General features: G+C 35.5%; 2 protein-coding genes across 3 annotated transcripts; one reads left to right on the top strand and one right to left on the bottom strand.

Moving 5' to 3' along the window:
- Window positions 1-2,811: 2,811 nt before the first annotated feature.
- Window positions 2,812-39,744, bottom strand: LOC128983063 (peroxisomal acyl-coenzyme A oxidase 3-like). Of its 2 annotated transcripts, XM_054402198.1 has the most exons (15): window positions 39,563-39,744; window positions 34,682-34,831; window positions 33,639-33,800; window positions 27,219-27,374; window positions 26,336-26,483; window positions 23,178-23,349; window positions 22,729-22,844; window positions 21,503-21,666; window positions 20,006-20,131; window positions 18,462-18,582; window positions 15,335-15,559; window positions 12,458-12,609; window positions 9,759-9,891; window positions 5,275-5,429; window positions 2,812-4,227 (listed from the first exon to the last, which is right to left on the bottom strand). In XM_054402198.1, the coding sequence occupies exons 2-15, from the start codon at window positions 34,826-34,828 to the stop codon at window positions 4,132-4,134; spliced, it is 2,073 nt and encodes a 690-aa protein (XP_054258173.1). In that variant the 5' UTR covers window positions 34,829-34,831; window positions 39,563-39,744; the 3' UTR covers window positions 2,812-4,131. The 2 variants fall into 2 exon arrangements, 1 of the variants encoding a protein (XP_054258173.1); XR_008489787.1 differs by lacking the exon at window positions 9,759-9,891.
- Window positions 39,745-51,951: 12,207 nt separating this feature from the next.
- On the top strand, window positions 51,952-53,298 carry LOC128995124 (uncharacterized). Its single transcript, XM_054420033.1, has one exon. It carries the CDS (start codon window positions 51,952-51,954, stop codon window positions 53,296-53,298), a length of 1,347 nt encoding a protein of 448 aa, XP_054276008.1.
- The last annotated feature ends 7,650 nt before the right edge of the window (window positions 53,299-60,948 follow it).

The raw sequence follows: 60,948 nt of genomic DNA, 5'->3' as shown, positions 1-60,948 counted from the left end.
TGTAGACATAATCATCGTCGTCTTTCGCGGTCACGGCAAATCACAAATATCTTCCGCGGCCGTGTGGACATCATCATAGCCTCCCGCAGTCACGGAAACGTCATCGTCCGCGATCTCGGTAAAATCATGAATATTTCCCGCGGCCGTGTCTACATCATCGTCGTCTCCCGCGGTCACGGAAACATCATCGTCGTCATCGTCCGCGATCTGGGCAAAATAATGAATATTTCCCGTGGCAGTGTAAACATCATGGTTGATCTCGCGGTCACGGAAAAGTCATCGTCGTCGTCCGCATTCACGGCAAAATCATGAGCATATCACGCGGACGTGTATAAATCATCATCGTCGTCTTTCACGGTCACGGCAAATCACGAAAATCTTCCGCGGCCGTGTAGATATCATCATTGCCTCTCGCAGATATGGAAACGTCATCGTCGTCGTCTGCGATCTCGGCAAAATCATAAACATCTGCGGCCGTGTAGACATAATCATCGTCGTCTCCCGCGGTCACGGAAACGTCATCGTCGTCGTCCGCGATCTCGGCAAAATCATGAATATTTCCCGCGGCAGTGTATACATCATCATTGATCCCGCGGTCACGTAAACGTTATCGTCGTTTCCCGAGGTCACGGAAACGTCATCGTCGTCTCCCGCGGTCACGGAAACGTCATCGTCGTCTCCCGCGGTCACGGAAACGTCATCGTCGTCGTCCGCGATCTCGGCAAAATCATGAATATTTCCTGCGGCAGTGTATACATCATCGTTGATCCCTCGGTCACGGAAACGTCATCGTCATCTCCCGCGGTCACGAAAACGTCATCGTCGTCGCCCGCAATCGCGGCAAGGCGCATTTTACGACTACAATTTTCTACCGGGGCTAAAATAAAAATCCCGGATTCGGTCCAAAAATCCCGGCTTTTTCCCGGTTTTTTCCAGGTCCCTTCAAATTCAAGGTTATTTCCCGGTTCTCCCGGTTGGTATACACCCTGATTTGGTTTAACAAGCACCTAGGTTTGCTGCTACGAGGAAACTAATAAAGTATGGTTTTTAGTAAAATTAAAAGCTTAGTATAAAATAAATAAATTTGCCAAGTTTGATCAAAATATATCCCAGTATATCCAAATTACTCGAGTTATCACGTTTACAGACACAATTTAACTCTCTATATATACACATATATAAAAATTTGAAAGAATGGTGTTTTTGGCCTCTGGGAACATCAAAATGAAAAAGTAAATTGGTCCCGGGTCTAGGTCTTACTGTGCTACCTACGGTAATAGCTACTTCGCTATAGGGAAATTTGCTAAAAGGAATAAAATCAACAATAGGCCTAAAAGAAACGTTTTTAATTTACATGAAAACATGCAAAATATTAATAAACCGTGAAATATTACGGTAGGCTATAATAAATGCCTATTTCATCATATACGACTATCTTAGTATATAATATTGTTAACTTTCAATAGAAGTAAACATAATCAACATCACACGATCAAAAATGACTTCTAGGCCTACTGGCAGTAGATATATGACAGCTGGGCAGCACCATTTGCGCATGCGCTGATTACTCAACAGCTGAATAAAGCAGTTTTGGAAAGAATAGGCTACTTATGACCAAAGCAGTTTTAGAAAACATTACAGAGTTGAAATCATTGACTATTGGCTTTTGACTATCAATAAAGTCAATGCTATTGGATACTGAAGTAGACATCCCATCTATATGGAACAGCTGTTGCCAATTATACAAAAAAAAGAACATAGTTATGTGAGCCAGTCACAGAATGCGCTAGGATCTAAAATTCCATTGTCTACCTTATTCATTGTTGCTGACTAAGTTGATGGGTCATAACAGTTGCTATAACTCACTACAAGTCATTCCATTAGTTTGACTTTGTCAAAAAGTCTGTGTATTTGACAGAAATTAATGATTGAAATCAGCACAACCAGGGCCTGATTAAGGGTCTAGTCGCCAGTAGGCTGACGTTTTTCGCGCCCCCTCCTCCCTTCCACTACCCCTCCTCTCCGCTACCACTTTCAAAATTTCAAAGAATGAATACTAATACTGAATTCAAAATTTAAAATGGCCAAAGGCATTATACTAATATTCGGTTTATTTAAAAATAAAAGAAAACTCATCATAAATAATTCATGGATGGTTTGATTACGAACTTTTAACAAATCGGTTGTTCAAGGAATGTAAAACTTTTTTATTTAAAATAATGTATTTATTTTACATTTTATTAAACATATGATTGTATTAAATCAAAAGTAGACCTAACCTAAAATATCAAAAAACCAAACAATAATATGCATACTTTAAAAATTAACTCTGTTAATCACCAAGGCCTAAACCAATTTTATTAGGACCTTTAGATGGAATTACTTAGTTTACAGCATTTATCTGTATTTATCTGCAACAAAAAGTATCGTTAAATGTTTTTACAAATCAATTATTACTATAAACTAGCTGTAACCCACGGGCTTCACCCCGTTTGACTTCATAAGTATTAATAAAACTATTGATTGGTTAAGTTAAGCTTAAATAAACAAATAATTACAGCTGAGGTATTTTTAACGTTAGGTATATGGAAAGTTCCTTTTAGAAAGGATTTAAAGGGCAATTTATGAAATAATGGATAGTTTTACACAAGGTTTCTCGTCATTACGAATATTTTAAGTATATGGTTTATGGGGGTGTGACTTGTAGTTTTCTCAAAAGTTCATGGGTACTTTGGGCTTTATATATGGATATAATGATTATGAAAATCTGCCGAACGCACCCGTCCCCACCTCCTTCCCTATCTGCACATCCTTTTTTGGAATAAAACATTTTTTACGCCCCCGGTCCCAACTTTAAGTCTTAGCTGTCTGGCACCCCCCTAAAACACTTGGCTGACTGGCGCCCTAGGCTCCAGCCTAATTAGCCTAATGGGTAATCAGGCCCTGAGCACAACCTATGCTAATATTGCTAATTTAGTCTATTTGATTCAAGCCATTTTGGCGTAAATATGTTTTCAAGTTGAGAAACTTGTAGTAAGGAATCATATACAATTAATAACTCGATATGTTAAAATTTTGACTTAGCCTAAGCACTTTTGGAATACACCTCTTCTGAAAAGCTACTTCATTTATCTGGGTATATCTTTAAGCTTCACTTTAACTAGTCATGAATTGGGCCCTAAAAATTATGGCAATCACTGTTTATTTGTGTTTCAAACCAAGGTTAAACTCGTTTGGAGAACAAATTTAGTCTACGGGAAACTGTAAGTTAGTTATGTTAAGAGCACTGACCGGTAGTTGGTAAACTGACCAAATTGTAATCTGAAACTAAAATTCTAGTTATGAGGGCAGGGTATGTAATGTAGAACATTTTTTCATCCACAGACCCTAGAAGAAAAGTTATGGTCCCATGCTTCTACCACTCTTCCCAATAGGAAATGTACTGAATTTAATTATCTACTGGCTGAAGACTACTTGAGATTTAATGGGACAATATATTCAAAGTTTATTTAGGACAAGGAGGGAATATACATATGGTCAATTAAAAACTAACATAATTGTAATAGAGTTGTATAAGTTTTGTTATGAAAACTTTTAATATAGACTAACAACTGAAACAATAACAAGACATTCATTATGGTTGTGTTTTAAACACAACTTACAGGTGTCCAAACTATATGTGGTAGATGCGTTATGACAAGGTTCTGAACAATTTGAAACTAAATAACAATTTTTTAATTTCTTCTTTCAGAAACAAAGCTTTTTACTTTTGTTATATTGATAAATAACAAAAGTAAACATCATCTTAACAATTAATTTAATTTAAAGAAAAGATAAAACATACATTGGCTTGTAACAACAAACTCTCTGTTGCACAATAATATCCATAACAAAAACATGTCTGCAAATATGTTTTTATGTATCAGCTATAGTGGGGACTACCAGTTTTAAAAATTCCATAGAGTAGTAGATTTTTAAGGCTTTTGGTACCTCATTAATCTAAAACTACAGATAAACCTTGGATCTTGGAGTATGATTTTATGAGGAGAGGAGTTCACATTTAAATAAGGGGGCAGAATAAATACATGTTAACAGCCTTAAATGGTAAAGGTACAGTATAGGCACTGGATTCTATAGCTTGGCCTTGAGGCGGATTTCTCTCCACCACGATGGCCGCTCCATCGCGCGAGGGTCAGACATCAAGCAATCCATCAGGTTGTTGTACAACTGTAACACGATGTGGTGATGAGGAAAAGACCATACTTTTATGGGTTTTAATACGTATATCTATGCTCACACGCAAGACTCACGAGACATGAACGCCGCACAACAGTAATGGCAACTGTCACAAACGAAACAGCTATTTTACACAATGTCAACAACACCCGTGTATTTCAAATAGTGTGTTTTTATTTCTGGTTACAGCTCAATATAAATTGCATCATGCTAACATAATCCTTTATTGATTTATTAGTCATTGCTCATATGACGATTCTTGTCATTATGAATGTCAGCTGATTTCTAAATATTATTTCCCAAGTTGTCTGACAAGTTGTATTTTATAACATGGTTCTTGATACAAAAATAAACTGAAGAACAAAATTCATCCATTGGTACCAACCACATTCAGTTTCACATAAAATTATCGGCGTTACAATTTTTTGAACATGAGTAATGAATTGATAGGCCAAACTCCAAATCGTCTCACCTAAATTTCAATTCAAATTGTAACAAAAATGAAATTGATCTGTTAATGCTATAAGGTTCTTTATGTATGAAAATGAAAGCTTGTAACCTCATCTTTCGAATGTTATCAAAATTATTTGGTTTGAAATTATTTTAAGCTGGTAAAAGAAAAGTTACACTATATGACGTTTTTTGTCATATGGGCGTTTTGGAAGCACAGATATATGACAAAAATTGTCATATTGCCAGTCCCAGGGTTAAAATTAAATGTTAATAGCTTAGTATGAAATAGCTTTACAAAGCACTAGGTGTACTGTAAATCTCTTAGGAAAGTCACAGTAGGCCTACAATAATTATTAGCTATGTTATATTTTTGCAACCCTGTAGGTCTAGGATAAAGTAATAAAAAGGATAGTAGCATAAAGTATGTAAAACTATTCCTAGTACCGGATACACCACTAATTGTCAGGGGGCTGCAGCATGTTGTACTAGAAAATTTTTTTTTAAATAAATAATGTGTCAGTATAGTAAGTGACAATGATGACATCAGGATTTTGCTGTGATTAAGGTTGTAAAGGAAGTACTTACCTTGCCATCAGAGTGTGCTAAGACAGAGTTGAGTATGAAGTCTGGAGGAGCCAAAGCCTCTACTAGACTCACAGCCTGGGGTCTCAGTTCTGTCAGTAGCCTTAGTACAGCCGTGTTGAGATTGTCAGCAAGTGCTGCGCCCTCACAGTAGCCACCTGAATGTACATTACAATATAGTAGTGGCAGGGCAATCATCCACAGTCACAGAATCAACAAAAATATGGCATAAAATGGCATAACTTTAATTTGGGAAATGAAAACTAAACGAAAATAATTTATTTCAACATGCAAAGTTAGGGCCACACGGCCCTTTCTTACACTTAACCTGCTTGTATATAAATATAAAATACAATACACAATATAATAGAAAACATTATTTACACAAAATCAATACTTTTTAAAAACAAAAATTAAATGTCTAACATAAACACTCATACACTCAGTCAGCAATTACAAAAGCGCCAAAAAGGACGCACCAGCTGAGGCCATACGCTCAAAGTACAATTTTTTCAGTGCCACCACGAACCATGGACGACTATCAAGCATTTCAATGGATAAAAGTAGGTTGTTACAAAGATGGCAGGCAGTTACAACAAAGGCCCTGTCATATGCTGTACTCCTATGATGAGGTATGCTCAACGTGAAAGATGCAGTGCGTTTCAGCTACAAAACTGAAGTCACGTTCAAACTATTTTGGCAATCTATTGCTAAAATGATGATTTTAAAAGTAGCCTCTGATCGTTCAACTTTAATATTTTTGATTTGATGTAGAAAGGTGTGATTTGCTCAAAGAGTCTTAAATCAAAAGCAAATCGCAAGCAATAATTCTGCGAGCGTTGCATCACACCATCAAGATTTCAGTCATCCAATGATTCAATGTAATTTGAATATACTTAATAGACCTGTACTGCTTACTATGTAAGTTAAATACCCCCGTCGCAGCAAACCTGCATACTAAGCGAATTTCCATTTACCCCGCTTGATTTCTACTAAAATATTCCATATAAATTTTCAGATTTATTTCCTATTTAAATAGCATTAATTTTAGTGAGTAGTTAGGTTTGCTGCTACAGGGAAGATGTTGAGGTGTGTTTTTTCAATTGAAATATTGATAGCTTAGTATAAAAAAAACCAAATTGCCAAATTTGATTAAAATATATCCATAAACAAGCAAACTAGAACAGTTTATCTGTTCTCCATAAGAATAACATGGGAATTATAAATTTAAATTTTTTTTAATTTTCTACATAGTCAATGAACATTCAAAAACACTTCAATATACTAAATTATTTGTTTTTTTAAGCTCTTCAAAATGGTCTAGAGAGAAATTTAGAAATTTAAAGTTTTTAGGGTCAAAAATTAGAAAAACTCATTTTTACCCATAAACCCCTGATCCCATGGTCCGATTATGCTGGTTTGCGAACTCGTTCGAATAAATGTAGGTTTACACGTTTGTACCAAATTTCATCAAAATCGGATCAATTTTGCTTGAGTTTTCGCGCTAATGGACACATATATAAATATATATATATGAATTTGAACGGATGGTGTTTTTGGCCTCTGGGGACCTCAAAACGAAAAAGTAAATCGGTCCCGGGTCTAGGTCTTACCATGAGATCTACGGTAATAGCTTATTCCCTATATGGGAAATTCGCTAAAAGTATGAAGTTCATGATGTTATATGATACTTTATTGTCCAGTCTCAGGCTGTAATTTATATTTATATAAATGTATCCACAGTACTTAAATCTAGAAGGGTCAGTGTTAATTTTCTCAAAACCCAGAGACACAGTAACATAGCCTTAGATGTATTAAAGTCCGTTCACAAAATTTAGGTGGTTTAGGAGGAAGATTTCTTGGGTTTCCCCACCACTTTTTTTAGCTTAATCTACATATCAGCAGAACAGCTGTCGACTCTTGTTTCAAAGTTAGGGTGAGGTGGAGGGGATGGTATCTCTTCCCTCAAACCACCTAAATTTTGTAGAACAGAGATGATAACAGGTCACAACCACAAACTACATATTAAATTAACAAATAAGAATAAGAGTAAAAGATTAGTGTTTTACTTTACATAGACACACACACATACCAAGATTAGGCCTACAGCACTAATCATAAAACAACAACAAAACAACTGTTTTATACTTCGTTCCCAATTTTGAGCAGGGCCGATTTACTGAATAGGCATGGTAGCCACGTGCCTAGGCTGCGAGGCAGTTGGCTTTTTTGGGGGCAAATGAATTGGAAAATAAAAAATGGTGGTTGTATTTGCATGCGATAGCAGTAAACTTATGATATTCCCTCGCAGCTGTGTAGATATCATTATCGCCTCCCGTGGCCATGTAGATATCGTAATTGTCTCCCACGATCGCGGCAAAATTCTGACTGTTTCCCGTGGTCGTGTAGACATAATTATAGTCTTCTATGATCTGACACGAATATATGAACATATGTGAACACATCCCGCGGCCGTGATGAGATTATTGACGTCTGCCGCAAATGAGGCCAAATTCTTATCTTTTTCTGCGGTCGTGTCACGTTTGGACATTATCTTGCACGATCGCGGTAAAATTCTGATCATTGCAGCTGTGTAGGCCGTGTATCATTATTTTATCTCCCAGTGTCCTGAAAACATCACAATCGTCTCCCGCATAGACATCGTAATCGTAATCATATCAAACTATTGCGGCAAAATGTTAGCCCTAATCAAATCCCGCAGTAGTTTGGAGATCATCATCGTCTTCCGCATTCACGGCAAAATTCTGAATGTTTCCCGCGGTCGTGTGGACATTATCGCCTACCGTGATTGCGGCAATATTGTGATCATCCCCTCAGCCATGTGTTGACATATTATCGTCTCCCGCGGTTACAGAAACGTCACTGTTGTTTTGCGCGATTGCGGTAAATTGAAATATCCAGGTAGAAATACCAAATTCACGCATTATTCCCGGATTTCCCGGTCGGTGGACACCCTGTTATATATATTGCTGAGGGGTGCTACTATTAGTTGTGCCTAGGGCACTGACAGGGTCAAAAGCGGGCCTGGGTTTGAGGGGAAGTTCCCGCACCACTTTTTGGTATTTAATGTATGTTGCCTAATCAGCTGTTGAGCTACTATTTTAAAGGTAAGGGTCAAGTGTAGGGGATAGATTTCATTCCCCCAAACCGCCTAAATATTGTGAATGAAGTATAGGTAAGTTTGGTTGTATAGATTAGGTTAAAACAGGAGTGCCAATTTAAATTTTACTCATGATAACAAGAGCTTGCCACGCAGGATATCCAGATAGTGGAGGCTTCACTGATTTTTTAGTGCGCAGGCAGCTTTGGACTCTGCCAAAGAGTGCCTAACCATTGCAATAGCGTCATAGCACCTGCAGCCCTGTTTGGTCTTACCACCATATATGAATTGCCCTCTGCAATAGTAATCTGCTTTAGTCTGCTTTAGTAAGGGTTAAATAGAAAAATTAGTTATTAATAAATTGGAATAGCTTACCTAATTTTAATATGTTTTTAATAATTTAAATTTGTATTTTTTTACTATTTGTTCAAGTTATATCATTTATTTGATTTAACTGAAGAACATTAAAATGTAATCATTTATTTATTTATTGTGGGAAGGGGGTGTCCGAGAGTCTTTTTGGGCTAAAATTATTAAACAGCCAATCACTGGATCACAACTTCAGTTTAAGTATACACATAAGTAGAAAACACAAAATCTCATCATAAATCATTTGGATACACTATAACCAGAATTTGACTGCTGGTTAAAGGTTACGTTAACTTTCAAGATGAAAAGTATTAATTTACTAGAATCTATATATTTACGATTCTGAAATGGTTATTTCTATTTTAAACAGGGTGTCCAGCTTTGATGAGAACCTTGAACAGGTTATTTGATGAAAAGAAGGGGGATTAAATAAATTTTAAAATATTATACAAGGTGCAGCAAAAAAAACATCTATTTTCTGCAGCACACTGTTCAGCAACAGGTCGTTTGAGAGTGGTGGGGTTAGGCTCGTTGGGAAGCCTACAAGCCTACTATTATCTGTGGTCATAGAGTAGTGGTCACCTGAGCAACGTGCATTTGTTATAGAGTCGATTTAAAAAAGTAATGATTTAGTTTTTGCAACGTAGCGGTATTTCAACGCATTCTTTAAATTAGCCGCACCCTGCATAATATGCAGTCATTCACTGGTGGAATGAAATTGTATTTTTCAACACTCTCTTTGAACACAACATAAGTACCGGTAATACTTTAAGTTTTATCATTGGGAAGTACAGGAAAATATGGACATGATGTTTAAACTAACTTTACACTATAGCTTAAGAGCCTATTTTCCCATATTGAATATATGTGGAAACGGTCAGTCGCTGATGTTCTAACCCTAACACTCTATTAAATTAGTCAGCTCCTGTGCTTCAGTTAACTCCTATGGTTGTAAACTGATTAGTTTGGTGTTCTTCACAACAAAAAGTTAACAAACCTTGGTAAAGGTAGCCAATATATTTTTGTAAGCAGGTCAGCCCATAGAGGTAGTAGAGCTTTTCCAACACCACTCTCAACTCTGGTTCTGATGTTTTCTTACAATGGTCCCAAAAATACTTTAATACATTGTTCTGAAAGAAGACAAATCTATTAAAACTCTAAATCCAAATTATTTTTACGAATTTTACGATTATGTGTTTGAAGATTCTTACCTCAAAGTAAATGTTTTATTTTTAATAACCTAAAACAAGATGGATGACAATAAACAAGTTATTTCTAAAACAAGAGAAAATAAAGTTTTCATCTGAAAAGTCTTCTTTGTTACTCACTTGCCCTAAAAATGCACTCACAGCGTACACAAGTATGATATAAACAAGAAACTTGACATTGCTAAAAATCAATGAATGAATTACTCTTGCCACAGCAATCCTGCATATCAAGTGAATTTACATTTGTCTGGTCAAATTTGGATATGTGTAATTGTTTTTGAACCATCACAGTTCTATACAGCAGTGTTATTTATGGAATTTTAATTTTTATACAGTGTGTAAATTTAGTCTTGAAACAAATCTGTATATTATAAACCGAACGATAGGTAGATAGATAGAAATATTCTGTTTGTAGCGTTGATTGTTAAAATTTTATTTATTTTTTATTTTATTTTTTTTACATCAAAAATATTTTTTAACCCCCCCTCCCCTAACAGGGTAGTGGGTGACTTATTTTTTTCAAATAGCAACCCCTATTGAGTGACCCCTCATTTTGGAGGATTTGTCGAAAGAAACACAATGACGCAAACCCGAGGTGGATATCTCACCCCTAGCCAAAATGGCAGGTATTGGCAGGTTGTATATTGCATTATATAAGAAGTAATAATAAAGATAGTAGCCTACTGATCAGCCTCTAGGGAGTAAAAATTGTGTAATGGCTGAATTTGAAGACAGGACAGCTTTTTGTGAGTTGTATTAACACATTAATCAATCTGCTGTGCGCAAAGACCCTTTAGAACCAGGTTTAATGAAGATCCTCCTAGTAATGACGCTATTAGCAAGTGGTACTTGAAATTTAAGATAATTGGCTGCATTTGTACAAAAAAATTAACTGGGATGGCCGTCAGTGAGCATTGAAGTTGTAGAGCAGGTAAGGGAAAGTTTTACCCGTAGTCCACTGAAATCTACTGTTAAATGCAGCTTTGATTACCACAGTCAACTGTTTGGAAAATTCTACGTAACATATAAAATTCAAACCTTAAAAACTTCAGCTGCTTCAAATATTAAAAAAATTACAAAGTTATCAGACTTTCTTTTTGTGAGGACATGCAAACCTTGATGTAAAACAAAAACTTTGTAAAACATTTAGTCTTTACCGATGAAGCAGCATTCCAGTCTGTGGTAACTTGAACAGACATAATTTCAGAATATGGAGTATAGTGAACATGAGTTACGCTTACATTGAGCAAATCCTCCCACGGTTAATGTGTTTTGTGCTGTCACTTACAACAAAGTGCACGGGCCTTTTTACTTCATTGAAAAAACGGCAATTGGAATAGTTTTTTTGGACATGGTGACAGAATGGCTTCTTCCGCAATTAGAACAAGATTGTGCAGATTTAATTCTGCAATTGGATGGCACACCTCCACATTTTATAATGTGGAGGTTATTAAACAATTTTTTAATAACTCCATGTGGATGTTAGAGCTGAACTTAACAATGTGCTGGCCGAGAGATTGATCGGGCGTGGTGTTTTGAACTATGACACACTCCTGAACTGGCCTCCAAGACTCTAGACATCACCCCCTGTGATTTTTTCTTAAGGAGATTAGATACATCAATCAAAGATTAGGTGTACACAACAACATTACCAGATAGCATACCCTGAGATCCAGCAATGGATTACCATTGCTATCAAAACAATCGATCAAGATACTCTTGTCAAAGTATGGCAAGAGCTTGACTACAGGATTGAGATCTGTTGTTATCACAAGGGATTCCCATATCAAACATTTATAGTTCTGATTACCTATGACGAAACTTTTTGGGTTTTCCATAAGTTTTAACCATTTTATTTCTTTGTATAACATATAAAACTATATTTTCTTTACGCTTGAAATCATGAACATAATTAGTAATAACCCAGTTTTCCAAAATTAACATTTTTTGTGTGTGATCAAGTTTTGTTAGAGGCGAAGACGAGTATGTGAGAGTGAGTTTCTAGTACGAGGCAAAGCCGAGGACAGGAATTATTGGAGCAAGTGCCAGAAAATCATGTTTAGTAAAAGTAAAAGTTATGAACAATATTTTTCATATTTCTGTTTGCAGTTAAGATTGCTCAACAAAGAAATAGCTGATTAAAATTAGAAAAAATACATGTTAAGGAAATACTAGGCCTATTGCACATAATGGGTAAATGGAGAACTGATTAAGACTGGGAAAAGTAAATTTAGAGCAAGGGAAAACCAACTGATTCCTTTGCTATAAATTAGAGCTTGGGAAGAGTTATTTTCTTTTATATCAGGTGTCATCGAAAATCACCTGACTGAAACTTTCTGTTAGGAGTTGTGGAAAATAATTTTCTTATCTGAATAATTAGCATTGAATAATTTCATCCAAAAAATGCTCTAGTAAAAAGTTGGCGTTTGAAGCAGAATATTTACTTTCACACTGAAAAATGTGAGGAAATGTAAAAATGATCAGTCACCTGTGCAAAAGCAAGCGAGAGCGTGTGAGCGTAGAACACTTGACTATGGTTTCTGGCAGTGAATCTGTCAGTGTCCTCTGTTAGAGTATCAACTTTCTCTTGAGTGGCATGCAGCAACCATTTGACCAGCCAGTTAAACGCTTCTTCCACGACTGGAACACAAAATAACACAATTCAATTAGGAGATGATAAAAAAATGTGATTGAATGTTTTATTTATCAAGCTAAATAATCTATGTTGACCTTTGTTTAGATGTTTAGTTAGATTAAACGATATTAATTATGCTTTGACATTAATATAATAACATTAAAAATTGGAAGCAAAGGAATGTAGATTTAAGTGAATTAAAAAGTTAGTAAAGCCAGTGCTTAAGTTTCAAGGAATTGTCCAATCAGAACTAAAACCTATAAGCTGGTATATCCTGTCTCAGGTTGGCAGGCTACCTAATCGAAGAGGTAGAACAGAAACATGGCTGAGTGGGCCCCCTGAGTAAATCCCATTAGTCACACATCACTGAAGTGAACATAAACTAAACATCAAGTAAACAATCCAATACAACAGGTGATCAGGTGAACAATACATTTGTATTGTTTTGTGCGGCTTAGTGCTTACTTTTGTTAAGTAAAGTCACAGTTAGATTTTTACAATTAATGTTTTATCCCTATATTTAAGAAGTAATCCATCAATTTATCTTTATATTGACATAGCTTTTTGAAGTTTTTTTTTGAGGTTGTGGTCAGGCTAGTGCCCCATTACCCTAAGATGTGAGGGGTTAGAAAGGTATGCAGGTATAATGACCCTATGGTTTAAAGCTTGCTAAACAAGGCGAATACTATTTTTCTTAAATGTAATTCCAGGTCTTTTTCTGGTTTTTCAAGGTACCCGTCTGAACATTTTATTAATTCCCTTGTCAGGCCCGGACTGGCTAGGTCTGCGATCGCGGAGGGCCCCCAGCTCAAGGAGGCCCCCGAAGGGGCCCCTTAACGCTTAAAATTACGAGAAAATGTTGTTGCTTGTTAGAAGTTATCATATGTTCTTAGTAAAGTTTTGTTTACATTTTCCAAACTAGAGAACTGTGTTTAACAACTGTTTGTATCTCGCCGTTTATATAAAGGCATACAACCATTGACTATCACACCTCTACGTATAGGTGTACCTACGTAGAGGTGTATAGTCAATGATACAACCGATTGTAGCCTACCGTATTGTAAGTTGAGTGACGTTGTTGTAGTAGTGTAATACATTGTCTGCGCAGTGACTAGTGTTGTGGTTAGCAGACGACAGCAAAGTGATGATCTATCATATCAGCTGATTACTCAGCATAAAGACAGCGCAAAAAGACATGAAAAGAAGAAAATGATACTGGAAACGTTTGTGAGTAAATGTTCAGCTTGTAGACAGTGCTTATTAATTGTGAATGTGTGTGTAATTTTTGTGAATATTCCATGTTTTATGACTCATGTTATGTGTATTTATATTTTATAGTTCAATATTTTTGCTTGTTGTTAAGTAGGCCTCCTGATTTACAGTCTTTGTCTTGTTAGTATTATTTTTCAAATCCCTAAAATCTTTTTGTGATTACTATTACCACACAATGTTGACAAAACTTATTAACTTTGGTGTGAATATACTGCACTTTAATTTGAACTCTGCTATACCACTTATTGCCACTTCTACAGTATGTGTATTGAGTTGTAGTATCCTAAAAATAATTGTTTTTTTATAAATAATTAAGTTCAAGTAAATACCCTAACATTTTATAAATACCTATCTGAATTTCTTCCTTCTTATAAATGCCAAAATAGTGAGAAAAAACTTGTTTACAAGAACCTAATAAAAAATAATCCACCGGAAGAGGGCCCCTTCACAGCATGTAGCTGAGGGCCCCAAATAGTCCCAGTCCGGGCCTGTCCCTTGTGAATGTTTAGTTCCACCAAAACTATAACCAATTCAAGGCCTACAGCTTAAGTTTGTTCTCACATCACATTTGTATATTTCTAGATGTTCCAAAGTTCAGTGAGCTACTGCAAAAATTATAATCCTTAATGTTAATAATAGTAATCATTTTCATCAACATCATCACCTAAGATCACAAAAACATCGTCTCCCACAATAGCAGCAAAATTCTGAATATCTCAATCATTCACAGAAACATTATCATCTCCGACATAATCCTGAAATCTCACTTAAGGTTATCATCCGCGATAGTGGCAAAATCCTGAGTGTCTCCCGCGGTTTGCATACATTGTCGTCACCTCCCGCGGTCACAGAAATGTCATCACAGTCTTCTGCATTTGCGGCAAAATCCTGGACATCTACTGCGGTTTGTAGACATTATTGTCATCTCCCACAGTTACAGATACGTCATCATAGTCTACCGCAATCACAGCAAAATCCTAAACATCTCCTGCGTGGTCATCATCATCATCTCCCGCAGTCACGGAAATGTCATCATAGTCTTCTGCGATTGTGTCAAAATCCCTAACATCTTTCGCAGTTTGAAGACGTAAGCGTTGTCTCCCGCGGTCACAGAAACCTCATCACAGTCTTCCGCTGCAAATAAGTGAATTATTCAAACCTTTGAACTTCGAAGACACGTTTTACATTCAATCTTCTATAAGGACTGATATAAAAATCACTATCTTCCAAGTACAGGCAGGGGCTATACAAGGGGTCGCTATGGTGATTTTGGCAGATTGTCTACATGGAGAGTCGCATAATTTGGTTTGCGGATGACCGAAGATAAAATAATGGAGACAAAGAGTGTCAAATCTATCTCTTAATATTAAGAATATTTAGGTAAGGTGTGATATAGCAGTCCTCTCTGAAAAAAGGCTCTAAATGAATATACTTGTGGTAATTACAATGCTAACCTACAATTATGGCAGGTGACAGGCTGGTTGTGATAGACATTTGGGAAGGTAGCGTCCGAGGCGAGATATCCGATGAGAGAGAGGGGGAAGCTTGATGTATCGGCATATGAGTTCAGTTCCTTGGCCTGTCGCAGCAGCCAGTTACTGGTCTGTTGTAGCAACACGTTGTTGTCTCCCTCGTACGTCACTGTCGGGTCGTGGTTGTTGCGTAGCTCACCTAGACCTGCGGCTGAAAACAAATGATAAGTCGTAGTAACAGGTCTGTGACATCAAACATCGTAACATCAAACATCAAAACATGGTAATAAGTAAAGCTTTTGAAATATACTAAGAATATTCAATATATATTAAGTATTGAAATAGACATCCATCTCCATTACAATTTATAGTCTGTTTCAGAGTAAAAAATAATTTACCTAGTTCTAGTTAAATTGACACAATTGAGGAAGCTGCAATCAAGTTCTGTTTTAGCGAATTTCCCTATAGGGAAGTAGCTATTACCGTAGGTGGCACGGTAAGACATAGACCCGAGACCAATTTACTTTTTCATTTTGATGTCCCCAGAGGCCAAAAACACCATTCGTTCAAATTTTTATATATGTATATATATATATATATATATATATATAGACTTATATATATATACGTCCGTGAACGCGATAACTTGAGTAATTTTTGTCCGATTTTGATGAAATTTGGTTTAAAGGTGTAAAGCGGGATAAACTTGAATGAGTTCGCGAACCAGCATGATCGGACCATGGGAACGGGGCTTTACGGGGGGTTTTATGGGGTAAAAATTGGTTTTTCTCACTTTTGACCCTCAAAACACAAAATTTCCCAATTTCTCTTTAGACCTTTTTAAAGAGCTTAAAAAAACAATTAATTTAGTATATAAAAGTATTTTTGTTCGGTTAATAGTAACGGAGAAAATTAAAAAAATTGTAAATTTAAAATTCCCATGTTATTCTTATGGAGAATATTGTCAAATGTTGTAGTTTGCTTGTTTATGGAAATATTTTGTATTTTGATCAAATTTATTTATTTTGTACTAAGCTATCAATATTTTACAAAAAAAAAACACACTTTATTAGTTTCCTTGTAGCAGCAAACCTAGGTACTCGTTAAACCTAATGTTATTAAATAAAATATATTTAATTGAAAATCAATTAAGACAAATGGAAATTCGCTTAGTCGGCAGGTTTGCTGCGGCGGGGGTATTATAATACTGTAACGTGCCCCCTTTACTCCCTGTACCCAATACACCTTCCTCTAGCTACCTACGAATTCCACTTCCCTTCCCGACCTTTCTACCACCGGCGTCACCTCCAAACCCCCAGCGTCGTCCAGGATCCTTTCTGAAAGTTTCCCCAAACGAATTCAGAAGTCCCCTTCAGGGATCCTTTACCTCACCTTCCCCTGATACCTTTCTACCACCGGCGTCGCCTCCAAACAAACCCTCAGCGTCGTCCGGTATCCCTCTTGAAAATTTCCCCGAATGAATCCAGAGGTCCCCTTCAGGGATCCTTTACCTAACCCTCCCCTGGTACCTTTCCACCCCCAACTTTGTCTCTAACACGCCTACGTCCCCTAGAAAAGGTCCCGATATCGAAAAACATGTTCTCCGTCCTTTACAAGTCCTATCGTTTTTACCTATACCACTCCCAGCCCCACGGTTTAAGCCGCTGTGTTGCAACCTTCATAGTGCAACTTTCCCGACACCAGATCTTATCACCTCTAGAGCAATCCTAGCATGACCCCGTCCTGCTAGAGCAATTCAAGCACAAACCCGTCCTGCTAGAGCAATCCAAGCACGACCCCTGTCCTGCTAGAGCAATCCGAGCACGACACCCGTTTTTCTAGAGTAATCCGAGCATGACACCCGTCTTTCTAGAGCAATCCATAGCAGGACTCCATCCTTTTAGAGATATATAAGCACGACCCCCACCCTGTTAGAGTAATCCATAGCACGACCCCATCCTTCTAGAGCAATCTAAGCACGACCCCCGTCCTGCTAGAGTAATCCAACAAGACCCCTCCTGCTAGAGCTATCCAAGCACGACCCCATCCTGCTAGAGAAATCCTAGCAGTTTTAACTTAATTCCTGCTAGAGTAATCCATAGCATTAGATATACCGATATCCTGCTAGAGAAAACCCAGCTTTTCCGGTGGCTATGATGAGTGTGGCCATATTGTAGATGACTTGAAAGATTGCCCACTGCCCAGGATTTGAGCCACCCATTGAACCTTTCTTTCCTGACGCCTGGAACGAAACCCAGCAACGACTGAGCGGATCCTGGCATCAAGTGATAAAAACCATATGACTCACACTGAAGTACATCACATAATTTTGGCGCCCGAATAGGGACCCTAAACGATTAGGGACGAACGTAATTGACAAAGGAATGAGAAATACAAATGGGAAACGAGAGGGACAAGAGGACATCTGAGACGACTAAGAACTCAAGAACTCCAAAGAGTTTCCACCTTTACCTCCACTTCAATTGACGGCAACTACTTCAACTACAATGAGCACGACTACCTGCATAGGTACTACGGCAGCCACCCCAGACGCTTGCTCTGAAGATGAAGAAAAGGAAGATCAACGAATAGACGACGACCCCTCACTGACTGGTGCAATCAAGAAGCGAAGCCCTGCCACCTATGATACAGCATCCAGAAGAACCCCACCCGACCTACTGCACAATTTCATCGAAATCTTAGGGCTCCCACCTCAAGTGGATTTGACTACGTTGAGACGTAGGCTTGTTGATCTGACCATGCTGGAAAGAAGAGAAATCGTCAGAGTTTGTTGATTTGATTTGAAAACGTTACCAAAACACAAAATGGCCTAGAGTTTGCGTACCAGCACACATTTTCGTGGACAGAATGACAGATTCCGTGAGGAGGACCTGACAACTTCAGCCATCTGCAACCTTGTCCGAAAATGGAATTTCAAGTTTGATGGTGGAAATGATCCCGTTTCTTTCTTGGAGAGATTACATGAACTGATTGAGTCGTACGACGTCCCTCCAAATCTCTGACATAAATGATGGCTACAACATCAGTGTGTAACCAGCCTTTAGACAGACTGATTCAGGGCGAATCTTAATGCCTATCACTAATTGACTTACCTTTCAAGTATCCATTGCCTCCGCAAGCCTCCCTCACTTCCTGCAGAGCCTCCCCCGTAGCCCAGGTGACCAGTGGCTTACTGCAGCAGACGACAGCATGCATCCCACTCACAACCGCCATCTGGAAAATGCTGGGACTGTATAACTATTAGTAGTGAGGTGACCAGTGGCTTACTGCAGCAGACGACAGCATGCATCCTACTCACATGTATAACTATTAGTAGTGAGGTAACCAGTGGCTTACTGCAGCAGACGACAGCATGCATCCTACTCACAACCGCCATCTGGAAAATGCTGGGACTGTATAACTATTAGTATTGAAGAGACCAGTGGCTTACTGCAGCAGACGACAGCGTGCATCCCACTCATAACTGTCATCTGAAAATTGCTGGGACAGTATAACTATTAGTAGTTATACATGATAAAGAATGTATAGCAATAATTGATGGCTTATAAAATAAGTTTTCATGTGGGTAGGATGAAGTACCAGTAAAAATGATTAAATTTATTGGCCCAGCAATATGCAAGGTGATGGTTCATCTGATCAATTCATACTTTGTCTCTGGAATTTTTTAACACAAAAATAGCCAAAGTAACACCAGCTACAAAAAAAGTTAGGTATCCTAAACAAATTTCAATTTATCGGCCCTTGTCGTTGCTACGAACATTCTCAAAAATCCACGAGAGAGCCATGCACAAAAGGCTATTGGAATATTTAGAGAGACAAAGGGTTTGTTAGATGAATCTCAGCATGGTTACCGCAAAGGGAGATCAACTGGGACTGCAACGGCAAAATTTTTGGAAACCATTCTTAATTCAATAGATAAAGATGAAACATGTATTGGCATCTTTATCGACCTTAAAAAAGCAATTGATAGTGTTTGCCACAGTAAATTGTTGGAAATTCTAAAGAATGTAGGAATTAACAATATTGATTAATTGGTTTCATATAAAAAACATACCTCAATATATAGAAATAAACACACTCTTACAGAAACAGTACAACAAGAATAACAACAATACTTTAAAAAAAAGGAGTACCTCAAAGGTCAATTTTGGGACCCCTTTTGTTCATAATCTACATCAACGATTTGAACCAAACTCTAGTAAATCAAAGGGAGAGCAAAATAATTCTTTATGCAGATGACTCAAACTTAAAGATAACAGGAAAAAAAATTGGAGGATATAGAATCTGTGGCAAACTCAGAACTCATTAATATCCAAAGGATTTTATTAATTGACTATAATTTATTTTTAAATATTTCAAAAACTAATTACATTAACGTTTTCATCAAAAACAAAAAAAAAATCTGTTGAACCAGTTTCATAGTTTATATGTAATAACTAACTTTTCTGCTAACTTACCTTCCCTAGTCAGTTTATGTTTGATAATGGAGTCTCTACTGTAGTAGTGTTTATCACAAAAACAAATAATATTTCTGTCCATCCTTCTACCACTAGTACTTATCAAATGGAACAACTAATACATTTAATTGGTCATGATCAGTTTGAGTAAGAAAAAATAAAATACCAAATACACTTACCAGATTCTTCATGTCATCAGAACCATTCTGAGAGTGAACCACACAGTCCAGGTACAGGTTGCTGAAGTCTCTTACAAACACTTTAAGTACATAGGCTGCAGCGAGGTGCTTGAATAATCTGTATTGCTGAAAAAGTAAATATATATATTACAGTAAAATCAAAATGAGATCCTTTTTGATGGAACTATCAAAAACCAAAAACTACATCTCATTGTTAAAAGTTAATTACAGTATGCTTTAGTACTGTTAACTATGCCACTTGAACCACTATTACACTCACATCATAGAACAAGTAAATTTCTCATCCAAATTACATTCTGGAGCTTGTTTTTCCCCTTCAAGATAGGATTTTTTTAATACCTGCCGGATCTTTGCTACGGTATTTTTTTTCAAATCATGCCAAACCATCCCTCGTTTTGCCCTTTGCTGTTCAGCATTGGTGTTGGTGCTAGTCACGATTAAATTTAATTTCATCATCAAAAGAGAATCTACAAATATCTTAACTGGAATTTTAGATCCACATTCACAACTAAGTAATCTCTAAAGAAATCAGAAATCAGAAACGTTTTATTGTCCTTCAACATTTACAACAAATGCAATAGACAAAAGTCAAGAAAATTCAGCTATTACATAAACAGCCTATTTTTAGGCAAAACAAAACAAGCCTAAAAATAAGTCAAAATAGGCTATACTAATACATAGAGTTCATAACTTTCCATAGTAGCAGCCTTTAATAGCTCTCGTGTTGGAAAAAATGAAATAAACACATCAGTCTCTGTCACTCAGCACTCACTACAATTTGGAACAGCTGTAAAAGACCAAACAACTAACAAATAATCAGCCTTATAAAGTCCTAGTTTGTCATCAGATACCACCATCTAACAGGTTGCGCACCGTAGCTGTGTCTTTTTATGTGTGAAGAGGAAGACTTATCAAACCGCTGAGAAGAGTTAAAATAGTTTCAAAATAAGTTTGATATCAATCAAAAAACAAATTGTAAACAAAGAACCACCCTTTAGATAAAATGTACAGAACAAAACGTAAAAACTGTCTTCAGCTATATAAGATTAGGTACCTTTTTGTTGTTGTTGTTGGCTGTGCACCCGTGTACATCACCAGCTTGTGTGGCATCTTCAGGGTATCTACTTAACCTATCATCTTATCACTTACACTATTGTATAAGCCTATACATTTACAAATATATACACACGTTACTGGAATCGCAGTCAGGTTGAGTGAAATATTAAGGAAGGGAGTCTAAAATATATAGCTAAATAAAATATATTATTATTAATAGACTTAAGAAAGTAAGGCAGAAATTGTCCAAACTTTTTTGTCTTACTCTCTTTGTCGACACTAGACAAAGTCTTCCAGGGAACAAAATATTGTGTGTCTTCTGTCTTTTCTATTACCTACCTAGACTTTTTCTAAAGTTAGCTATCCTTTCATTATACTAATCATTGTAGGAGAGTGAGAGTACGTTTTATCTATGCTTACGTGTAGTTGGTAGTCCAGCAAGGGCAGTTCTCGGCCAGTCACGTCGCAGAACTGTGTCCGCACGACGGCGTACCTCACTGCGATTACGATGGCGCACGCCAGTTTGTTGCAACTTTCCTGCATGATGGCTACACGGCCTGCAGAGAGATTCTCTAGCGCTGCACCTGCAAATTCAGTCAGTTTTGGATTTCTGTGATGCATACATGATTTCAACTTCAATAAGTGTTTTATTTAGAGAAAAGTGGGAAAGTGCTAAATCCTAGCAACTTCATTCACTCACTTCTAGTCATTTCACGTAGGGGTGTGCGATGCATCGAAAATGCATCAAAATTCCAATTAGGTTCGATGCTTCGAATCGCGATTCGATTCAGTGGTGGCCAATAAACAATTCGGTTCAAGGGGGAATCGGTATCCATATACAAAAAACGCCTGCAGAAAGTCAATGCAATACCCGCAATACAGGAGCGTGTTGTTGTCTTTCCTTTGTGAAGGCGTTCTTATTTAATTCTTTGCATGTAAATATTGCTATAATTGTTTTTTATTGTTTTTTTGACATTGAAAATGATAAGAAGTTTTGTTAAGTGTAAGCAGTGTGAGATTTCATCAGTAAAATGTTTTTTTGTAGCCATACTAATACTCCTGGTGAGTGAATGACAGTTGTACAGATAAGTTGTTTTTCTTATCCTTCAAGTTGGCAATGTGCTTTGTTACAATATGGCGTGTGATGAACGCTAGGCAAATTATTATTATTATGCTTCCCTCAAAAAGTCACCTAGCGACATTTATGAAATTTTTTTCTTCATTGTCTTGTTTTCTATGCTAAAATAAAAACTCAAGAGTGTTTTAGCCTGTGTTTTTTATCAAACCGAGCCCAAACCAAGCTTTTGAAAAAAAACTTAGATAGCCTATAAATATTTCATAACAAAACCAGAAGTTTAAAAGATCATTAGTTGACAAAACACTTGGATTTATTACTTCTGAGAAAGCATCCTTAGAGATGCAACGTTTTAAGCTAAATTTGTCCATTTGGGCCTATTTTCTACAGTGTTGAAAAGTAAACTATAGGAGTGTTTAAAAGTGTCCCATCTTCTTTTTTGTATAAGATCAAAAAGTAACTTTTAAAATCAAAACGAAAATAGACAAGGATTTGACTATTACATATCTATAGTTCAATCAAAAGCTTAGTTGAGTTGAGAGTAAAAATCAGGAAGAAAAAATAAAAATACCTAATATTCTCTGTGGATCAGTGAAGGATGTTTCATACTCCCCGTCGTCAGTGATATCTCCAATGCGATTCAACAAATTCTCCTTTGGTATTCTGTAGTGGTCAAAGAAGATAAAGCTGGAAAAGAAAAAGTAAACTTAATTTAAGATTGGTCAGTGGCTATTTATGACAAATTGTTACTGGTGGGATGCAATTTTGTAATTTTAAATCAAATACAAAATGGCAACCAAACCATCAAACATTAATGACATGTTAGCATTTTAAAACATTAATTACAAATTGTTTTGTACCTACCTATTAAGCCTACACGTTCTAATCACTTAAAGAGAAATGTTATCGTGATTGTGATAAGTATTTTAAATTTATAGGGTTTTAGAAAAAAACAACAAAAAACTAAGGATTGTTACCATGAGTTGCAATATACTCTACTTATTATATTAAAACATTTACCCGTTGTCAATGCCGTGGAGTCCTGTTTTCTCGCCCATGTCCCCTATGGTAAGCCCCGGATAGGGAAGTAGAGTGTCTGGATCCCTCACAGGTACAATAAAGGCATGAAGTCCATGACATGTATTGCCAGTCCATAGCTGAGCAAACAGCAAAGCATGCGTACACTGTCTGCCTGCCAAGACAAAATGGCAAGATAATTGATTTGAAAGGGATGGTATAGTTCATTGATTAATACAGTAGACCTCCGATTATCCGAATCAATTGGGACCAGACCCCATTGGGATAATCGAAGTTTTACCGGAATTCCGGGAATTTCAAAGAAAAATCCTCATTTTCGGTACTAAATGAACTTTTAATTAATAATTAATGAAATCAGAATATTTTTACAGTTTACAAGTCTCATAGTAAAAGTGTTTTACACCTGTTATTAAATTAATAGTGTTGCATCAAAGTCCAAAATTACACACGGGCTAAATTTGTTTGATAACAATTCTTTGATATTTAGCGAAACTTATTACTGCAGCTTTACGTTTTTAAAATTGTTGAAGTAAGCGAGTCGGATGATTGGCGATTTGGTTAATTGGAGTTCTACTATACATATTAATATGTAAATAAAAGAAAAAATGTCAGATAATTTGGATTCAAATCAAATCAATTTATTCAGCCATTAAACACAATCAGGCAATAGGCTAAGTCAAGGAAAAAATGTACAATTTTGGTATTTGCATACATTTCCGAGCTTATTATGCAACCTAGAAAGCTGAAACTTGGCATACTTGGTACTTTCCTGTTAAAGGGAATATTCATTATTATCGATGATTTTTAATCGATATAATTATTTTGTTTCCCTTTACAATCCATTACAATGACTACTGATCTTGTTTAGGCTAAAATATAGTCTATTATATCGATTAAAACTTTTCTAAGCTAACCTAACATAACCAACCAAACTTGCTGTAGGCCTACCATTTTAAAAATTCCGTTTGATTACAGAAAAGGCATGTGGGGAAGATTAAACGGAAATTTTTAAATGTTACAAGTTTGGTTGGTTTTGTTAGGTTGGTTTGGAACAGTTTCATTTAAATATTTTTTTATACTGAACAATATTTATTTATTGTAGTTATCAGCTGATAGGTTTCAATTCGTTAATATTGATATATCGATTGAAAATCATCGATAATAATGAATGTTCCCTTTAACAGGAAAATACCAAATAAAATTAGACAGGGAAGAGATGGACGTCGCCTGATTTTTCTTTTCAATCTAATTAAACCCTTATACAAAAGTACAAAAAAAGGAACACAAAATCAAATTATACTTCTAAACAGCTGTTACTTATTTGTTTTTAATGTTTACACTTATTGTAAAAGTCAGGTTTAAAACATAAACATGAGTTTTTATCTAAAAAAATGGTCATAAACGGCAAATTTTACAGCTAGATTACAATGGTTTTTGGTAAAAATTGCATTTTAACGTTTATATAGTACGGTGATTAGTTAAGAAACAGAGTTTTTAGGTTTTAGCTTTTATTTTTAATTATGGACATTAACGGTGAACCTCACGTTTTGATTCCTGTAATTGGTGGTGGAAATCTCCTGTCTACATGTTTATCACTGTTATTGTATGGATTACATAGCTTCAGTTTAAGTTTAAGAACCGAAATAGTGAACTATGTGGTAGCCAGCTGGGACAGATTTCAGCCCATATACTGTACAATCGAGGGACACACTAGCCCCGACGACTACAGAAATTAAATGGGGAAAGATGGAACCTACAGTACATCCTGTGAGCTCCAGGCTGCTGGAGAACTCTACCCTTTCAGGTTTAAAGTCTGGCGAACTGGGGCAGTTCTCCGTGTGCTTGGACAGGAACACCACCCTGCAAAGCGCCTGTAATTTCCTGGTGAACTTAACAACAGTCATTTTGACGTCTTACACCGTCTTTTGCCTGTGTTCAACCGAAAAATGAGCAACATAATCCCCACGTCTGCTTGCCAAAAAAAAAGAAATCAAAAGAAGACAGGCCTAGAAAGAATAAAGTGCATATGAGAGATTATTTAAGTCAAGAAACCCCATCTCAAAAATACAAAAGATTAAACAACATGAGAAAAAGGAAGATAAATGCTGTGGATGAAAAGGAAAAGGAACAGAAAAAGTTAAAACCGGCACTAAATATATAAGAGAACATGGCAACAACATGTGTTCCTGTAATAACAACAGGTAAACCTAATAATTCCATTATTACAAAAGGTAAGGGACGTCCTCACAAAAACAGAAATAAATACAAGTTCTTTTGAGTTAAGAGAAAATATTTGGAATGAAAATGACATACCCCCCATAATGTAGGTTTGATGAAAAATATGGTCAAACACTACCAAGCCCTTCATTTCATATGGACGGATGGACATTTCAACACATGTAATAATAACAAAACAAAAGTAATAAATAATATGTTAAACATTTAAACTTTTTGTCTTTTTTGTACCGTAGTATTTTTTTTTTTAGTATAGTCTAGGGGCTTTTGGCCCCTATCAGCCACTACTAGTTTTATACATTACTTACAGTTTTCTACAATGATAAAAACTTCTGCAAAGAATAGCATGGGTTGGTCCAACAAGCACAATTTTATCTTTTGCTGGAACAGTTTTTCTGGTAGCGTTTTTCAGGCTTGCTTGTAGGCTGTTAAACATTTAAGCCAGTTACTGGCTAGCTATTTACAGACTTTGACAGCATACACCTAGGAACGTCTAGATTTGAGCAATTTCTAGTTTTATACTGATTTCAGCAACCTACAGTTTGGTAACAACTTATATTTGTCTTCCAACTATATAGGTAGCCATTTCAGAATATACAAATTAGTAACTGTGAGGATCTGGAATTCCTTGAACAAAGGCTTACAGTGCTTCAAGGGACCTATGCCAGCTAGAATCCTGAGATTTTTTTTATATTAGGACTTTATTCACAGAAGGCCCCGTAGTGTGAATTGATTAATGCAAAAACACCATCAGCATACAGTCAGATAGATGATACATTGTCATTGGGCAATTATTAATAATGCTATCTGATAGTAACAAGACCCTTCCCTGACAGGAAAAATGTTAAAATGCCAATAACAAAATTTAAACACAAATAAACATGGTTGTTGTTAGGGAAAGGTACCTAGGTTGCCGACCCAGCACTTGGCCGCGAGGTGGTCGGGCGTGTGTAGGATGAACTGTTGTGACACAGGATCGTACGTAGCTGTCGTCCGCAGTCTCTTGGTGTCACTCCCGTGTGCCAGCTCTGTCAGGGCCAAGCAGCTCAGGATCTGCAGATCAACAATTTGTATACTATTGTGGGATAGATATAGTAAAGAGAAAATGATAACATTAATATTCTTTTGTTTAAACTAATTTTGACAGCAACTATAGTTGAAATAAAACTTAACTTTACTAGATTAACTTTACTTTTTAGATTTCAGTGTATGAACTTCAGACAGAATATTTCTGATTAACACATTTTTTAATGCCCAATTAGATTGACTCAGAATTATTTCAAGTTATAGATAATTAGGAATTAACTTATAGTAGTGGTATGATAAATGTTTAAGAAGTTAGATCTAAACATGTATCTGGGATTAAAATTATTATGGTAATATTATTGTGGCTGGAATGTTTATCAGGTATTAGCAAAATATATTAGCAAAATACTTTTGGTTATTTTATTGTAAATGAATACAATTTATTATCACTATGCAAAATATGTTGGAATAAAAATCAAATTATTATTTCAACGTGCACAGTTTAATTATCTTGTAGCTGTTTCCACAGACACATAATGACTCTGATGTAAGCTTATAATATAAGCAGGTATATTAAAGCAGGTATAATAAAGTATATTATACTTTTACAATAATTATGTCATCTCCGTAAAAAACACTTACCTAGGCTAGGGTGAACTAATGGAATTTAGAACACCAAACTTAAGAACTCTATTGAGGGTTCTGGGTTACACTCAAACATAGGCCTACTGCAAATTCTAGAGCTGATAAACTTAAAAGTACCTTTCCATCCCAGACGTCTTGGTAGAACTTCTTATGTCTTTCAGTTCCTAGGCTGAGGATGGCGTTGGCAAACAAAGACACTCCCAGAGCAAACTTGATAGACAGGCTGGGACTGTACATGTTGGTGGCTTCATTGACTGTCATTATATACCTGGTCTGTACCAGACAAACAGAACTAAATATACCCAGGTCAAAAATGAACTTGATGGCTACTTGAAACTATACTTATTAGGCTTTATTGATTTTAATTTTTTTGTCTTTACCATGTATAAAGGGTAGAAAAAAGTGCCGGGCAGTTTCACCACCTACTGTTAATAAAACACATGCCTATAAAAACACACATTTCGTCAACATAAAAACAACAACAAATCGCTGGTTAATGGTAAAACGGCAAAAGCAATATAACGTTTTACCCGTTCTGTAGGTCATGATATTTATATTTACCCACTTACGGTACCGTTGATTAATGAAAAAAAAGAAACAGTATACAGTAAAGGTAACCTCGAACTTCTAAAATTTTTCAAACGACCTCAAGTTCAAAAATATCGGTTAAAAAAACAGCTGCATGTTAGATATTAAAGTAAACTATGGGAAATTTAGTTTTAGGGAAATAGCTATTACCTTAGGTCTCATGGCTAAACCTAAGCCCGGGACCGATTTACTTTTTCATTTTGATGTCCCCAGAGGCCAAAAACACCATTTGTTCAAATTGTTATATATATATATATATACATATTTATGTATATTATGTGTGTGTGTGTGTGTCCATCCAGACGATAACTTGAGTAGGTAATTTTTTCCCGATTTTGATAACAATTGGGTTGAAGGTGTAAGGCGGGATAAACTTTAATGAGTTCGCGAACCAGCATGATCGGACCATGGGAATGGGGTTTAACGGGGGGTTTTATGGGGTAAAAATGGGTTTTTTTCATTTTTTACCCTTAAAACACAAAATTTATAAATTTTTTCTCCAGACCTTTATAAAGAGCTTAAAAAAACAAATAATTTAGTAGCCTATATCAAAATGTTTTTGTACGGCGATTGGTTACAGAGAAAATAAAAAATTTCAATTTAAAATTCCCACGTTATTCTTATGGAGAATATTGTAAAATTTTGTAGTTGGCTTGTTTATGGATATATTTTCATCAAACTTGGCGGATTTATTTATTTCAAACTAAGCTAATGATATTTTAATAAAAAATACACTTTATTAGTTTCCCTGTAGCAGCTAACCTAGGTACTCGTGAAACATAAATGTTAATTTAATAGATTAATTGGAAATGAATCTAGGCAAATGGAAATTCACTTAGTCTGCACTCGGCAGGTTTGCTGCAGCGGGGGTATTATAACATAGAGGTACTCTTTGATTTCATTCAAGCAACTGTTTAGTAACACTAATAGTCTAGTGCATTTAGACATAAACCTCAACATCCAAAGTGAAAGTTAACTTGTGACTCCAAACTGTTCAATATAGTCCCTGTTTTGTACAGTAAAAAGTTACACCATTTTAAGCATCGGACTTGGATAGAATTGAAAAATTGGCTGAGTTTTTTTGTTTTAATGAAATCAGTTTTTAAAATCTATGATGTTTTGTGCAAAATACGTTAAAAATAATCTAGGATAAATTGTAAACAAGAATAATTCCTCTTCACAATCTTGTTAACAGCGGAAGGCTACAGAGCTTAAAAAGGTTAAAAATGGACACTTAAAAATTTGTAAATACTTTGAAATACGAGGGCTATCCAGAAAGTAGATTACATTTTTGTCTGTATCCGCTAGGGGTGGGGCTAGCGCGACCATCTTGGTGTTATTTCGTTATGCAGCTCAGTCGGCATCTAGCTGTGCTAGTAAGAGGTTTCTGCTGTACTCCGTTGAGTTACTGTGACAGTTTAAAATGTCTGTGTTAATTGAAAATGCCGGGAACTGTGAAGTGCGTGCCAAAAAAAAAAAAATCAATGGACTCTTTGGTTACAGTTTGGTAACAAAGCTTTTCGGTTATGATCTCGTGCAACAAACTTTGCGCAATAAATTGGACACCCTGAAAGAATTTGAAATTTACAAAGCACATACAAAAAATGACAATAGCGAACTTATTTTAAATGACAAACTACAATTCAAATCACACGTAATTTTCAATAGTATTTTAAATCAGAGGAAGGATTCAAGACCAAGAGGGCAAAGTACAAATGATAATGCCGCCGCTGACATGACACCGCAAGAATGACTCCAGCCAGCTACTTGCTCGAGTGCGGATATGTGTAATCAACAGGCCTGTTTAGTCAAAAACCCCCGTTTATGTTTATGTATGTGTACGTCGCGTGTGACAGTTTGTGTTTTTGTATATTAACGACGCCCCTAAGGCTGAACGTCTGATGATGGCATGGAGATGCTGAAATGGCCGTAACAATGTTACAACTACTATGAGCTGATTGACAAAGGTAACTCTAACTCTATTGATTTAGTCAAAAATACCTGGACAGCAGCCATTTTATATTTTTTTACAAAACAATTTTTTGGATGATGCCTTTTTGAAATGTATTAATAATAGTGAAGTCTGTTACTACATTACATATGCTTGGTCGAGTTTTCGACCACTGGACAACCTCTAGTATTAATTGATGCACAGTATGAATAGGACTTGAACACTTAAAGAAAAGTTGGGTAGACTATGTGATAGATTTTTAGACCAAACTCTTAAAATTATTTTGATTTTCAGAAGCTTATAATAGGAATTTTGAAATTTTTTAGAAGTAATAGCCATGTACCACATTATAACGAATAGTAGGCCTAGTGATTAAACTTTAACAATTGTTCTACTATTTTTTAATCCAGGAACAAGTAGTATGTTGTAACATCAATTACAATTACGTAAGTGCAGATACAGTATTATAATGCAGCATGATTCACCTTCATGCCAACACATGTTGGCAGTTGCTCATTATCTGTTCTACGCCTATTGATAAGATAAAAGCACAGTCATACAATTTCACAATGATTGGGAGGAATATATGAATAATGAATCATACATAAGTTTAACTACACTATGACTATGAATTGAACATGGATAACTAGAATCAAGATTTAATTGAGAAATTCGTAAGTGCTTGAAAATCCCCATGTATAAAAATATCACCTTAAATCATAATTAATTTTACGCCACACTACACTGTTTTAACAAACCTTCCATCCCACACAAGGATTTAGTCCAGAAAACAGCTGTTTGCCGCCAGTTTAATCAAATGGGGGTTCGTTGTACTACTGTCCTGTAATGAGTTTTTACTAGACACCAACCAGCTGATTATATTTGGCAATGAGTGGTTTTCCACAAAAACATAACATAAGTTATGAGTGGTGATTCTTAGTCCTTTAGTCGGTGGGAATATATAAGGATTTGTACAGATCGTTTATTGTTAAGTTAGCTTAGACAGCAATATTTTTTGTTGTTGTTAGTAGTATGGGGTAAAATATCGTACGTCACTCGTCCAAAATGTGTTTACCGGACTCGTATGTTGATCCCCTATCGACTTTGTCTCGCACAGGAACAACCACACTTGACCGGTAAGCACCTATTTTCAGGACTAGTAACGTAATATACTATTAAATCATACACAGTTTATAACAAGAATCAATTTAAGGACTTATTAATTTAACAAAATTGGTAATTTCACAATGCACTTTGAAGACACAATCGGGATACAAATCACCTAAACTATACAATTCAACATGTCCGGCATATTGTCCAAAAACAGTCATAACTCTTTTGTAATCGCTAAATTCCATCTCCTTATCGGTCCAGTATCTCCACAAAAGAAAGTTTATTTTTATATTGGTTCCTAGAGGCCGCCCCATGGTCGAAAACTCAACCAAAAATATGTAATGTACGGACTTCTCTACTTTCACCCCCCACTGTAAATAAAACATATGATTGGAATTTGTTTGGATTTTCTGTTTATATTTTGTTGTTATTTTGTCACCAGCATGGCAACCCATAAAGCCCATGTTAATTTTTTACAGATTTAAAATTCATTTTTCATGCTTATTTTTGAGCCTGTCTAATTTATAAAGAGATTCTGCACATCTACAAGGTATTTTTACTATAAAAACAACAATCAAAATAAAATGTATTAAACAATTTTTGATGAAAAAACTATATAGCCTAACCAAAAAACAGAACCACAACAAAAATATCTTTTATTTGGTACCAAGCGCATGTAATTTGTTCCAGTAGTATGGTCAGGCTAGCTGTCATAAGTTTTGCAAAAGTTTTTTAGTAGGCTATATAAGATTAATTTTATGTAAGGAGCTTACACACTACTACAACAAGGAAACAAATCTGATCAGCTGACCACAACAGATAACGACAATAATTCAACCAGATAGCGCTGACTTGAACCCTTTACCGACCAAGGGCGGTTCCAGGGCAAATTTTTGGAGGGGACCATTCTATCGAGGGTGTGGGGGGGATTTTAATTCTAAGCCAGCATGGCCATAACTTCCAGGGGGTTTCAGGGGTATGGAAAACCCCCCATTGTGGGTGGGGAGGACCCGGAAATTTAGGAAATACCCCCGCCGCAGCAAACCTGCCAACTAAGCAAATTTCCATTTCTCCGAATGATTTTCAATTGAATCTATTTAGGTTTAACGAGTACCTAGGTTTGCTGCTACAAGGAAACTGAAACTAATAAAGTATGTTTTAGTAAAATATTAATAGCTTAGTATAAAATAAATAAATTTGCCTAGTTTGATCAAAATATATCCATAAACAAACAAACCACAACATTTTCAATATTCTTCATAAGAATAACATGGGAATTTTTAATTTAAAATTTTTTGAATTTTCTCCGTTACCAATAACTGTACAAAAACACTTTGATATACTAAATTAATTTTTTTAATCTCTTTTATATGGTCTAGAGATAAATTGGGAAATTTTGTGTTTTGGGAGTCAGAAATGAGAAAACCCAATTTTTACCCCATAAAACCCACCGGGAATCCCCGTTCCAATGGTCCGATCATGCTGGTTCGCGAACTCATTCAAGTTTATCTGGCCTTACACCTTTAAACCAAATTTCATCAAAATTGGACAAAAATTACTCAAGTTATCGCGTTCACGGACACACACATATACAAATTTGAACGAATGGTGTTTTTGGCCTCTGGGGACATCAAAATGAAAAAGTAAATCGGTCCCGGGCCTAGGTTTTACCGAGCCACCTACGGTAATAGCTACTTCCCTATAGGGAAGTTCGCTAAAATTATACTTTACAAAGTAGACATTTTAAGCACTCTGAGGAAGAAAAAGTTTAATCTCTTGTAATCTGAAAAGGAGAGTTTAAGTGCAAAACTTCCATTTTTCATTGATAAAACTTTTTCTGTTTTTACCGTTCAATTTCACCCATCTATTTTTAAATGTTTTGTTTCATAATGTCGACGCGCATTGTATTCCTTCAACAATGATTGTTTCAGAAAATAAAAAAGTTCCTCGCTTACTACATTTTTGACGTTTTTAGTGGTGTTAAAATCGACCATCAATCTTAATTTGCCTAAATAAACTATAAAAAAAATATGTTAAGGTTCAAACTAACTACACAATAATAAGTACTGTCCTAAAAAAAAACATATAAATTTGAAATCTTTATGTAAAAAAATAAGTGTAGGAGAGCAGGTTGAAAGAATGTAGTTTGTGTAAAAGAGAGAGGTTCATACGCCCGCCGGCCTCAGTATCCCACCATTTCGAATGGTGTGCACGGCCCGTTTTTCCACCACACAGCGCGCCAGTATCCAGGGGAGTATTAGATTAAGCATACTCCGTATTAAGTTATAATATAGATGATATCTGTACGACATTTCCCAGCTGGGCGGGTGCGTATGCGACACTGCGACATTGTTGATGTATCATACACTTGAACGCACATGTCTACAGTGAATACTCTGTAGAAACGTCAGTATGGTAGGCATGGCCCCTGTCTCTCTGGAACCACCACTGCCACCGACAGTCTGTTCCCGCTCGTGTACCCGCAATGTTGTATACTAGTGATAGACCTATCAAACTAAAAGTATTTATTTTTATGTCGTGTGTAAATGTTGTTTGTAACAATACATTTACCACATATACATTCGGTAATGTGTTATGAGAAGCTATTCAAGCGGATTTATATATTCCTGTAATGAAGTGTTTGACAATGGCAGCTCGCCGAAACATGTAACACATTGACGAAGGTTACTTTTGGAACTGATAAAAGGTAATGTATAACCAAATTTTTTCTATTTTTAATGATGTGTAAACTAATATTTTAGACAAATATTTGGAAAATAAGTACCTAGCCTACTTATTTGATTATCTTGACCACACCAAAATTATTAAGATAGTAGGTAAGTTTATACAGAAGAGTGACGCTAAAGAAAAACAAAAATACTCACTCGTGTCTTGTAGCTATGCTGGTGGATGTTGTCAAACACACCCAAATGATGAAACGCCACCAACTGAGCTCCTGTCAGTCTCTTTTCCTCCTCAGATGTTCGTATTTGAAGCGGACATTGTTTGAACAATGGGTTGTGCTCCAGTATTTGCCAAACTTTAAACTTAAAAAAACCATTTAAATTACAATCAATATATACAATAGGTTATGAAACTAGGTTTAATTATTATAGCCATTTATAACCATTATAGAATTTACTTTCATTAAACTGAAATAACATCACCAGTGGTGACTGGTGGATTAGCATAAAATCAAATCAATTTATTGTTGTAGACATTTCACAATGCATTAATAATCGTCATAAAATACATAATGCTGTTATTAATACAGCAAATGAATACTTACATGTAATCAATCAATATAATAAGATCTAGAATTAAAAAAATCTATAAATGTATAAATACAGGCACAATTAAATAAAAATATTTTGACATGTAAAAAAATCCTCCACTGTATATGGGCATTTTTGTATTAAATATGTTTTCATTTTTGATTTGAAAGTGTTCAAGGACAACTCTCGAGACTCCACTGATAAATTATTAAACAATTTAGCTGCCATGTATTGAATGTTTGTTTGACTCTTTGAGTATTTACAAAGCACTGTTTGTAAGGTTGTTTTTAAATCTTTTTAAATCACAGTGGGACTGTAGTGTAGTTACAAATTAGGCCTAACACTGCATGCATTGCCATTGCCAATGATCATTGCTGCATCATTGCTACAACGATTTGAAGAATAAAAACCCAATGAGTGGTTAAAATTTGACATGCAAAGCTCTGACTGATGGCCATAAATGACACTAAATAAGCACAGTAATAGGAGTGTGCACAAATTGTGTTGCATTATTGAAACACGGTATTTAGGCCTACATACCTTTATTCTTTCACAATATAAGCCTACAAATCTATTTATCTAAAGAGAAAATTTTAATTTGCATAAAACACCAAACATAACTTATTTAAGCCGGTTGTTGTTCTAAAACCTACCTTAACTTCGAGTAGTTCAGGGTCTTCTATATTTAGCCTCATTTTCTCCCAGCTAAAACATGCTTCATTTCTATACTCATCCAGGATGTTGGTTGTCATTGAGGACTTAGGCTCTTCACCACTTGATATTCCCGGTGCTGGACTCATGGTCTGTAAATAGTGATAGTTACACTGTGTTTTAAAGTAAACAATAATATTCAACTTTCATTTGAGCAGTCCAATTTTCAATTTATTTTAGATGGACCTTCCTAATCAACCTCTGTCACAGACAGATAACTTATGATCCTCAAAGATTGCACACCAGACCTTCTGAGACAAGATTTGGACGATTGATCAACGATAATTTCTCCTAACTGGAGTAACAACGCCTAAGACCAGATCATTGAATCAGATGACTGGCAGGATCTTAACTACAGTAGATAGCTATGAATTTAATTTTTAAATAAGCAGCATTAAATAGACACATTTGAGTTAGGATGAATGTGGGTAATTGTGAATAACTGGGGCACTTATTGTAAACTAGGGCTGGAATTTCTTAGTTTATTGTGCATTTGAGTAGAGATCAATGTTTTATGCTTATTTGGTTCGTTTCCATCCAGGATAAAAATTTTGGAATGTAAAGAGCCACTTAAACAAACATGTTCTTATGGTAAAAAAATACTCAGCGTGTTTTGTTAACAAACAAGTCGTGTGGGACTAAGTTACTTAGCCCTTTACAATTTTTTTTTTTAAGTACCTAAGTCCAATTGTCATGAAAATGAGTAAATATGAAGAAACTTCAAATGTACAATGCTGGTGCTATCAAAATTAATAATAAGATTACAGTACTTCGTCACAAAACCTTTTGTGGTGCTGGTAGCAATTAAGGTATTGTGGGTATTTTGCCCAGTGATTAATGTACAGTATAATAGTGATGGGCGATACGGGTCAATGTATCGATACTGCGTATCGATTCGTATCGGAACGTGGTGTATCGATACAAGTATCGTATCGTATCCTCATGTATCGATTTTCATCTGTATCTGATCAAATATCGTATCGTATTGTTTATTTATATATTTTTTTTTTAGTTTAAATATCTCAAATATACAAGCTGCATAGACAAATACTATGTTACTTACAAGCTTGAAAAGAGGGTTAGTGCTTGTAATCTTATCTCAGAAAAGCCGTTTCCTTCCTGTGTCTTTTTATTTGTATCAAACATACATACATAACCTCCAAATTCCGGTAAACCCTCAAAATTTGAAAACATTTTGTTATTGTTTTCCTAGTTTTTACACAGGGATAATGAATTGAACCAAAAAGTACTAATAATGATGGTGGGTATGCCACTTACACATTAAATAGTATAATATGGATAATGAGGGTCCCCACTTCCATTAATGGTGGCCCTAGTCACGGCCGACTTTAACTATAGGCCGCGGCCTGGTAGAATTGGCAACATCGCAAGTGGTATGTTGTTCAGTGACAGACGTCCCATAAGATAACATGGCAGACAGGTGACATCAGCTCATTAATTCACACTTTAATGATTTAAATTTAAATTTATGAACATAAATTTATTAAAATATTGCAAATAAAACATACAGAATTGAAACCCGAAACAATATGAATTAAAATCTATACCTGTACATTTTTAAGCGAAGTCAATATTGTCAGTCCAGTAACCAATCTTTCGTAAATACACAAATACCATTAGCTAGCCTACTTCCAAACAAAAACAGCTGTTACAACACCACTTGCGACGTTGCCAGTTCGAAGGCCACAGCCGTGCCCTAGTTTTGAGGTTTTTTGCAAAACATAGCTGAATATACATGTTTTATTGGTGTTTTTGAAGATGCTAGGGTAGAATATAAAATTTCCACCACTACTTTTGAGGGGAGGAAGATGGGAAGACAAATTTCTTACCATAAAAATATGATTTATATTAATAAATAAACAATACGATATTGGCTATAGGCGTATCGATACGGGCATATCGATACACTCCCACACCAACGATACAAAATATCAATATTTTGCGGTCCTTGTATCGATATCTGTATCGATACGCACATCACTACAGTATAAGTAAAAGGCAGCATGGGAGTGGCGAGCAACGCCTCCCAGTCTGCCCTATTTTGTGACCTAATTTTGAAACAAGAAACTTTTTGCCAAAGTATTATTCGTGCACTTAAAAAAAGTTATTTGAATTCTTAAGCCCTATAAAAATTTACACCACCTAAATATATTGTACAGTTACAGTAGGCTACTGTGTTGGAGTAGAGTAATTCACCGAGTATATTGTTGAACGTTTTGAAGACGTTGCCTATTTTAATACTGAGCACGTGTCGGCTGACAATACAGGTGCGAATTGTAAATTGAAAAACTTATAATTCGTCCATTAATTAGATAACTTTGTATTGTTAAATGGCGTTTTCATATTATACATTTAATTTGGATTATTAGCAAGTTTGTTTTTCTTTACCCCATGTTTACTAAATAGGTACCGGTACTTGAAATGCTCGTTTTATGTGGTTGGAGGGGGGAGGGGAGGTTGAAATAGAGGGCAGCATAAATTGGGGGGGGGGGATTGCGCCACTGGGTTTGGGGAGGATGGGCACGTCTGCATGGGTGTAACATCAGTAAAAAACCCCAATCGCCTATAACCTACACTTTACCTTCTTAACACTAATACCAAAACCCACTGACAGACCCACGGGAATTTTCACAAACGCATGTCTGGCAGCACTGTTTACTTGGGAGATTCCATCCCCCAAATACCTTTCCCCATTTTCCTCCCCTACCTGTTGATATATATTGTTTGTTCATTTTGTGTGGGTGCCGTGACCTTAAAAGATTGTCTACATATTCATAAAATGCCCGTCTCAGAAGCCCAGCGTTTTGGTTTGTGTGTTTCTAAGCGGTCCCATTATTTTGAAATGGGGTCTCACAGACCGGGGGTTTTGGTTAGCGTCAGCCTGGGTAGGGTTTCGGTATTAGTGTTAACCCTCCGAGTGTCCCTTGTTTTGGCCTTAATGTCTGCCTATTTTTTGCTCATTTGCAAGGATTTACTAAAACGGATCTGAGAAGCTTAAAAACAATGTTAATTACTGTTCTATATACCATTTTGTTTGGAAAATCATGGGCTTCAATATTATAGATAGAACATAAGGAACATTTGTTTCAAAAAATTTTTTTAGGTACCGGTAAAAAAAAAAATATTTTGGAAAATTTTCAAAAAAAAAAATAAATAAATAAGTTCGCGCTCAATGAAATTGTATAAATTATAGGCCTATAAATATTTGAAAATAGCCACTTTGTTCTAAATTTTATGAGGATTAAAAATATATAATAATATACGGTAAGGAAGTAGATTTGCAAATAAATAAGTTATGGGCAAAAAACAGATTTCAGTACATAGCGTTTAGCTAAGAATGCATAGCCTAACCATAGCTAGGAATCTGGCTGATAATTTACATCAATATCACTACCTACTTCTTCAGGATCATCAACCAGCCCTTCAAAATCACTTAAATCTTCTTATAATGCACCACGTATATCACTACTTTTGATTTTTAACACTTAAAACAATGATAAACGTAATAAAACACATCAGTCATCGGTCCGAGGATAACCAAGCTGTTTACAAATACGCACGTCAGCTGTCTGCTACAATATTTTCGGAATTTAAATGAATAGCGCTTAGAGACAGACCTCCGGAGAAAGCTCTGAATCAGTAAAATAAAACGATACCGGTACCTAACTCGATCCAGTTCAATCCGATTTTGTCAGTCATAGAGCCTTCGCCGTAAACAGTGTTTGTGAGTCGCTGCAGCGACACAAAACACTACACAAAGTGTGTTATGTGTCGCTGCAGCAACTACACTCGGAAAGTTAATCCAACCTAACTTCCAAACTATAAGCTTAGCCCACTGCTTTTCATTCCATCCCTTAGGCCTATAGTTTGAGCTGGTTGTTTATAATGCTTGCTGCTGAACAAACTCTACAGCAAAAACCAATTTGAGGAGTCATTCTTTTCTACTTAGCAAAACTTTAATATCCGATTCCATCATACTTCTTGATTTATTGTTACAATCAATGTAGAAGTTTGGTTTTTGGTTAAGCTAAGTTTGGTTAAGTTAACGATTGAATTGATAACTTAACTTTACGCTCTCGATACTTACGATTGAGTTGAAAAACAGTTTTGCACTCTTCTGTTAAAAGTTACCTAACTTATATTTTTAAAACACCCTTTAGAATAAATGGGTAGACTTCCGTATCTGTTGGCACAAACAACCGAATGAAAATATCAAATGAAATAATCGAATAATCAATATTTTCTTTCGGTTGTTTGTGCCAACATATATGGAAGTCTACCAGAATAAATTTTTTCATTGACACGGTCGTTAACTAACTTAGGCAGTAATAAGTTAAGCGTGATAGGCTTAAATAAGTTATTATAGGTATTTAATGTGTCTGGAGAGCTTTTAAGTTAAGACATAAGACATTTATTAGTTACTTTTATATGTAGGCCTATACATGAATAGACAAGTCATTCATTAAGTTAGTAAATACATCTTGTATTTAGTCTTAGGTAAATAAATATTATATCACAAGGAATTGATTAAAAGTTACAGGCATTAACTTATAGAAAAGTCATTTCAAAGAAAAGTATTAAAAGTACCCGGCTACAAAAAGTATTAAATATTAAAAGTAATAGGCTACAAACATTAAAATTAGGACTACATCTGATCTAGGCTATAAAATTAAATGTATGTCCTCTCACTAACTTAACAATTAAATAAATTAGACGCAGGTTTTATCAGACATTTCTTACGTAATAGACCCATTCTTAACCTAGGACACCAAAAGAATGCACAAATACAAAAACCCCATTACCTTTAATTACCGTAGCTTTGAAATAAAAGAAGGCCTACAATATAACCGATTTACGAAGCACAGAATAAATAATAATAAAAATATGTAATTCAAGATCCTTTTTGTTCACAAAAACATTGAATATTGCCAAAACATCACTTCAAACACCGATGGATAGGAGGGTAGGGTTGAGGGTTCGCTTCGCATTCGCAAAATAAATTGACAGAACCAAAATGACACTCACTAGCCTACAACTAAATATAAAAAAAAACAAAAAAACAAAAGGTCACAGCACATGAGCCGGTTCCACAGAGTAACCGTGCTGATATTTAGCATGGATATCACATAGTGTAAACAGTCTTTTATTGTGTTGGCATTGAATTTGGGCATAGATAAAACGGGTCGCTGCTGTCAATTTGCCACCACGTCAAAACTCCACCTCGTTGTTTTGGTCAGAGGCGTCAACCCACCACCACAAAAAACCAAGGTGGCGGGTTGACGTGTATGTATACGCCAACCCGCCACCTCGACAACAGGCCACCACGACAACCCACCACCACACATTTATCCGAGGTGGCGGGTTGTCGTGCACACTCACGTCAATGAGCCACCACGATAACATGCCACCACGACAACCCGCCGTGAAGCTCCATGTTCTATGTCGTCAACCCGCCACCTCACACGTAGGCGACAACGTGCCACCCCGTCAACCCGTTTTACGAGGTGGCGGTTTGACGTGTACGCTCAATGTTCGGTGCCGCCAACGCGCCAACTTGCACGTAGACGTCAACCAGTCACCACCTCAACCCGCCACCACACTGAGGTGGAGAGAGAACAACTCGCTACCATGGACCCTGGCCGTTAACCGTATATGGATTTATTTTCTGTAGAATTAAATATATTATTACTTTGATTCAGTTATTTTAAATTATTGAATATTGTAAATTAAACTAAATTGTAAACTAATAATTTTATTTATTAAATGATATATATTTATAGACACATTATTTATGATAATTTTGTTGTTGTCCGTATAGTCCAGTATTAGCATTTGAGTAAGGAAATAAAAAAAAAGTTGAAACCGGTTGGAAATCATTTATTAAGGTCTCCTGAACCCAAAGAAGAAAGTCCCAGAAAATCCCATGGGGACTTTTCCGCCATTTTGAAAAATAAGTCGGCCATGTTGGATTTATGCAAGCCTTTACGGTAATGGGTGTTACTAGTAAACTAATTAACTTAAAAACCTCCTGTTTGCATAAAATTGTTTTGTATACTCCAAGCTAGATATTATACATATAAAAAATGTGTTCCTTTATTTCTTTTATTTTTCTTTACTAATTTACAACTTATTTATTTTGATGTATTGTAACATCCATAATTAGCATTTTTCATTTAGTATCCTTTTGGTTTGCTGTTATAAGGAAAACTGTTAATACCAATTAATTGTAGAACATAAAATATTCTTTCAAATACACTAAAAAAGTTAGCCTATAAATATTCCTATTAAAGAACCTATAGAAGCGTTCGATATATTTTCGCTCAGGCGCTCGGCTGGCCGGCTGTTTTCGTCACAGCCGACAATACTGCTGCCAGTTCTTGGTTGTTTTATTATTTAATCTAAACCCTTACATATCTTGAAAATATATTTAAAAATACAATACATAGCTTTTTACGTAGTTTATTATTTCATGCTTTCTATTAACAATATTTTAGACTGATTTACCTAATTGGCATTTTTATCAGTATCAATTCCTAGGGAAACACAGGAACTTTAAAGTGTAACATACATAAAAATCAGCAATTAATTTCACATGACAAAATATGGAACATTATAACATATACCTAACATATAACAACTTTATATTGTTAATTAACATTGTTTACGTCTATCTCGAGAGTATGCTTCGGCAAGGAAACTTTACCAAATGAAGAGTATGAGAGGTTCACGCAAGATTACTTCACGTGACGTAAAAAAGTTCTGGTCAGGAATATGGAGTGACATGGCGATAGAACAAATTCTGATGCGTGCTATGAAAACAGTTGGCCACTTTTGCCAACGCAGGTGGCGGGTTGTCGTGTACGACGTGTACGACCCATATTCACTGCCGTCAACCCGCCACCTCGCATATAGGCGACAACGTGCCACCACGTCAACCCGCCACCACTCTTTTACGAGATGGTGGTTTGTCGTGTACGACCCAGGTTCACTGCCATCAACCCGCCACCTTACACGTAGACGTCAACCAGCCACCACGTCAACCCGCCACTGCACTAAAGAGGTAGCTGGATGACGTGTTTGAACACGTCTAAGCACCACCACGACAACCCACCAACACACATTTTTTCGAGGTGGCGGGTTGACGGCAGTACGGCACGGTAGAGTCAACGTGCCAACCCGACAACGAGCCACCACGTCAACCCGCCACCTCAAGCTTCTTTTTCCTTTTGGTGGCGGGTTGACGTGGTGGCGGGTTGACGTAGTGGTGCCTTGGCGCGTTCCCGATAAAACACTCATTTGGGTGAGCCTATCCTATACTCTAACGGGACGCTGACGTCACTGTTATATGTATATCAAGTACTCATTTATGTATAATTTATTGTTGTACATGTGACAGCCCTGTCGTAGAGAATACACACACTTAACCCCCCACCTTGGTGTTATGGTAGGAATTGACATCTCGCCACCACAAAAACACCGAGGTAGCCTTGTTTGTAGTCCTGTAGCCAGGGGCGTCATTTGGGGGGCCTGGATCCTGGGTTAGAGAAAAAATATGCTGTACTCCTCTCCGGTGACACTGAACGCTAGTGTCGATTAAAGTTTTGTTAGATTATTTTAGGGTTAATTTCACGATTTTTTCTTTACTGTTTGGTTATATAACTAGAGGACGGGTTATTGTTTATGATTAGATCGTTGGTTAAACGTGGTTTTAAATTACTGGAAATAACAAGAATAACTATTATACTAAACACGACTAGTACAGTACACCGGACGGAACTAACAATACAATTGTCTTCAGCTGATCCATAAGGATGAGAAATCTACTAAGGGAGCATATGTCTTATCTATGGGGCCATCCGGACAACAGGCCACCACCAACCCACCACCACACATTCAGGTACATAGGGTACTATACGTCAAATAGTGATAAATGCGTCGCATTAAATATGCTGCGCTATTTTTCAATTTGGATGGCGATGCAAGTCAATTGGACTGACTATACGAGCGCAGTCTCGTGGCACGCTGCCCTCCAAACTCGGCGTTGACGCATTTTACGCGACCACAGCTCTAGTTCGAGTTGGCGGGTTCTCGTGTACGCTCCCGTCTACCCACCACTACGCATGGAGGCAGCAGGGGGGCACCCTGGCACCTCTACCGAGTTTCTTCGCCTAGCCGTTCTCTCAAATTAGCTGTGACAAAGGAAACAGTTTCAAATTAATATATAGAAGACTAGCAGAGTACCCGTCCTTCGAACGGGGTTGGCGTAAACTCGTGCTTTGCGTTTGCAATGGGACAGGACTCGTTTTAAGAAAAGTTTGTTTACTATAATTCACGGTAAACTATTACAGTATATAGCACACCTCCCATAGCCATAATGTTGTACCACTGCACCTAAACAATAGAAAAAAGTTAAGTTCTCACAGCTTTGTTGCTTTGTTGCTGCTTGGTTCAAATTAGCTGTTGTCATAAATGTAAAAAGAATTAATAGTGCTGCACCCTGTTGGTAAACCTTATAACCTTTTAATGCTATTGAATATCATAGAATAAACTTGTGTAGTAGGAACAGCTGGCAAAATTCCTTATTCCCTTTAAATATGAATTCTCGTAAGGTTAACACGGGAAACTCTAGAGCCACTGGGGCGGAGCCCGAAAGGATTTTTGAGAAAAAAATATGTCTATATGTTAATCGGGAATGTGAGCTATCATCACACCAAATTTCAGCCCAATCCGACCAGTATTTTTCACGTTTACTTGTCACAAACATACATACATCCATACATCCAAACTTTCTCATTTATAATATTAGTATAGGATAACCAACTAATTAGTATAACCAGCTGTTTAAAATAGTGTACATTTCAAAGTATTCATCTGTTCAAATGTAAACAAACATTTTCTCTTTAAAGAACAACATGGTAACTTTTAAGGCCACTGGGGCAGAGCTCTGATGGAATTTCTAATTTTTTTTTTTGATGACAAATCTACATGCCACGACCTATCCAATGACACCTTAAACATGGTCATCGTGTGCATGACAGCTTCAAAACAATTATCACAAAATTCATCGTATGCATGGCAGCTTCAAAACAATTATCACAAAATTCATCTTGGCCTATATATATATAGAGAGATAAAATTTGGAGACCCCTTAAAATTACTTTTATTAGAACTGCCTTATTGGCACGAACCAGCATTTGACGTATGGTGTTGGTTCATGTTTGATTTACATGGTCGAAATTTGTGTCTTTGAGTATACATTAAAGACATTTCTCATAAAGGCAAGGCAGTGAAAGTTTTGTATTAGTTCGTTCTTCATCATATCTAGTAAGATTCTTTTTTACCTTTTGACTTCCAAGCGAGGAAGTTTTTCATGATAATTATAATTTTAAGTCATATTCTAATTATCTTAATATTGAATCATGTAGTTGCAGTTTTTTAAACGTGTAGCACAACTTACATATCGTACTAAGTAGTGTAATAGTAGTTTACGCAACGATTGCGTTAAGTTAGTCTTTACGACACGAGTAGAAAATTTAAGGCACGAGCCTTGGTGAGTGCCCTAAAAACTTCTACAAGTGTCGTATAGACTATTAACGCGAGTTGCGTACACTACTTTACCTAAGACCGTTTTTTAATTACTAACAATTTAGTTTTTAATTACTAACAATCACTACTCATAACTTCTTGGAGAGGCTATGTTTTCGTTTATTGTCATTGCTACTGAAAGTGATGCAACGACTTATTATATAATCAGCTGATTTCATTTCATGTAATTGCGTGTTTGTAAAAGTTCGTTAAAAATGCGTAACTTTTTTCAGGGAATAGGTTCTGCTAGCAGCATTCTTACCATAAATACTGTATCAGGTACAATTAGGGAAATATTGCATATTTTTTGGACATCTGAATAATATAGTTTTCAGCATCGAAAGTGTGGTCCGCAACGAGTTGGACGAAAAAGTGGTTAAGAGGTTTTTAAAATAAACCAGAAGCACATTTTCATTTGTCAATTTAACCTTATTTTGTTTCGTCCATTAAATGAATTGCTGGTATGTAATTTCATACATTTGTTTCGATTTTGGTGACAAAAAAGATTAGCAAAACAGTTTGTGCTCTCATTTCCATCTCGTCACATTCACTTTCACAAACTGACATTTTTAAATCAGTTTAATCTACCTTCCTTTAACTTCCACCAATTTAGTTATGAATACGCGAGTATCAACAGGAACAAGTCGGATCAACAATTATTAAAATTCTCAACTGATCAGCTGATCAGCTTATTAGTTGACGTTCGAAACATTACAATTTTACTTATTTTCTCTCAATCCTTGAACCTCATTAGTCCGTTACCCGTGTTGTTATGAGAAAAACTATGCTGTTATGAAAGTAATCAGCTGTTAAGTGAAACTTTTCAATTCTAAGAACTAAACTGAAATGACTACTTTAAAAAACGGTCGTAGGTAATAGTATATTACGTTACTAGTCCTGAAAATAGGTGTTTACCGGACTAGTGTGGTCGTTCCCGCGCGAGACTAAGTCGAGTACGGGATTACCATACGAGTCCGGTAAACACATTTTGGACGAGTGACGTACGATATTTTACGCCATACACTACTAAATCAGTACAGTAAATCGTTATATAGGGTATTACCACCAACTAAAGGAATAAAAATCACTAGTCATAACCTCTAAGAGAGGTTATGTTTTTGTTTATAACCACTCATTGTCACCCAAATACAGTATAATCAGCTGATTGGTGTCCGGTAAAACTCATTACAGTACAGTAGTACGCAATGAAACCCCATTTGATTAAGCTGGTGGCAAACAGCTGTTTTCTGGACTAAATCCTTGAGTGGGAAGTTCGTCAAAATAGTGTAGTGTGGCGTAAACAGTTTTACCTACGACCGTTTCTTAAAGTAGCCGTTTCAATACAGTTCTTAGAATTGAAAAGTATCTCATAACAGCATTGTTTACTTTCATAACAGCATAGTTTTACTCATAACAACACGGGTAACGGACCAATGAGGTTCAAGGATTGAGAAAGGAGAAGCAAAATGTTAACGATTCGAGTAGAGGGAAGGACGGTTATTATCACATGACGTCATAATTAATGTGATTAGGTAAGTATCTAGAGATGGGGAGTATCGTAGTCAGGGCTGGGCATGTACTCTGGTGATGTGTGTGATCACAGATGTTGTAGATGGTATTGTTATTAGGTCAAGGACGTCTGAATGTGTTTTAAAAATATTCTGTACTTATAGGTAAAATATTGTAGTATATTTTCATTTTTGATCTATCCATCTACTAGCTGCCGCATGAGTTCTTCAAACGCCTGATTTAAAAAATATGTTGTGCTGGTAACTTTGGGATCTTGTATTATTAACATAGTTATGTCTACTGTGTTTTGTCCTTGATTACTATTTGAGTTATCTGTTAATGGAGATATATTGTTGTCCGTTGTCGAAGATATTTTGTTTTCTTGAATAGAAGGAGCATTTCCAGAGGACATGTTCACCTAGTGATTGGTAATAGTCAAATGACTGGTAATTCGCACTGTTAACACTTATATAGTGTTTATAGAAGTTTGGGTAGTAGGTTTCAGTCTTAATATTGTCTTACCTAAGACGGGAGGAAAACATGTGCACGTACGCATGCGCGTCACGTAACTTGCTCCATCCTGTAGGCACGACTTTCCTGTCTGTGTTGGCTTGAACAATGTGAACAGCCTACTTGGATTGAATAATTGATATATTGAGTTCTGTTTGGAATGTAGCATCTAGACACTTTATGCAGTTCTGCAATTATTTGCATCTTATAGGTAAGTAGCGTTGCACTTTTATTGTCACTGCATAATCTTCAAGGTCTGTCTGCAGCGTCAACTAACCAGTATTCACTTGTCTTTGCTAGTGAACCTATTCGTCGAATACTGTAGTCTGTGAACATTAATTACCAATTATCTTGTTGCTTTATTTAATTTCGAGCGTTTTGATTATATTTGCCGATTTTTTAAGTTCAAGTGTTTCTAGTTCTACATATTCCACATCTACATATTGTGATTTGGGGATTTTTCTGATACAGGTAATTATACTCTCTTAATATATTAGTTCTTACTGTTTTAGACCTTAAATACATAAAGCTATTTGTATGGAAAATATTTTGAGTTCTGTTGTTGAGCTTGTGGTTTTACGAAAATTTCTATATATATTAAATTAGTAGTTTTTCAATATGAGACAGTTGAATTAAGATTGCTTAATCATTTAATGTGTGTCTCATATTTTGTAATAGATTTTATTCATACAGGCAATTAATCTTTCTTGTGGCATATATTTATAACTATTATTATATTAGTACTAGAGAACCCGTGCTTCAATTTGAGTAATTCTAGCTATATCTTAGAGTTGTTTAAACACTTGTTAGAAAATAATTTTAAATATCTCTTTTTGTGTTGTAAAAGGTTTGCCTACATTATTTTTTTTTTGCTCTCAGTTTTAACTGATAACTTCCAATGAATGCTAAACGATCTGCTTCAATTTGGGTTAACATGTTACAACAAAGTTTTTACAGCATTGAGAATTAAAGAAAACTGTTGCCTAACTGATAGCCTGTGTTGCGTAATTTAAGTTTGGGTAATTTTATTTCTTTGATTTGAGACTTCCCGCTAATACTAAGGTGGTCTGCCGTTACACTTTAGACGCATAAATGAGCGAAGCATTATTTAAAGATTGTCAATGGCTAAAGCAGCTAACACCCTACAATATGTTCCCTTTCAACAGATGCACCGTTTGTTTGCCCGATATTATTTAAGTTCTAAAGAATGACAAATTTATCTGATAGTTCATACTGTACCTTTGTAGTGAAACTGGCCATCCTGACCATTTGCTTGTACTTTGTAAATGTGCATAGCAGGATGTACTCGTGCAATCAAAATTTGTTCTACAATCGCCAGGTCAGTTAATTCGTTCGGGGCACTTGACACATCCATATTATTTAACGCCGTGAATTACGTTGCATTTGAACGACAACGGGAACAAATTGGTAATTGATTTGAAGCTGTTAGTCGTTGCTGATGACAGTTAGTCCAAAGTGTAAAATTTTAGTGCATCTAATTCATGTTGGAATTGATTAGCTATCTGCCTATCATTATCAGCTTCATCTGGTTCTTTTTGTTCACGACACCACTCTCTTACAATATTTGCATTATTGGTGCGACGACCAATATTACGTTGGGCCTTTGAGCAACAAACAAATATAGCAAAACTGTTACTTCCATTGATAAACTGTTACATTCCAACTTTAACCTAGGATGAAAGTAAACATTGAAATGTAAACAAAACAGTTACAAACAATTAATATATGTTTATCTTATTTAAATGAAATGAGATAAACCCATATGTCATAAACCCAATATAATTTTTATTTCAACTTACATTAAAATAACAAGCGAAATTGCGTGACCCGTAAAATAAAATCCAGAAGGAAATTCGGAAATATTTTTTACCAAAACATTGTACTCAGTATTGTTTAGCTGTTGGCCAAATTTCATATTAATTGGTCAAGCCATTACATTCTGATGCTCTTATAAAGAAGTTACAAAGTGAGGGAAAGTGAGCTTCGCTCAATAATGGGGGTGTGACTTTTAGTTTTCTCAAAAGTTTATGGGTGCTTTTGGATTTATATATAGATATAGTTTGATTCAAATTTTTAAGATGGAAGAAACTGTTAGTGATATTTATTGAGAATAGCCTCTCATCCTGTTATGTGTTAAATCATAACATAACTGCTTTTTGTGATCATTTGATAACTTCTAAATTAAGTCTTTTGACTTTAGTAAAATATAGCTGGAATAGATTGCTTCTTTCTTATTTGATTTTTATCGAGAATTACCTCACATACTGTTAGGTCTAAAATCGTAACATATCTGCTTTTTGTGATCATTTGATGAATTATAAATTGCTTCTTTCTTATATGGTTGTTTGAGATGGAAGTAAATGTTAGTGATTTCCTTGTTTGATTTTTATTGGGAATCGCTTCACACTGCTAGGTTTTTAAATAATAATAAAACAGTTTTTGTCATCTTTCGATTAGTTTAATTTACGTTTTTGACTTTGTTAAAATGTAGGTGTTTCCTTATACGATTGTTTATAATGGATATAATGTTAGTGATTTTCTTATTTGATTTTTATTATGAATTGCAATTGTATATGATTGAAAATAACTGATAGCTATTTCCTTCTTGCGACAGTAATAAAACTGTTTTTGTGATCATTCAAAGGTTTGAAATTCGACTTTGTTAAAATGTAGCTTTATTGGGAATCGCTTCACACTGCTAGGTTTTTAAATAATAAAACAGTTTTTGTGATCTTTCGATTAATTTAATATACGTTTTTGACTTTGTTAAAATGTAGGTGTTTCCTTATACGATTGTTTATAATGGAAATAATGTTAGTGATTTTCTTATTTGATTTTTATTGGGAATTGTATATGATTGAAAATAACTGATGGCTATTTCCTTCTTGCGACAGTAATAAAACTGTTTTTGTGATCATTCAAAGGTTTGAATTTCGACTTTGTTAAAATGTAGCTTTATTGGGAATTGCTTCACACTGCTAGGTTTTTAAATAATAAAACAGTTTTTGTGATCTTTCGATTAATTTAATATATGTTTTTGACTTTGTTAAAATGTAGGTGTTTCCTTATACGATTGTTTATAATGGAAATAATGTTAGTGATTTTCTTATTTGATTTTTATTGGGAATTGTATATGATTGAAAATAACTGATGGCTATTTCCTTCTTGCGACAGTAATAAAACTGTTTTTGTGATCATTCAAAGGTTTGAATTTCGACTTTGTTAAAATATAGCTTTATTGGGAATCGCTTCACACTGCTAGGTTTTTAAATAATAAAACAGTTTTTGTGATCTTTCGATTAATTTAATATATGTTAAAATGTAGGTGTTTCCTTATACGATTGTTTATAATGGAAATAATGTTAGTGATTTTCTTATTTGATTGAAAATAACTGATAACTTTTTCCTTCTTGCGACAGTAATAAAACTGTTTTTGTGATCATTCAAAGGTTTGAATTTTGACTTTGTTAAAATGTAGCTTGATGAAGATGATTCTTATACGATTGTTTAAGATAGAAAATGCTGTCAGTGATTTCCTTATTTGATTGTTATTGGGAATGGTTTGAAAACAATAATCAAACTATCTCATAGGTCTTTAAGCAATAACAAAACCGTTTTATGTATCTTCTGATAATTTGAAATTAAAATATAGCTTGCTTAAGATTTTTTTTTTCAAAATAAATGCATAAAATGGTTACAATACTTAATAAATTTAATGTGCATTTTCTTTTCTAGAGTTATCGTGGCCTAACTTTATACACCAAGTGTTCCTGATTTCTACTGAAATAGGTAGGTCTAATTATTCTCTGTTCCATATTGTGTTTGCGTAGCTGAAATGATGTGATATATTAGTTGAAATCTACATGTATAATTAAATATATTGCATGGGTTACATATTGGTGTCTGCTAAATGTTGTTGTATTCTCATATTGTAATTAGCTTGGTTAGTAATTTAATTGATTTAATATCTTGTTCTTGAGGCCTGAAGAAAATTGTTTCTCTGATTATATACCATTCTTAAGCGAACAACTTATACCTTTTAATGGACTTTACTTCAGTTTTAAGCATGTATATTGTTTTGGATTGATACAAATATGATTAGTAGCTGCACGTGTTAGTTACACCCCCCCCCCCTTTGCTTCATTATTGCGAGACTTCCACTACACCACTTGTCCGTTGATTGGCTGAGTAGACCACGCCCCCCAGTGAGCCCTCCCCACTACACCACCTGTCCTGTGATTGGCTGAGTAGACCACACCCCCATATAGCCCGGCCCCCCACCAGAGCGCATAAAACTAGTTGGAGTTCTTTCAAACTTCACTGTTCATCACGTGCTCTTGCCAGGTACACATCATGTGCACAAGCAAGCTGCACATCAAGTGATGAACGGTGAGCTAACTTATGCAATGTTGGGCCCGCATTCATATATCAGCTCATTTCTTTTTCAGGTTAATAATAACTAATCTTTTGTTGAATTGCTATGTTTACTTGTTTTTTCCTTTCAGGTTAACTAACTTGTTGTTGCATTACTATATTCACTTGTTTTGTTTTCTGGTTAACTAACTTGTTGTTTATTTTGTTTGCAGGTTGACCTCCAATGTATATGTCTAATCATTTTCAGGTTAAACTCTATCCTTCCTTAACACATAGAGGCAAGAAAACCTGATGTTTCCTTAAAGTGCAAAATGGCATGAAAACCAATTGTACTTAGATCTCCATACCCTATTCAAATCTTGTATATATGTTTAATCATTTTCAGGTTAAACTCTATCCTTCCTTAACACACATAGAGGCAAGAAAACCTTATGTGTTTCCTTAAAGTGCAAAATGGCATGAAAACCAATTGTACTTAGATCTCCATACCCTATTCAAATCTTGTCTATATGTCTAATCATTTTCAGGTTAAACTCTATCCTTCCTTAACACACATAGAGGCAAGAAAACCTGATGTTTCCTTAAAGTGCAAAATGGCATGAAAACCAATTGTACTTAGATCTCCATACCCTATTCAAATCTTGTCTATATGTCTAATCATTTTCAGGTTAAACTCTATCCTTCCTTAACACACATAGAGGCAAGAAAACCTTATGTGTTTCCTTAAAGTGCAAAATGGCATGAAAACCAATTGTACTTAGATCTCCATACCCTATTCAAATCTTGTCTATATGTCTAATCATTTTCAGGTTCTTCATGCATGTACTGTTGTAGTCTTACTTGTAGATAGTCTTGTAGATACTATGCACCAGTAGTTGTGTTTTGGTGTTGGTAGTTTGAATCTTTGCACTACTATTTTTCTTGCATGGCTTTCGGTTTTTTTTTAATAGAGGATGACCTTGACCTACTTTTATGATTGGTTAGTTGAAACTTTATCTTTGAAAATAGTTTATCATTCCATAGCCAAACTCTTCCTATTAGATATAATTATTTCCCACTCCCCACCCTTTTACAACACTCCTAACTTCCCCCACTCTGTCCTATACCTATATCCCCCACCACTTGGAGTGGGTATATATGTGAGAGCATTTTGGTTAATAACATCATTCTGTTGCCTGCCTGCAGAAGAGCCATGGACCCCTGCTTCAGAAAGACCACTAAGCCGATGAAGCCGGTGGCTGGAGTGAAAAGGTCCAAACTTCTCCAGGCATTGAATGGGGAAATAAGGAAAGAATGTACTGTCTCCAAGACGATTCAGGAGCCTGGACCTTCTTCTGCTGCTGCCAACACTTCTTCTGGACCTTCTGCTGCTGCCAACACTTCAAAGCCTCTGCCTGTCTCCAAGATTTCTCCAGAGCCTGGATCGTCAACTTCTATCGTCAAGAATATTCAAGAGCCTGGACCTTCTTCTTCTGCTGCCAACACTTTGAAACCTAGGCCTCCATCATCGCCATCGTCTTCTTCTTCTTCATCCTCGTCTTTTGACTCCTTGTCTTCATCATCCTCGTCCTCGTCTTCTACGTCATCCCCCCGAAAACAAAGAAATATGTCCCCCCTATCAATGCTACTTTCTCCCTTGATTGTCTCCTTACTATCCCCTATCAAATCTCCTGAAAAGCCATCTCCTCCCAAAGATAAGCCGTCTCCTCTCAAAAACAAGTCATCTCCTAACAAAGATAAGTCATCTCCAAAACCTCAAACACCTAACCTAACTCTTCCTAATTTAAATCCATCCTCAAACCAGATTACCAACATAGATTCTCCTGAAATAACCATTCCATTACCTCCACCCAAATCCCTCCCTGCTGCACCTGCTGTTGTAAGAAAACTATTTGCAAAACCCGAGTCCTCAAAAGAATCCCTTCCCTCACAAAAAACCCCTTCTGAAAAAATGCAAAAACTTATGGCAAAAAGACGAGCAGCATTTAAGATCAAGTCTCAATGTACTTATGTTTTCCAAAAAGGGGTGAAAAAAGGTGAGCGCTGTGAAAAATCCTGCTTTTCCGATACCAATGTGTGTAGCCTCCACACTAAGGGGAAAAGCAGGATGGTACCCGCCCAACCTAAAATTGTTAATAATAATCCTGTCACAGAAAATCCTCCATCATTTGAAAGATCAAGACCATCAATTATTGTACAAAATCAGGCTCAGGAAAAATCTTGCTTATCTGATCCGGCACCGAGCACCTCCCGTGTTGTTGTGATAAACAAGATCTTACCCAGCCAACCACGGACGTCAGGCTTTGCTCGACCCTGTCGTCCACCACAAATTATTGCCAAAAAAACCAGAATTAATAGGTTGCCCAAAAACAAAAAGTTAGAAATTCTAATGATGACACCTAGTGGTGAAGTCATTTTAAAAGAAGGAAATGACAGGTTCCGCCTTAAATTACCAAGAGGCATGACCATCCCGAATACACCACACCGATACTACTTAATTCGTGATCGGTCTTCGGGATTGGTTACAGTAACATTGTAAATTGGTTTTTAGTTTTAACGTGTTTTTATTATTTTCTTTATTTTCCTTTAGTATGCAAAAATTGGGAACGCATTTGTTGTATCATAACAAATGCGTTCCCAATTTTTGCATTCAAAGAGTGACCTTGAGCTTTTCAACCTATTTTATCGTAAAGGTTTAGGAACACATTTGTCATAACCTTATAATGTGTTCCTAAAGTTTTGTGTATAATATATTTAGACCAAGTTATATTTAACATTTTAATCGTTCATATTGTACAATAAAGATTATATTTCTTCAATGCCATGCTGTATAACTTAACAATTCAAGGTAAAATATATACATATATATACTTATTTGTAGTAACTTTCTCAGGCTAATTCCTCCATATATATATATATATTCTATTGTTTTTGAACTCTTATCTTTATACTTAAACTTTAAATTATTCCTGGACTTTCAAATTAAATCAAAATAGCATTTATTTAGCAAAACAAAATTTACTTCATATTAGTTCAATACAAAAACTGTTTACAATATATTTTATATTTTGTCATTATTTGTTTTTTCTATTTAGACAAAAATAAAATGTGCTTGAATTTTATGTTTAGTTTTTCTTATGAAAACCTTATCTATTGTTAATATTCCAAATCATTTTAGGTACTCATAATTAAGACCAATACAGTCATAGAATATTGTTAAAGCGTAATACTGTGCCCAAACAATTAGGTCAAGGTCAAACTGAAGAATTTTTAAAAAACAATAAAATAGCTACATGTTTTATGATTCACTCTCTGAACTAAATGATAATCTTCTACGAACATTACCACAAAACTGTAATATTCGACAAAGTTTGTTTTCACCATTTTCAACTTCATCTGCTTGAACTGGAATCGTTGGTGTTTCACAATAGTCCGAATGAAATTCTTTAATTGGTGTGTCTTCAGTGGGTTGAATTTGTTCATTAATAAACTCTTCGTCCACTTGTTCTTCTAGCATCTCTTGCAAGTCCTCGTCACTTTCTGTATTGTTTTCTTCCACATTCCCTGCTTCATCAAAATCAGTCGGTAAGATTCTGGGCTCTACTCCAGTAAGGTATGTGTGGTCTGTAGGAGGCATTGTGAATGTGTATGCTAAACCCCTATTTCAGGTGTTATTTATAAAATACTTAAGCCATTGGTGGGGGGTTTAACACGCCCCTTCATTGAATAAAAATGGAGTGGGGGTTATACACTGTGCTATATATATGAGTCCTGAGCCCCACCCATATCATTACTGTGAATACAACCATGCAGTGTGTAATGTAGATAGTTTTCTAAGTAGTGTCTTAAACCTGCAAAAATGTATCAATGTGAAAATTGTTGGGAGTCTTTTGAGGATGAATTGCTCTTAAATATTCATCATGAACTCTTACATAGACCTAATGAATCTTCAGCACCGATGGAATATGAAGATTTCGTTGAAGACCCCTTCTTGCAACAGAATAGATCAACAGTTATACAGTATGCACCACCAAACCAACAATTGTCAGTAGAAATATTAGCTCAAGCATTTCCTAAAGCAATAGTAAACCATTTCAAAATTTCTAATAACAATTATGAATTGTCAGATTTTATTTTAAAAGCTAAACCCCTTATCATAGAAACACTAGAAAAGGAACTAACCAGACTTAATTTTATCAAATTCGGCTTGCTCTTGGACACTAGATTTACAAATGTGCAAAATGAGGTTTCCCCGCGGGGGTTTATAACACGAAATAAATCGATCATGGTAACCAGTGATATAGAGGCTGAAGTCGACAGTTGCTTACAAGAAATTGTTGTTAAAATATCTGAACATGAAGGAAGAGGATCTGGGTGGTCTTTGCTAAGTGTAGACAGTTTAGATATACGTGTACATAAACATGGATATGGTGATAGAGGTAGTAGTTTCATTCCACTGCCTAAAAAAATTGCTGATACAAGAACTTGTATAAATGTTCAAAATGAGGACAATGAATGTTTTAAATATGCACTTTTAGCAAAGTTTGTTGAAGATAGGAATGCCTATAGACCTAGCCGGTATTATAGTGAAGTGGCTCATAAATATAATTTCTCAGGTTTGTCTTACCCAGTGTCTTTAAAAGATATCAAGAGATTTGAAAAACAGAATCTTAATTCATCAGTTAATGTCTATGGATTGGATGAGTCTAATAATGTTTTTCCCATTCAGGTTACATCTCATGAGCGTAAAGACCATACTGATCTTTTACTCCTCACAAATGGTAAAATCTCACATTATGTATACATCAAAAACTTTAATGCACTTTTATCAAGACAACTATCCAAAAGGAAGATGAGACTCACTATTTGCAAACGTTGTTTTTGCTATGTTGCCAAACCATTTCAGATGGGTGGTAAGGAATGGTTACTTGACCACCAACGTCTCTGCAATAGTAAGGATGAAGTAAGGGTTAAATTACCTCCCCCTAATAGAGCTTTTATTAAATTCAACAAAACCGCTCAACAATATCGAATACCAATTGTTATATATGCAGACTTTGAGTCATCATTAGTTCCTTTAGTTATAGATGAGTGTGATCAAAGTAAAATTAAAAAATTTCAATTTCATGAACCAAACAGCTTTTGTTTAATGCTTAAATCAACTTTGGAAGAAGATCATCTACGTCGGTATGGGTTAACAACCCAACCACTTGTATATCGAGGTGAAAATGCTGCTAAGACATTTGTAGATAACCTGTATGATATAGCTAATAAGGTAGAAAAACTGTATAGTTATGTAGTTCCGATGAACAATCTTCAACATGATGAATTGACATTCCATGAAAGTGCGGATAGATGTTACCTTTGTGACTGTAGTTTTACAGAAGACAACAGGCGTGTGCGTGATCATGATCACCTGACTGGTTTTTACAAAGGCCCTGCTTGCAACAGGTGTAACATTAATTTTAAATTACCAAAGTTTATCCCTGTAGTGTTCCACAATTTAAGTGGATATGACTCACATTTCATAATTCCTGAATTAGGTAGGGACAAAGGGGCGATTGATGTTTTAGCTACAAGCACGGAGAAATTTATAAGTTTTTCGAAAAAAGTGGGTAAAATAAAATTAAGGTTTGTTGACTCTTTTAGATTCATGGCTTCTAGTTTAGAGAAATTGACAGCTAATTTGCAAAGAGAACACTTTATTGAAACTCAAAAGATTGTTGCATCTGATAAAATGGATTTGGTTCTTCGTAAAGGAGTGTACCCTTATGATTATATTGATAATCCTGAAAGATTCAACGAGACGTCACTGCCACCCATTGAGGCATTTTACAGTCAGTTAAATGATTCTAATATTGACCCTGAAGACTATCAACATGCTTGCCAGGTATGGAACGAGTTAAAAATGAACACCTTAGGCGAGTATAGTGACTTTTATGTGAAGTTAGATGTAACACTTCTTTGCGATATAATGGAGGAATTCCGTAACACCTGTATAGCGGCCTATGGATTAGACCCACTACATTCTTACACCTCACCTGGATTAGCTTGGCAAGCTATGTTAAAAGAAACAAAATGTACATTACAGCTGTTAACAGACATTGATATGGTTCTCATGATTGAATCTAGTATCCGTGGAGGGCTTACCCAGAGTGTTACACGACATGTAAAAGCAAATAATAAACACATTCCAGGCTTCAAGAAGGAGGACCCATCAGTTTATCTAGGGTATTTTGACGCTAATAACTTATATGGGTGGGCAATGTCAAACCCACTTCCATATGGTAATTTTCAATGGATTGATCCAATATTATTAGGTGATGTGACAACTATCCCAAAAAATGGCGACACCGGATTTATAATGGAGTGTGATTTTGAATACCCATCCACACTTCATGATCATCACTATGATTTACCTCTATTAGCTAAATCCGAAATACCACCAGAGGGAAAACACCCTAAGCTGATGATGACGCTTAACGACAAGAAACGCTATGTTGCCCATTTTTGGGTTGTCCAACAAGCCATTGAACTCGGTCTAAAATTAAAAAAAGTTCACCGTGTTTTACAGTTTAATCAATCATGTTGGTTAAAAACATATATTGACTCAAACACAAAAAGAAGAGCTGCAGCATCATCAGCTTTCCAAAAGGACTTTTTTAAGCTGATGAATAATGCGATATTTGGAAAGACCTTAGAAAATAAAAGAAAACATAAAAATGTTAAGTTAGTATCGGATCCCAAAAAGGTAGAAAAACTTGTAAGGCAACCAAATTTTAAATCATCTATTATCATAAATGAAAATCTTGTTTGTGTGTCAATGGACAAAACTACTATTAAAATGGATAGACCTATGTATGTTGGTATGTGTATACTTGACATTTCAAAAACACACATGTACGACTTTCATTATAACAAGATGGTTTCATTTTACGGAAGAGACAATATTGGAATTATATATATGGATACCGACGCATTCCTTTATTGGATCAAAACTCATGATATGTATGAAGATTTACGAACATTTATGTATAAAGACGATTTCGACTTTTCTGACTACCCGAGGGATCATCATAACTATGACAATGGTAAACACAAAAAGGTGTTAGGAAAGTTCAAAGACGAAACAAATGGAATCCCTTTGGAAGAAGTAGTAGCACTGATGTCGAAGCTATACTCATTAAAATTATACACTGGAAGTACTGACAGTGATATTGGTGTAATAAAAAAGGCAAAAGGAATCAAAAGTTTATATTTGAAGAAGAAACTCAAATTTGAACATTTTAAAAAGTGTTTATTTGAAAACCAAGTTCATGTTGCAAGTTTCAAAACAATCAGAAGCTTTAACCATAGACTATATACAATTGTGCAAGAGAAGACTGCATTAACATCCAATGATAACAAAAGATATATACTCGAAAATGGTATTGATACACTTCCTTTTGGACACTATTCAATTGTAACAAATTAACCTAATACATCCAAACTTTTCCTGTCCTAGATTATCCCAATATCCTCCCCGTAAAAAGGAGGGGGGCATTATACACTGCCCCCCTCTTTTTTACACATATTTCAAATGACCTTGACCTATATAACCAATTGATAATTATCAGAGATGTCCATTATTACGACTGACCTGTACAACGGATGTTAAAATTAATTATGGTTTCTAAATGGCAAATTGTTTCTGAAATTCACAAACCTGCAAGGAAAAACTTTCCAAGGAGGAATACAATACTAAAAGGAATTAATGACTTATACCAAGCGGATCTAATTGAAATGATACCTTACAGTAAATTTAATAAGGGATTTAAATATATACTGACAGTGATAAACTGCTTCACAAAAGTTGCTGATGCCATGCCTTTGAAGGATAAAACCGGAAAAAGTGTTACCAAGGCTATGGAGACAGTTATCCGGAGGGATAATAATATTATCAAACATTTGCAAACTGACGATGGAAAAGAATATTTCAATAAGGACTTTTCAGTGCTAATGAAAAAATATAATATAAATCACTATTCAACAAAATCTGAAAAAAAGGCTGCAATTATCGAACGATTTAATAGAACAATAAAAGGAGATTTGTTTAAGGAATTTTCAAATAGAGGTTCTTATGTATGGATTAATATACTTGGAGATTTGTTGAACAACTACAACAATAGGTTTCATAGAACCATAGGTATGACCCCAAGTGAGGTAAATGAAAATAATTCAGAACAAGTCTTGAACAACATTAAAAGAAATACACGCCCAAAGGTTGAAAAGATTTTACCACATAAATTTGTTGAAGGTGATAAAGTTCGTATAAGTAAATATAAGGGGATATTTAGTAAGAAATATCTACCAAACTGGACTAACGAAGTTTTCACTGTTTATAGAGTGCAACCGACATATCCAGAAACATATATTTTGAAGGACAATAAAGGTCAAATTTTACATGGAGGTTTTTATGGTCATGAGATGTTAAAATCTTCTACAGGAGATATTTACCTTGTTGAAAAAGTTTTAAAGCGTAAAAAAGATAAGGTTTTGGTTCGCTGGCTAGGTTTTGATAAAAGTGAAGACACTTGGGTGTCTAAAGAAAATATTATATAGAATACGTCATTTATGAAACAACTATCACAGAGTGATGTCATGGAGATTATACACAATGGATATTCTTTTGAAATTGAGAATATAGACAATTTAACTGTAGATAATGTAAAACTCAAAGAAGGAAGACATGGTAAACTATTACCCGATAGTGTTAGGGCTATTGTAAGTGGACCATCCAATTGTGGAAAAACTAATGTTGTATTTAACTTGTTAACAAACCCACATGGTTTGCGGTTTAATAATGTTTATATATTTTCAAAATCATTGGCTCAACCTAAATATCAACTATTAGATAAAATAATTTCAGACGTAAAAGAGGTATCTTTATTCAAATTTGATGCAAGCAGTGAAATACTACAACCTGGTGAAGCTAAACCTCATTCTGTATTCATATTTGATGACGTGTCGTGTGAAAATCATGACACGATACGAAACTATTTTTCCATGGGGAGACACAACAGTATAGACTGTATATACATTGGTCAAACATATAGCAAAATTCCAAAACAATTAATAAGGGATAATGCAAATGTAATTATAATTTTTAAACAAGATGAGATGAATTTAAAACACATATATAATGATCATGTAGGTGTTGATATGCCATTTGAAATGTTAAAAACAATATGTTGTAAGGCTTGGGGTGAAAAATATGGATTTGTTGTAATTGATAAGGATCAAACTATAAAAAACGGGCGATATCGAATAGGGTTTGATAGGTTCGTTATAATACACTAACAGTTATAAACCTTATCTATTAGTAGATTGAATTTCATCTTGAGAACATGGGTAGCCAAGAAAAGCTTATAAAGGAAATAAAAACACTAAGTGATTCCATTAGAAGAAAAAACAGGGCTCTAAGAATGGGAATAAGTGAAAGAGATAGGTATTTAGAAACAACATTTAAACCTATCATTGAACCCATAAAAGACTTGTCACACACATTTTCTAAATCAATTCAAACTAAAGATAGTGAAATGTTACTACCTGTATCGAAATCAGAAGTACAAGATGGTGGTTTAGAACCAGTAACGACTTATAACGACTACGAGGATTTAGAAGAATTTGAGGATGCTGAGGAGAGTGATGAATCGGATAAAGATTCTAGAGAAGGGGATCAAACTTTAGAAATTCCTGAAGAGTATGAAAGTATTAAGAATGCAGATATTCATCCATCTGAAATAAGTAAATTGGGAGAAGATATAACTTCTAAATCTGTGCTTGGAAGGAAGTATTTATTAAAAATGTTACATTCTACAAATGCTAACAGAAAATACCATGTGTATGGTGCTAGACTTGAAGAAAAAGGACTAATGATTGGAAATAGTAAGCTAGACATTGATGAAAATGATGTTATACATGTAGGAAACAAAAAATATAAGGGGACACCTGGTTTATTCGAACTTATATTTAAAAACAAGCCTGGTAAATATAATAAAAAAGATTTAGTTTTATTTAAAAACATTTGTGCTAAAACAAACCTTCATAGAAAAGGTTACAACTCTAATTTACCAATACATAGAAACCAATCTGTTAAATACACAACTATCATTTCAGAACTATTCCCGTCACAAGTCAAAAGAGTTAA

Source organism: Macrosteles quadrilineatus, unplaced genomic scaffold (assembly GCF_028750875.1).
Source record: "Macrosteles quadrilineatus isolate MER2022 unplaced genomic scaffold, UCM_ALF_1.0 Scaffold_1__1_contigs__length_201487025, whole genome shotgun sequence".
Taxonomy (NCBI): Eukaryota; Metazoa; Arthropoda; class Insecta; order Hemiptera; family Cicadellidae; genus Macrosteles; species Macrosteles quadrilineatus.
The sequence above is the reverse complement of the archived record's forward strand: the minus strand, read 5'-3'. Positions and strand labels throughout refer to the sequence as shown.

What these genes read in the sequence shown, in the direction of transcription:
- LOC128983063 (XM_054402198.1), bottom strand. Translation starts at nt 34,828, where the DNA reads ATGAGTCCAGCACCGGGAATATCAAGTGGTGAAGAGCCTAAGTCCTCA. An exon ending in TCTCGCTTGCTTTTGCACAG is followed by an intron (nt 9,892 to 12,457) that starts GTGACTGATCAT and finishes GTCTTCTTTCAG; the next exon opens with AACAATGTATTAAAGTATTT. An exon ending in TATTGGCTACCTTTACCAAG is followed by an intron (nt 5,430 to 9,758) that starts GTTTGTTAACTT and finishes ATGTACATTCAG; the next exon opens with GTGGCTACTGTGAGGGCGCA.
- LOC128995124 (XM_054420033.1), top strand. Translation starts at nt 51,952, where the DNA reads ATGGACCCCTGCTTCAGAAAGACCACTAAGCCGATGAAGCCGGTGGCT.